Genomic DNA, 72,089 nt, shown 5'->3' with positions numbered 1-72,089 from the left:
ATAATTCCTCGACTTGATTTTGAATTTCTTTCTGCTCTATCTGGTTATGCCTATATGGTGCTTTACAAGGTGGTTGTGTACCAGGAATTAAATCTATTTTGTGGTCTTCAGGACGTGAAGGAGGTAGTCCAGGTGGTAAGTCCTTAACAAAACAATCTTTAAATTGTGCAAGGAATTCTTTATGCCTAGGGTGCATATGTTTTTCTTTAGCTTGAAGTTCATTCACCCAAATTAGATAAGATTTACTACTTTTGCGTAATGCACGTTTAGCTTGAGTATCAGTAAGCAGTGGAAAAGCATTAAATGCATGCATACCATACAATGTAATGTTTTTTCCTTGAAAATGAATGTAAATTGAATGTGTGGAATAATCTATGTCAGGATTATGCTGATGACGCCAAGGCATACCTAGGATAATATCACTGGATTGTAATGGTACAACTAGAAAATTCCTTTTTTCAATGTACTCACCAATTTGAATTTCTAAATCATGCACCTCTTGTGTTCCATTATACCTTGTGCCTAAGAATGCTGCTTTAATGCGATAATGCGTAGGAACAGTTTGTAATTTCAATTCTTTCACTAACTTTGCATAAATAAAATCATGTGTACTACCATCATCATGCAAAATAATCTTTTCTTTTCCATGCACTAAACATTTCATTGTCAACAAAGAATGTGGAGTTGGCATACCTGGTAAAGTATCCGAAGGAGTAGTAACGTCATCCTCATCTTCCGTAAAGTCAAGGCATTTCTTCATGTTCTTCATCTTCCATTGCTCCAAGATAGTTGATATGGACAGGTGGCTTCTTCGATTGGCAATTGGCTGCTAGATGTCCAGGTTGATGGCATTTGTAACACACTATAGGTTTGGCTTTAGATACATTGTTTGCAATGGCAGGAAGTCTAGGAATATTAGGATTTGGCTATGAAGATGGCTTAGGGTTTTGATTGGTATTTGATGGCAAAGCAGGTAGTTTTGTCCAAGTCTTATGGAAAGATGATAAAGGAAATCGACTTTGGTTGAATCTTCTAAAATTTGAATTGAATTGCTTGGAATCATAATTACCATTTGCTTGAAATTGTTGTGGACGCTTGTCTCTTCCTCGAAGCTTGTCTTCAGTGTCATGAGCTAAAGAAATTGCATCTTCAAGAGTTGCAGGCTTGAACATATTGACTTCAACGTAGTAATGTCCAAGTAATCCCGACATATACTTGCGCTTGTGAGTCGCTTCAGGTACGTCTTCAAGCATGCGTAGTTGGAGTAAGGCATTCCAAAAGCATTCGATGTACTGGAAAATAGGCTCACGATCTCTTTGCTGAAGAAGGTCCCATTGCTTTATGGCTTTTTCATAGAATTGTGGAGGAAGGAAATTCTGCATGAACTTCTTCTTGAATTCTCCTAGGTAGTGGGACAATCTATGCTCTTACGAACCACGGTCCACCAAAGAGATGCTCTATCCACTAAATGATTAGTGACACACTTGATTTTATCTTTTTCAACGTATGTCTCTTCATGAAAGTAATCATCAAACTGACTGATGAATGCAAGAACAGTCTTTCCATCTCGAATGCCATTGAAAGTACGGAATTTGAAATTTCTTTTACTTATCTTTGTTTCTTTGCGGATGGATTGAGCTTCAAGAGTCGCATCAATGGTTCATCGGATAAGATCTTCAGGTTGTGGTCCATCTTTGTCGGTAGTCGATCGTTGTAAATTGGCAATTGAACTTGCAAGGCTTGTCGGGCTCTTCGTCCTTCGTCCAACTGCATCATAATTAAATCCAATTTTTGTTTCATCGTAGGTTCAGGAAGATCGCCTTCAACCATTAAATCATCCATATTTTGTTCCGTCATCCTGTAAAAATTCAAAAGACCTCACACTCTCAAAATCCAATTAGCGGGATGAGCGTAGCTCAAAGTCGAGTGTACAAGGCTTATAGATTTTTGTTTGGCTTTCATGGTCTTTGACTTGTGTGATTACGGGATTTGAAATCTTCGTAAAATTTGTGTTTGACCTTCTACATGTGCTGAAACTAGTTCAGCAAGTCTGCGTATGCGAACAGAGTCTTCCAGGGAACAACTTTGCAGTTCAGTGCTTCTGCGCAGGAACAGTCCTTATGGGAGTTTTTGGCATAAGTCAGTTCTGACTTCTTGAAACTTGCTAGACTTGCAGAGTAAGTAAGTTTGTACTCGGGAAGTAAAAAAAGCCTTAGTAAACTTGAATTACTAAGAAGCTTTAAGCTTCTTATATTGTCGTGGATTTTTAGGACATATTCATGTCCTCGACGGATTCGTCGCCGCCCAGAACATACCGCTGCCGCTCGTCGCCAAATTTTAGAATTGAAGCTTTATAAGCTTCTTATAAAGCTTTCCAAGCTTCAATTAAAGCTTAAGAACTTTTAAATACGGGGAAGCCTACTATTTTTCTCTGTGAAAAAACGTCTTGAAGAAGAAGATGTTGACGTGGTTCTCCACTGTTTCAAGCTGGTCCTTCACAATCAGAGGCTGGAAACAGAGGTTCTTGACCGCCAGGAATCCACCTGTATCGACCGTTCGCGATGAGACTGATTGTAGAGCTCGATCCTTCCAGGAGCTCCGCCTTCGCACAAGATAGTAGCGATTGGAAGCTCTCGATCTCAGCTTCGCTCTGATACCACTAGTGCACAGATCGGATGCTGTATGCTCGCGTAGTGAGCACCGCAAGGTCCCCAAGAACAAAAGAACTCTACTTTTTGCACAAAACTCAAGGTAGAAAGCAAGCACCACATGAACAAGAGACCAATTGGGTGCAATCTCCCCCCATGCCTTGTGTGAGCACTCTACAAAGCATGTATTTTATGTATTAATCATCTTCAAGCTCAAATAATAGCCCAAATTACAAAATAGCACGCTTTTGGCTCTTTTGAGTTTGCTTTAGCACAAAATAGAAATAAAGCTAATGGGCGAGCGCCCAAAGGGTTAGGCATACCCAATACAATGTCCAAATACAAATATCATAATCGTGCGTCCATGCGCATACAAAATAATAAATAAATATCCAAGGCCTTAATAAATAGGCGCGACAAAATATAGGCGCCATGCCTAAGGTATGCGCCCATCAAAATGTAAGTGATAACTCGAATATACGCTATCCTCCAATGCTTTCCTCCACCACTGCTGCTATCTCTACACATCAACTGAAGCATTCACAATCGTTAGTAAAATAATATAATTAAACCGACAAAAGTGAATACCTAGCAGTCTTCAGCTACATAAATAAATCAACTGGTTAGAAATCAATCCTAACCTTAATTTATCACGAGTGCGCACTCTAAACTCATAAACGTTTATTAATTTAATATGTATTTTGTGGAATCACCCGCTATGGAATCACCCATGTACACACTAAATTAATGAAATGCCCGAAAAGGATAGGCGTCCCCATCAACTTCTCGCACAAAGAATCCACTTTGTGTATGAGCCCCGGTCAACAAAGTTTACGGAATCCACCGTAAAACCTCACGAAATCCACCGTAGCACGGAATCCACCGTGAAATATGCCTCCTGGCATCGGCAACCTTAGTTGCTGCAGGAGCAGAGTATTGTTTACTGGTTCTTTGAATACCAAAAATAATCATTCTTAGTTCTTGCACGAGATTATTTTGCAATTGCAAACCCACTGACCTAAAAGCACGTGCATATATGTTGTGTCGATGCATCATACATTGAAGCTCCCCTAGCAAGTTTGGTAATAAATCATGCATAACCCCCAGCCTATTAAGCAACTCATGCTCGGTATCATAAACATACAGTTGTGCAAATCTTGGCCTTTCTTAACGCTGCACATCAGGAAGTAAAGTACCTATACAGTGATAAACAGAGCCATGCACTCTAAAGGTGTAACCATTCCCGATAATAGGTAGCTCGTCAACATTAGCTCCGAGTGATACAAATGCAAGAGCGTTGTTGTATGCTCGTATGTTGTTTTTAAATATCCTACTCTGAGGGTGTATACCATACAACAAATCATGCAATGGCTGTGGTGGATGTTGCAATGATGGCAACATTACTTTTCCATTTCGACAACAGTGTCTTCCAAACAAAATCGACCCTTGAACCCGAGTCTCACATCTCCACAACTTAGCTGAACACCTTTCACACATCACATAAAGACTCCCCATGGAATGCACATCCGGCTCTTGAAATAGTAGTATTGACATTGCTGGGTGAACACCCGTTGTAGGCAAAGCATTTAAAATGGAGCACAATCCATCACTTTGGGGATCAAAAACAGCAATATTATGAACACGTGACTCATTAGCCACGGAATTTTCCACATTGTGGTGATTTCCAGAATCTAAACCAACAGGCTGTTCAACTGGCTCATTATCCCCGTTTACAAATTCAACGCGGTGAGACACACTCTCACAAACCACTCCACTAAGATTTTCCCCATGTTGGCACTTAGACATTGAAGCATTATTAACATGTGACTCGAAAGTCACATGATTAAGACCATTGCAACCACCCACTAATGGCAAAGCATTCGTCAAATCCACACCAAACTGTCGCAGGGCTTGAAATCCCCTAATGGTTCTATCCGGTGATGGCAAAACATTAGCCACATCTATACTGTGGTTGGCCTAGTTCACGATGACCATTTAGAATCTCCTCATGGAATGTCAGGTTTTCAATGTCTCTTTGAATGGATCTACCACGATCTAAAATCCCTTTCCGAGGCCTGAGTCTAGCAACCTGTCGTCGCTCATACCTCGTGGAAGTAAGCATGTCCCTACGAACACGCAACACATAGTCTCTGCCAGTTGCTCGATGTGAACACCCCATATTGATTTGTTGGCCACAAAATCTATTATCAACGTATACACACATTTAATATTTAAATATCTAAATATTAAGATTAAATATCGACACAAAACCACTACAACCCAGTCAATGTATCTGTCTAAAAAGACGCTGCACCCGCCCATTAGAGAGAGAGAGAGAGAGAGAGAGAGAGAGAGAGAGAGAGAGAGAGAGAGAGAGAGATCCTGGTTGCTAAGATAGAAGTAACCTTGGTAATAAACACATGCACAATTAATCCATTTCAATTAATTAACAAAAGAAAGTAAACATGCAACTGCAGAAATGACTATCAATACACTTTATCAAAGGCATGGTTTGATTTCTAAACTAAATGTATTGCGTACATTCGATGTACACAATATATCAAATCTAAATATACCAACCATCATTGGACTATCAAATCTGCTCCATGTAAATATCAAGAAAGAGACACCATATCATACACACTCAATACATTTTACTCAAATACGCTTTGTTATATCAAAAGTGTTACACATCTTAGCACTTTCCACGTAGGCTTTACAAAAAAAAAAGCAAATATTATCATAAAAAGTGATAGCCCATGCACTTTAAAATACGCAACACAATCTGAACCTATAAGTTCCAACCTAAGCAATTTTTGCATTATACAAAGAGATCCTTCTGCAACACATACACATAGTCTCCTTAGATGCGACCGTTCATCTGACGGCTCAATTGTTGCAACAAAGCATTAAGCCTACTAACATTCATTTGAAACTGCAAGAACTGCAACCGACAACCCCTCTAGCAGATCACAGGTTCATGGTCATCTCCAAGCCCCCAAACCGAAGCCCACATATCATTCACTAGTAGATTCATTAATCTGCTTGTGTCACAAATAATTGCTAAAAGTGCCCTTACTTCACCACCCAGATCAGTCAACACTTGCTGGAGAACACCTTGCGTGTGCTTTGTCTCGCACACAACACCATACAGACCTTTAGCCTGTTCTTGTAACTCCATTGAGTACATGGCAAGCGCACTATCAACACGCGTACATAAACTCGTCTGCATTTCCATCAACTCATTCATCTTGGCCTCAAGTTTTTTAAAGTCCGAAGCACCTAAAGTAGCCTTTGTGTTTCTTCGAATCTTTGCAGCTCTTATACATTTAGCAACATGCATCTTTTGTCCCCTTGCCACCTCTTTCATTTTTCGCACATTCATTCTATTAGAGCCCATACGTTGGCTGCAATGAAACATATAAATAATCATCTCCAAAAATATAAATAGTAGCACTTTGATGTAATCACAATTAACAAAACTATCTTCCATACCCATGCGAATGAACCCAAGCTGGCAAAAGCGTCGAAGAGATGATGTCGTTGCCATTTTGTTTAATTCAACTGAATCCACTACATTCAATGGAGTCGAAAGCACTACGTCGGGAATATCTCCTATGGCTTTGCTTTGTTCCATGGCTACACCAAACGTCAAGACATAAGTCATAAACACATTCACAACCACAAAACCTAAATGCACGAAACAATATATGTACACTATGCATGAGTGCTATCATGCACACACGGCACTCACCAAGTACTAGCCACGCATTGCCTAAAGGCCCTACGAATGGATCTTCATTCATGTACATCCGCATAATCTTCTTGAGAGTAAAGAACATGTCCTATACATGAAGGTATCCCCAGTCTCGAAATACTTATTGGTGCCAATCCCACAGGACACATAATAACTTACCAACTCACATTCGCAACCACAAACCCTAAATGCGCGAAAGAATATATGTGCGCTACACATGAGTACTATCATGCACACATGGCACTCACCAAGTTCCAACCACGCATTGCCTAAAGGCCCTGCCAATGGATCTTCATTCATGTACATTTGCACTATCTTGAGAGAAAAGAACATCTCCTATATAGAAAGGTGTCCCCAATCTTGAAATACTTATTGGTGTCAATCCCATAGGACACACAATAGCTTACCAACTCACATTCACAACCACAAACCCTAAATGCATGAAAGAACACATAAGCCATCTAAGTACTAACCACGCATTGCCTAAAGGCCATGCCATGTCAATCTTCATTCACGTACATCAGCACAATCTTGAGAGAAAAGAGCATCTCCTATATAGAAAGGTGTCGCCAATCTTGAAATACTTATTGGTGTCAATCCCATAAGACACACAATAGCTTACCAACTCACATTCGCAACCACAAACCCTAAATGCATGAAAAAACACATAAGCCACCTAAGTATGAGAGAGAGAGAGAGAGAGAGAGAGAGAGAGAGAGAGAGAGGAGGGAGGGAGGCAAACTATACAAAACGCCCCAACATATCAAAGTTGCAATCATTCTATGTATCTAATCCAATCTAAGTTACAAAAGTACATTAGCAAAATTGCTTAGTAATCGAGAGAGAAACATAGAGAAACAGAGAGAAAGAGTGACTATTAAAATGGTTTAAAAGTAGTTTTATAATTTACAAGACACATATGATGTGTTTCAAAATGAAGATTTTTATCAAACAATTCATTTAAGAAGTCTTGCAGGAATTACATACACCAAGCAAACCACGACAAAGAAGCACTGGTTAACATTGCCAAAAACCTATTGTGGACCACTATTCAAAGATGCAATGTTCTCTAGTGCATATCAAGGGCAATGATCTCCAATGCCAGAAGATGAGCCTGCAAGGCGATTCATCTGCGTTAACATTGCTGAAAATCTATTCAGATAAACTTTCAAAGAAGTAAGTTGCACATCAAGAGCAATGTTCTCCGGTGCAACTAAGCTCTCGTTCTTGTGTGCAATCGGCTCACATACTCCATCCTCTATATGACCTGCACTATCAAGAATATCTTTCAACTTCTCTTCTTGATCGTTCGAAGATTCAGCATGCGGCCACTAATTTTTCTGGATATGTTCATAAATGTCACCTATATAACCCTTGATCTCTTCTAACTCGTCCTGTATCGTTACTGCATTTGCAAGGTGCCCTTCATATTTCTCGTCCAACATTCTCTCAATCCTCTGTAGACGGTCACCAATGTTCTCAGAAATTGAAATCGAAGCTTTTTGATGCCGAAATAGTGTCTTCACTTGCTTTTCAATCCCATCAAACCGACGAATAAACCTTAAGGAACCAACGAAATTATCATGCCCTGCAGCATGCTTAAGTGCAGGACGAACGGCCTTTTTCCTCGTGGCCTCCTTTATTTTGCATGCATTCATTTGCACGTTAGAAGTGCACTGGATAATATCTTCTACAGACATATTCTTGTTTGCTGTAGAAGCCTCCATACTAGACAAAAAGCACGCGTTAGCATTGAGGGATATATAAAATATATTCGAAATTTAAAAATAGCAAAAACTCCCATGTCTAATACTGCCAAAGTTCAACTAACCCTCTCTCTCTGCTTCACCCTCTCCCTCTCTATACACCTAACCAACCAACCAATGCACTAACTAACAAACCTCAAAACTAACAAAACCAAGTAAGGTAAGCAAATAATCTAGGTAAAACCTATTTAACTCACTTACTATATTTAACTAACTTACTATTTAAACCAATAAATACATCAAAACAAATTTACAACCAGAGAGAGAGAGAGAGAGAGAGAGAGAGAGAGAGAGAGAGAGAGAGAGAGAGAGAGAGAGAGAGAGAGAGAGAGAGAGAAATCACAGAAGTAAAACAAACTAACCCTAAACTATATCTAAAGTAACTAACACAAATAATCAATCAATCTAACTAAACTATTCGATAGATAATAAACAAAAATAATTTAAACTAACTAATCTAATAAGCTAACGGATCTAACCAAACTAACGCTAAACTATATCTAAAGTAACTAACACACAATCTAAAGTAACTACTAACTACTAACTATCCAAATTAACTAAATAAACTAAATAACTAGCTAAATAAACTAACTAAACTAAATAAACAACCGAAACCAACTAAACTAACTAACCACAAACTAACTAAACTAATCTCTCTTTTACTAACCCTACCTTACTATCCCTAAACTATATCTAAAGTAATTAACACACAATCTAAAGTAACTACTAACTTACTAATCAACTAACTAAATAAACTAACTAACAAAATAAAATAACCAACTAAACTAACTAAACAACCAAAACTAACCAAATAACTATATAAAATAACTAAACTAACTAACCACAAACAACCAAAACTAATCTCTCTCTCTCTCTCTCTCTCTCTCTCTCTCTCTCTCTCTCTCTCAACAAAACTAACAACCTATTTAACTAACTAACTTACTATTTAAACCAATAAATACATAAATACATCAAAATAAATATAAAACCTGAGAGAGAGAATGAGAGAGACACAATCTAAAGTAACAAAAAAACAAAAAACAAACTAACCATAAACTAACACACAATCTTCTAAAGCAACTAAGCAACTAATCTAAGGTAAAACCTACTAACTAACTAACCCATAACACATATATAAACTAAAACAAAAAAAACAAACCAACCCTAAACTATATCTAATGTAGCTAACACTCAATGTAAAGTAACTACTAACTAAATAACTAAATCCATATATAACACACAAAAATAATTTAAACTAACTTATCTAATCAACTAAATAACTAAATAAAATAAACTAAATAAACTAAATAACTAAACTAAATAAACAACAAAACTAAATAACTAACTAACCACAAATCTGACCAAACTAACTTACTATTATTTAACTAATTAACTTACTATTTAAACCAATGAATACATCAAAACAAATTTACAACCAGAGAGAGAGAGAGAGAGAGAGAGAGAGAGAGAGAGAGAGAGAGAGAGAGAGAGATCACCGACCTGAAATAGCAATCATCACAAACAAACTGCACAAAATAAACCAAAATACCAATAAATTAAACCTCTCTCTCTCTCTCTCTCTCTCTCTCTCTCTCTCTCTCTCTCTCTCTCTCTCTCTCTCTCTCTCTCTCTCTCTCTCTCTCTCTCTCTCTCAAGTAACTAACACATATATAAACTAAAACAAAAAAGTAAACTAACCCTAAACTATATCTAAAGTAACTAACGCACAATCTAAAGTAACTAACTAAATAAAATAACTAATTAAATAAACTAACTAAACAACCCAAACTAACTATATAACATAACTAAATAAAATACCACAAGAGAACCATTCTTGGATACTCCAAGGCTCACCTTGACATATCTGAAGTCCAAGACAATGTGGACTTTTGAATGGCTAAAGATAAGTATGACTACCAAACTAAACTAACTAAAGTAAACCAACAAAACTAACAATCTACAAATAACTAAATAACTAACACAATAAACTAACAAAACTAAATAAACGTCCAAAACTAACTAAATTAACTAACCACAAACTAACTAAACTAATCTCTCTCTCTCTCTCTCTCTCTCTCTCTCTCTCTCTCTCTCTCTCTCTCTCTCTCTCTCTCTCTCTCTCTACCTTACTAACCCTAAACTATATCTAAAGTAATTAACACACAATCTAAAGTAAAAGTAACTACTAACTTACTAATCAACTAACTAAATAAACTAACTAACAAAATAAAATAACCAACAAAACTAACTAAACAGCTATATAAAATAACTAACTAACCACAAACAACCAAAACTCTAAACTATATCTAAAGTAACAACTACCTTGCTAACCCTAAACTATAACTACCAAACTAAACTAACTAAAGTAAACCAACAAAACTAACAACCTATTTAACTAACTAACTTACTATTTAAGCCAATAAATACATAAATACATAAAAACAAATATAAAACCAAAGAGAGAGAATGAGAGAGACACAATCTAAAGTAACAAAAAAAACAAAAAACAAACTAACCCTAAACTAACACACAATCTTCTAAAGTAACTAAGCAACTAATCTAAGGTAAAACCTACTAACTAACTAACCCATAACACATATATAAATTAAAACAAAAAAACAAACCAAACCTAAACTATATCTAAAGTAACTAACACACAATGTAATGTAACTACTAACTAAATAACTAAATCCATATATAATACACAAAAATAATTTAAACTAACTTATCTAATCAACTAACTAAATGAACTAACTAAACTAAATAACTAAATAAACTAACCAAGTAAAATAAACTAAATAAACAACCAAAACTAAATAACTAATGAACCACAAATCTAACCAAACTAACTAACTAACTTACTACATTTAACTAACTACCTTGCTATTTACAACCATAGAGAGAGAGAGAGAGAGAGAGAGAGAGAGAGAGAGAGAGAGAGAGAGAGAGAGAGAGAGAGATCACCGACTTGAAATACCAATTGTCACAAACAAACTGCACAAAATAAACCAAAATACCAATAAATTAAACCTCTCTCTCTCTCTCTCTCTCTCTCTCTCTCTCTCTCTCTCTCTCTCTCTCTCTCTCTCTCTCTCTCTCTCTCTCTCTCTCTCTCTCTCTCAAGTAACTAACACATATATAAACTAAAACAAAAAAGCAAACTAACCCTAAACTTTATCTAAAGTAACTAATACACAATCTAAAGTAACTACTAACTTACTATTTAATTTATCTAATCAATTAACTAAATGAACTAACTAAATAACTAATTAAATAAACTAACTAAATAACTAATTAAATAAACTAACTAAACAACCAAATAACTATATAAAATAACTAAATAAAATACCACAAGAGAACCATTCTTGGATACTCCAAGAGACATATCTAAAGTCCAAGACAATGTGGACTTTTGAATGGCTAAAGATAAGTATGACTATACAATTACACTAATTTTGATTACTTGGGTTTGGTGATAGAACCAAAAGAACCTAAACTACAACTATGTTATATTGGGATTTAGAACCCCAACTCTTAGTTCACCAATGATAGATCATTCTCTATGCAAAATTGAATAATCTTCTAAAACAAGTTGCAAAGAGTATAAAAGGCCCAAGAAGGCATGTATAATGGAATTACACTCTCTCTTTAAGAGAAAGGCACAAAACAGTAGAAGAAGGGAAATAAGAGAGAGACTCTCTCTCTCTCTCTCTCTCACACGACTGGTCACCCCCACCCCAAAAAAAAGGGTCTTTGGTATTAACTTCTGTAGGCATTTGGTGTTGACTTCTGTAGGCATTTGGTGTTGACTTGCAGCACTTCAGTGTGTGTTTAGAAAAACACCAGAAGGGACAGGTATGGAAGCATCTCTCTCTCTTTGACGACTAGCCGTGAGAGAGAGAGAGAGAGTATTAACAGAGAGAGAGGGAGTATTAATACTCTCTTAATACTCTCTCTCTCTCTCTCTCTCTCTCTCTCTCTCTCTCTCTCTCTCTCTAACGGCCACTCGTTAGAGAGAGAGAGAACGCGCGTTCTCTCTCGCACGGCTGGCCGTGAGAGAGAGAGAGAGAGTATTAAGAGGGTACATTGGGTACATACATAGTCTAGCGCCTAGCAGCAGCAGCAAACTGGTCGCGGGAAATTAATGCCTTTGCACAAGCTAGCTCGCAGCTGCAATACATCTCCTCCTAGCTCCGTGCAATACCTATATATACAGGCGTTCATTGTCTCATTATCATCAGCACCTTAAATCTCAAGTTTGCCGCGTCGTCGCCTTCGGCGTGCAAATATTCGTTTTATTCCAGCTCTATGCAAAGGTCGATCCGGGAACGCGTGCTAGCTAATAATAAGACGAGATAGATCGACGGAAGCTCCATCAGCCCTAGCTACGCTAGTCGATCAGGGTCAGAGACAGCACAGCCGTAAATACTTAATACTCTCTCTCTCTCTCGGACGGCAGCTCGTCAGAGAGAGAGAGAGAGAGAGAGAGAGAGAGAGAGAGAGAGAGAATGCTCTCTCTCTCTAACGGCCAGTCGTCAGAGAGAGAACGCGCGTTCTCTCTCTCTCTCTCTCTGACGACTGGCCATCAGAGAGAGAGAGAGAGTATTAAGAACAGAGAGAGAGAGAGAGAACGATTAATACTCTCTCTCTCACGGCCAGAGAGAGAACGCCGCACGGCTAAACCTCCGACGTGGACTGCAACACCAACGCCAACGCGCTTCGCGCTGAACCTCCCACGTGGACTGCAACGCCAACGCCAACGCGCGCCGCACGCCAACGCCAACGCCCTGTGGCGCGAAGACCACAACGTCACGGTCCTGTGGGTGCTGCGGCCGGGATGTGAGGATGGGACGTGAGGTCCTACCCGCGGGGCTCGAGAGGGTGGGCCAGAAGCAGCAGGGCCCAACGCCATGCCAGAGAGAGAGAGTACTCCAAACGTGCAATGTACTCCGCTCGTTCTCTCTCTCTCTCTCTGACGACTGGCCACAAAGAGAGAGAGAGAGAGAGAGAGAGAGAGAGAGAGAGAGAGAGAGAGAGAGAGAGAGAGAGAGAGAGAGTATAAGAAGCTACCCCACGGGATATACTCTCTCTCTCTCTCTGACAGCCAGGAAGAAGCGTGGAGCTCACTGACCACTGAGGACTGACTAGCAGTGGAGAGGATATGACCAGCAATGGAGAGAGAGAGAGAGAGAGAGAGAGAGAACACTAAAATGCCCACAGAGAGAGAGAGAGAAAGAGAGGACCGACCTGCTGCCTACTGGCCTACCTCCTTCTGTCCCATGAGAGTGAGAGTAAGAGTGAGAATGAGAAGAGAAAAGAAGGTGGTGGAAGGAGACCACGTTTCCTTCTGCCCCCAATCATGTAACATAAATGGTCACTTGCCTTTCCTTTTGCCCCCAATCATGTGACATAAATGGTCACTTTGGTTTGGTTTGGGAGCCAGGTTCGGGAGCACTATGGTGGTTCGACACTTTCCCGAACCTGTAGCTCAAATAATAATACCTATATATACAGGCGTTCATTGTCTCATTATCATCAGCACCTTAAATCTCAAGTTTGCCACGTCATTGCCATCGGCATGCAAATGTTCGTTTTATTCCAAATCTATGCAAAGGTCGATCCGGGAACGCGTGCTAGCTAATAATAAGACGAGATCAGCCCCAGCTACGCTAGTCGATCAGGGTCAGAGACAGCACGACCGTAAATACTTAATACTCTCTCTCTCTCTCTCTGACGGCCAGTCGTCAGAGAGAGAGAGAGAGAACGCACTCTCTCTCTCTCTCTCTCTCTGACGACTGGCCGTCAAAGAGAGAGAGAGAGTATTAAGAACAGAGAGAGAGAGAATGATTAATACTCTCTCTCTCACGGCCAGAGAGAGAACACCGCACGACTGAACCTCCAACGTGGACTGCAACGCCAACGCGCTTCGTGTTGAATCTCCCACGTGGACTGCAATGCCAATGCCAACGCGCGCCGCACGCCAACGCCCTGTGGTGCGAAGACCACAGCGTCACAGTCCTGTGGGTGCTACGGGCTGCCTTCCTGTGGGTGCTGCAGCCGGGACGTGAGGTCCTACCTGTGGGGCTCGAGGAGAGGGTGGGCCAGAAGCAGCGGGGCCCAATGCCATGCCAGAGAGAGAGAGTACTCCAAATGCGCAATGTACTCCGCGCGTTCTCTCTCTCTCTCTCACGACTGGCCAGAGAGAGAGAGAGAGAGAGAGAGAGAGAGAGAGAGAGAGAGAGAGAGAGAGAGAGAGAGAGAGAGAGAGAGAGTATGAGAAGCTACCCCATGGGATATACTCTCTCTCTCTCTTTGACAGCCAGGAAGAAGCGTGGAGCTCATTGACCACTGAGGACTGACTAGCAGTGGAGAGGACATGACCAGTAGTGGAGAGAGAGAGAGAGAGAGAGAGAGAGAGAGAGAGAGAGAGAGAGAGAGAGAGAGAGAGAGGACTCACCTGCTGCCTGCTCCTGTTGCCTGCTGCCTGCTGGCCTGCCTCCTTCTGTCCCGTGAGAGTGAGAGTGAGAATGAGAAGAGAAAAGAAGGTGGTGGAAGGAGACCACGTTTCCTTCTGCCCCCAATAATGTAACATAAATGGTCACTTGCCTTTCCTTCTGCCCCCAATCATGTGACATAAATGGTCACTTTGGTTTGGTTTGGGAGCCAGGTTCGGGAGCACTGTGGTGGTTCGACACTTTCCCGAACCTGTAACTCAAATAATAATGTAGTATAGATATGATAATTGACTATACTATAGCATAATTGAATGAATTATAATATAATACCTATGTAATAAACGACTATAGTGTAAATTGATAGATTGAATCAATCATAGGTTACTTGTAGTATGATTAAATTGAATTACTTGTATGTACCCGTCGGAATTGTCAAATGAGACGTAGGCACGTTGTTAGCACCATACGTATAGTGTTCATGAATTTTTTTTTTCTAGACAGATACAAAAAGTAACAATGTGACGATTCCGAAGACTTAAAAAAAAAAGAAAAAGAAAGCTCTTAAATGATTTTAACGAAAGGAAAAGCTCTTTGGCGAGCTGAAAACCGAAAGCTGGAAACGGAAAAACGAAAAGCTTTGATTTGATTAAGCACTTTCTGAAAGAAAATAGGAAAAAAGAAGGGGATGCACCCGGAAAAATTAAAACGAGAAATTTTTTTAAGGCCTACTGAAAAGTCAAGGACGGAGTCCCGCACAAAACCTCTCAAAACCCTCTGCTTCTGTTCCGCCGCGGGAGGCCAGGACGATGCAAGGATTACTCAAGCGGGAGCTCAGCCAGCGCTTCCGTCAGCTGCTGCACCCCACCAGAGGGCAGACATGGAGGTGCTACTCTGCAGAGGGGAGTGTCGACCAAGTCCAACTCATCAGACTCTTGCGAGAGAAGAGCAGCGCTCCCATGAAACATGTGAAGGCTGCGCTCGTGCAGAGCAATTGGGATGTCGGTAGGCTTCCATAACCTCTTAACTTTCTGATGCTGTGATTACTCCAGCATTTTGATTTCTCATGCATTCCGGCATTGTTTTGAAGGAACAACCTGTGACAATTGTCCCTAACGATCACCCACTGGCCCACACACACACACGCACACACACACACAGAGCGAGAGATTGGGGTATTGTAGTCTTGCCAACTCGTGAGGTGTGAAGGTAGTAGTCACTTATCAATCATGAGGTGTGAAGGTGGAATCAAAGGAGCATTGCTTATGCCACTGCACCTTATCCTGTGAGACCAAGGGGCAATACCATCTCGGGGTTTGAGGACGAGGGATGTCTGTGGCTGTTCTTGCTTGGACTCAAGATACCATAGGAGATCCACTTGAGAGATGGGAGAATAATATCTGTAGACCCATTTGGACGACAAAGGATGCCTAGAGAATATCTCACCACACCCAGCTCTTGAGCCCCACCTCGCCTCTTTCAATAGCTTTTCCTCCAAATCTAGGTAGATCATCTTCATTAGGAATCACCATCGAGCAAGGTGAGCATGGACAAACGCTGTGCCACCTGCGTGGTGATTGAGGATGATTAGAACATATAATTTCAATCACTTATTTGACATTGAAGACACTATGACTTTGGATTTATTTCCTCTTTTTATTATCTATCAATGGATATTCCATGCTATAACATCAGTGACAAGCTTAAAGGTCTCGACTATCTTATTCGAGGTGTGGTGATGAAAGCTTGGTTTGTGTTTGTGTAGAAGTGACTTTGGTACATTGTTTCAATCTCTATCTCTCGTCATCACTGATGACCATCTCCTTTTCTAGTTGGTTGGGATGAAGACAACTTTGAGGAAAAAGTCCTAAATTGTGACACAGATGTTACCAAAGTGTATTCATTAATTTGGGAGGTCATTTCTCATTGTACTTGGAAGGTGATCCTACTAGTACTTACCTCCCATGAGACTTCTACAAGGCTTCATCGACCACGTGGATTGTTACCTTCTATGGCTAGTTGCAGAATATTGGATTCCGGTCTACTGGTACGATACAATTTTTCATCCTCTTAGTGACACAGAATGAGAATATAGCTTCATAATATGGAGTCAGCCCAACTCGAGGCTCACTTGGTGGGGATTGTTCTCTACAAATTGCCTCTAGAGTTGATGGTGTGGCGGATGCCTTACGAGTTGAGACATCTATCACTCCGGTTAGTTTTCAACACATGGCTTCTATGTTATTGGAGCATGAATTTGCATTGAGTGGAGGTTGCTATTGTGAGAGAGCCCTAATTGCTTCAAAGAGGTGTGACATGAAGAAGAAGACAAAGAAGAAGAAGAAGAAGGGATAGTACTGCTTTGCAAAAAGAAGGGGCATCTCTACAAGGATTGCAAGAAGCTAGAAGAGTTACGGAAGTAGTAGGAGAAGAAGAGAACACACTCTACCAACTCTTCATCATCCTTCAATTTTAAGCATTATAACTCCCTACAAGTACAAACTACCATTTTCTAGCAACTTTCAATTTTTTAAAAGACCTATTGGAAATATCTTCCTTGACCACTACCATAATGGTATCACCAATTGTTGCATATTTATGATGAGTAGCTCCTTACATTTTGATACACATTAGTTTTCAATTGAAATTTCAGTCATTTTGCCCAAGTTGCAATGACCATAGAATCGATCTTCTAGCCCTAGTGATGCTATCATTCTTCACGACTCTCTTGTTACAAAGGAGTACGAGCGGGTGGTCTCCCAAAGGCATAGAGTGCATTTCCAAAGTTCCCATGCATTTGTGGTTTTTATTCCAAGGCAAACATTTGAAGCTACATGTTAGATTCATTGGGTGTTTTTTTGAGCTTGTATCACATTCACTTCTAGTATTACATGCTGTCCCAAAGCATCTTTACCCTTGCTGGTTTTATTCAGTGTGATTGCATGAATTCAGCAAAACGTGGGTCTTTGGTGAGTTGAGGCAAAGTACCCATTGCATTCATTTGGCATTAAATTGAGCATGCAAAATTTGATTCCTTATTTTATTGTTGATTCTTAGCATCATGAGCTATTAAAGCTCCAACTTCACGACCAATACAAGTATTCTCAACATGTTGCCATGTTGAATTCCTATTCCATGATTAGGCGATGCATTTTTTCTTCGTCTTTGGATTCCTTAGTGAGTGAGGCATCTGAAGACAACCTTTAGGACAATTGTGACACAAATGTTACCAAAGTATATTTGATTCTCCTTCATTGAATTTGTAAGGTAATTTCTTATTATATTTGGAAGGTGATCATGTTGAGAAATCACATCAATCAATACAATTTTCCTTCTTCATTTCCATTTTAAGTTTCCGTTTCCAGCCCCAAAAAGTCTTTCTAGCTGTCTCTCTCTCGAGTTGGAGTGCTACTCGAGAGACTTCAGTGGGTGAGATTCCAAATTGTTTGTGCCTATAGATTCGGCACCACCTATTCATTCATACACACTTCTTTTGTTCATTCATGAGGCCTTTGTCTCTCCTCTCTCCTTCCACCAACTCCATCCTTACTTATCAAGCGCTAGTCACGTTCTTCTAGAGTTCTGTGTTTATGGTGGCAAAGGCTCCTTCTCCAGCTGGTGACCATTCCTTCATCATGGCGACAACATCCTAAGGGTGGCACTCTTTGCATTTGTCATCTTCTGCGCTTCTCCTTCAATTGGCGTCTTCCTCCATCATCTTGGTGTCAGATTTGCAACCCGTGTATCTTGCGTTTGGTAGTCGAGAGGCTCCACCCATTTGTGTTTGTTGCTTTTGAGATCTCTATTTTAGCTAGCAACCTCCTTCTCCACCAAGCGTCAGCTTTAGAGGCTAACACTTGTGTTTTCAACTTTTGGCTCATTCTCACCACCTGGCGTCACTCCGAGCACACCTGGCATCAACCATCATCCCTGTGTTTGTAGATTTAGAGGACTCTTCGGGAACCTCCCTACTCTAGGTGACACCTCATCATTCTTTCGTTTATAGACTTACAGGTGTTTTCGATAGTCTCCTTGCTTGAGGGCATCTTTTGTGCTATGGCACCCTTGTATTAGATTCATTTCATTATTTCTGTCCTTCATAATCTTATTCATTTGAGTTTCTTCTCTTCTCAATGTTTGCCGTACACACTGTGTTTTTCTCGCAAACCCTACTGTCTCTTTGGTTGCTTAATCATTTCTTGATAGATCCTACCAATAATTATCTCCCATGAGATGTCTTTTGAAGTATGGTTGAAGCTCTAGCTCATGTACAAGGCTTCATCGACCATGTAGGCTGTTATCCTCTATAGCTAGACTATCAGATTCGAGTCTATTGATATGATACAATTATTCATTCTCTTAGTGACACAGTGTTAGCAGAGTATTTTTCAGCTCATGTGTGAGTCTGAGCTTGATCTGGGCTGGGCATTTTTATTAGGTATTTTAGGTATTTTTATGGTGTGGCATTTTATGCCAGTGGAGCATTTTTATGCACCAGTCGGCCAGCATTAATGCTGTCCGACCAGGATTATTGCTCCCCACTTTTTCAGCCTATTTATACTCAGTGCTCCTCCTCAGTCATCATCATCTTTACCATCTGCAGACTCTGTGGAGAGAGGAGCCAGTGCCAGTGCCAGTGCCCATGCAGCTAGTGACTCACTGTTGTATGCGACTGTCTCGTGTTCAGATATATGGATTCCATTTCCCGTGCATACATCCGAGTTCTCATCTGTATCGTGTTCTTTTCTTTTCTGTTTTTGTCTTGTGTTTCAGCAGTTTATTTCAGCACATGTTTATGCTTCCACCGCTGCTCCACTTCTGACATGGTATCAGTTTTCAGGATTTGTGTTTCTGTTGTGTTTTCTTGCTGATTTCAGGACTGTTTTGTACCCCTGCTGATCAGGCGACTGCTGTAGTAGCCAGGCGACCTGTTTTGGGGCTGTTTTCAGCCTGCGTTTTAGCAGTTTTGCCATCGTCTGCTGCCTACGCACCCTCTGCTGCCTGCGTTTTTCATCTGCAGTTGTTGGCGACAGTTTTCTACCTGTTTTTCTCTAGTTTACAGCCTGCGTTTTACTGATTCAGCGTCTCTCGTGGCTGGGTGACTGTTACTTCAGGCCGTTTTTACTTTTTTTGGCAGTTTTTGACTGATTTTTTGACTTTCTGCAGCAGATTTTGTCTTCTATTGATCCGCTTTTGGGTTATATTGCATGTGAACTCTCATTTTCTGCCGTCTGTGCTTGTGTTTTGGCTGTGTTTCCTTTCTTAATTCTATCTCTTCTCTACTTCTCTTCTTCTCCTCTCCATATGGCTCCTCCGTGCACTTCCACTGATGATAAGTTACATGGACCTGATTATCTCACATGGAGTGCTGTCATGAAAGCTTGGTTTGTGCAGAAGCGGTTATGGTACATCGTCTGTGGAGCTATTGCTCGACCTCTCCATCCTTTTCCTCTTCCTGAAGACTTTGATGAGGACAACCATGAGGAAGCGGTGCTCACATGGGACTCGGACGATGCCCGTGCTTACTCGGCATTGCTTCGGTGTATTTCTAAAGCGGTCTTATTGGCGGTTACCTCCTGTAGGACATCTCCTGAAGTATGGCAGAAGTTGCAGCAGATGTACGAGGCACCTTCCAACATGCGGGCAGTCACACTTTATGGCCAGCTCCAGCAGATGGAGTTTGAGCCGAAAGATACTATTCAGTCTTTTCTTCTTCGTGCTACGCAGGTACAGGACTAGCTTCGGCACATGCAATCTGTCAGAAGTGGAGCAGCGGTGAAAGCATAAACATGTGCTGAAATAAACTGCTGAAACACAAGACAAAAATATGTATGCACGGGAAATGGAATCCATATATCTGAACACGAGACAGTCGCATACAACAGTGAGTCACTGGCTGCGTGGGCACTGGCACTGGCTCCTCTCTCCACAGAGTCTGCAGATGGTGAAGATGAAGTGACTGACTGAGGAGGAGCCACTGAGTATAAATAGGCTGAAAAAGTGGGGAGCAATAATGCTGGTCGGACAGCATTTAATGCTGGCCGACTGGTGCATAAAAATGCTCCACTGGCATAAAATGCCACACTAGAAAAATACCTAAAATACCTAATAAAAATGCCCAGCCCAGATCAAGCTCAGACTCACACATGAGCTGACCAATACTCTGCTAACACCCTCTCTCAGATCATGAGTGATCTGATACAATACAATAGTACAATGAAAAGGGAGCAGAAACTATACAACATAGAACCACCAAGTAGAACCATGGATACCCAAGCAGTGGGTGATCAAGCCACCACCAAGGTGCCTCGGAGAGAACCTGATGTCGATGTCGATCGTACCAAACACCTGAAAATAGAGAAGATCATAGAATGTCTCTGTGTCCATCACCAATGTCTCGCAGGAGCATACAAGACCATCCTGTCAAAAATGCCCCTGAACATATGTGACCATGGAGTCCCCGCCTTTGGCCAGACCGCCAAAGTGTCCCCTCATGTGAGCGCCAAACGAAAGCCTCCTGCTCTCTGTCAGATAACCAGCTCAGCATGAACCTGGATGTCAATCCCAGCTCCAGGATTTGATTCCGCCAGACTGAAGTCGATGCGTCAGGGATGTCCCTCTCTGGAACCTGTGCACCTGTATAAAAGTATAGATGAGGCGCGGCTGCCCCATCTAAACACCCGCTCACACTCCCTCTCTGGCACAAGAGAGTCGTGAGGGATGACCTCATCACCACCACTAGAAAGCAGCCGAGGAAGGGGCCACCAAGCCCTTCCCGCGATCCGAAGAAGAGGATCCCTTCCGCACCTTGGACTTTACCTTGGTCGGAGGATCGGAGTCGGAGTCGGATGAAGGAGAGGACCCATCGGTAGAGTCAACATCCCGCTTCGTCTTCTGCTCCTTCTTCCTGGAAGACGCTAACTTCTTGCAGTCCTTCCGCAAATGTCCCTTCTTGCCACAGTGGTAACACTGGGCCTTCGACTTCTTCTTCCCGTCACCCCTCTCTGAAGCTACATAAGCCTCACCTCCATAATGTGGCGGAAGCCGCCCCTGTAATCTCAAGGATGCCTCATGCTCAAGAAGCATCGAGGTCATATGTGTAAAACTGACAGGAGTCGATGATGTCTGCGCCCGCAAAGCATTGGCCACTCCATCAAACTCCGGGGGGAGCTTGTAGAGGACTGTTCCGACGAGATGCACCTCGGGAAGAGCAGATTGCATGTGCCGAAGCTAGTCCTGTACCTGCGTAACACGAAGAAGAAAAGACTGAATAGTATCTTTCGGCTCAAACTTCATCTGCTGGAGCTGGCCATAAAGTGTGACGGCCCGCATGGTGGAAGGTGCCTCGTACATCTGCTGCAACTTCTGCAATACGTCAGGAGAGGTCCTACAGGAGGTAACCGCCGGTAAGACCGCTTTAGAAATACACCGAAGCAACGCCGAGTAAGCACGGGCATCGTCCGAGTCCCATGTGAGCACCGCTTCCTCATGGTTGTCCTCATCAAAGTCTTCAGGAAGAGGAAAAGGACGGAGAGGTCGAGCAATAGCTCCACAGACGATGTACCATAGCCGCTTCTGCACAAACCAAGCTTTCATGACAGCACTCCATGTGAGATAATGAGGTCCATGTAACTTATCATCAGTGGAAGTGCACGGAGGAGCCATACAGAGAGGATAAGAAGAGAAGTAGAGAAGAGATGGAATGTAGAGAGGAAACACAGCCAAAACACAAGCACAGACTACAGAAAAAGAGAGTTCACATGCAATAGAACCCAAAATCTGATCAATAGAAGACAAAAGCTGCTGCAGAAAGTCAAAAAATCAGTCAAAAACCGCCAAAAACAGAGAAAACGGCCTGAAGGAACAGCCACCCAGCCACGAGAGATGCTGAATCAGCAAAACGCAGGCTGTAAACTGGAGAAAACAGGTAGAAAACTGTCGCCAACAGCTGCAGATGAAAAACGCAGGCAGCAGAGGGTGCGTAGGCAGCAGAGGGTGCGGAGGCAGCAGGCGATGGCAAAACTGCAAAAAACGCAGGCTGAAAACAGCCCCAAAACAGGTCGCCTGGCTGCAACAGCAATCGTCAGATCAGCCGGGGTACTAAACAGTCCTGAAATCAGCAAGAAAACACAGCAGAAACACAAATCCTGAAAACTGATACCATGTCAGAAGTGGAGCAGCGGTGAAAGCATAAACATGTGCTGAAATAAACTGCTGAAACACAAGACAAAAAGAGAAAAGAAAGAACACGATACTGTCAGAAGTGGTGCAGCAATGGAAGCGTAAAGAATATGCTGAAATAAATGCTGAAACACAAGACAGAAGAAAGAAAGAAAGAATGAACACAGTAGACAGATGAGAACTCAGATGTATGCTCGGGAAATGGAATCCATATCGAACACGAGACAGCAGCATACAACGGTGAGTCACTGGCTGCGTGGGCTCCTCAGCACCGGCTCCTCTCTCCCAGAAGGATCTCCACTGATGGCTGAAGCACCAAAGACTGTGGAGGAGGAGCCCTATAAATAGCCACAAAAGTGGGGAGCATAAAATGCAGGTCGGCCAGCATTTAATGCTGGTCGGCCAGCAATAAATGCTAAAAATACATCATAAATGGCCACAAAAATGTGCCATAAAATACTGCATAAAATGCTACATAAAATGCCCAGCCTCTGCACACAGACTCACACCATGAGCTGACTAATATCTGCTAACACCCTCTCTCAGATCATGTGTGATCGGATACAATGAAGTAGTACAATGATGGAGAATCATAAACTACACAACAAAGAAACACCAGAAGGACCATGGATGTCCAAGCGGTGAGTGGCCAGCCCACCACCAAGATGCCTCGGAGAGTATCTGATGTCGATGTCGATCGTACCAACAACACCTGAAAATAGAGAAGACTCATAGCAGCTCTCTGTGTAATGTCACCTATGTCACTCAGGACATACAAAGCCAATCTGCCAAACATGTCTCTGAACATGTGACCATGGAGTTCCCGCCTTTGGCCAAACCACCAAAGTGTCCCCTCATGTGAGCTCCAGACGAAAGCCTCTCGCTCTCTGTCAAGAAGAACAGCTCATCATGAACCCATAAATCAACACCAGTCTCTAGGATTTCACTGCCAGATACCGTCGATGCGTCAGGGACGTCCCTCTCTGGAACCTGTGCACCTGTATCAAAATATAGATGAGGCACTGCAGCCCCACCAACACCCGCTCACACTCCCTCTCTGGCACCGAGGAGTCGTGAGGGATGACCGCATCACCACCACTAGAAAGCAGCCGAGGAAGGGGCCACCAAGCCCTTCCCGCGATCCGAAGAAGAGGATCCCTTCCGCGCCTTGGACTTCTCCTTGGTCGGAGGATCGGAGTCGGAGTCTGATGAAGGAGAGGACTCATCGGTAGAGTCACCATCCCGCTTCGTCTTCTGCTCCTTCTTCCTGGAAGCCACTAACTTCTTGCAGTCCTTCCGCAAATGTCCCTTCTTGCCACAGTGGTAACACTGGGCCTTCGACTTCTTCTTCCCGTCACCCCTCTCTGAAGCTACATAAGCCTCACCTCCATAATGTGCCGGAAGCCGCCCCTGTAATCGCAAGGATGCCTCATGCTCAAGAAGCATCGAGGTCATATGTGTAAAACTGACAGGAGTCGATGATGTCTGCACCCGCAAAGCATTGGCCACTCCATCAAACTCCGGGGGGAGCTTGTAGAGGACCGTCCCGACAAGATGCACCTCGGGAAGAGCAGATTGCATGTGCCGAAGCTGGTCCTGTACCTGCGTAACACGAAGAAGAAAAGACTGAATAGTATCTTTCGGCTCAAACTTCATCTGCTGGAGCTGGCCATAAAGTGTGACGGCCCGCATGGTGGAAGGTGCCTCGTACATCTGCTGCAACTTTTGCCATACATCAGGAGATGTCCTACAGGAGGTAACCGCCGGTAAGACCGCTTTAGAAATACACCGAAGCAACGCCGAGTAAGCACGGGCATCGTCCGAGTCCCATGTGAGCACCGCTTCCTCATGGTTGTCCTCATCAAAGTCTTCAGGAAGCGGAAAAGGACGGAGAGGTCGAGCAAGAGCTCCACAGACGATGTACCATAGCCGCTTCTGCACAAACCAAGCTTTCATGACAGCACTCCATGTGAGATAATAAGGTCCATGTAACTTATCTTCACTTGAGGTGCACGGAGGGGCCATCTGGAGGAGGTAGAAAAGAGAAGTAGAAGAAAAGAAGGTCGTTTGGAGAGTGAGCACAGCCAAAACGCAACCAAAAACACCAAAAATAGTGAGTTCACATGCAATAGAACCCAAAGGCTGACCAAAATAAGCCAAAAGCTGCTGCACAAAGTGAAAAAATCAGTCAAAAACTGCCAAAAACAGCAAAAACGGCTTGAATAATCAGAAAAACAGGCAAAAATAATGCTGTAAACAGCAAAACACAGGCTGCAAACTGAAGAAACAGGGGCTAAAGACTGTTGCCAGCAGGTTGATGAAGGAAACACGGGCAGCAAAGAGTGGAACAGCAGTAAACGCAAATCTGTCCAGAAAAACGCAAACGCAAATGCTGAAACACTGTCGCCAGCAGCAAATCAGCAGTCGCCAGCAAGAAGGACAGCTGGCTGATCAGCAAAAAGGGTGTAAATCCTGAAATCAGCAAGAAAACACAGCACAAATAGGTTGCAGCCTGAAATCTGATACCATGTCAGAAGTGGTGCAGCAATGGAAGCGTAAAGAATATGCTGAAATAAATGCTGAAACACAAGACAGAAGAAAGAAAGAAAGAATGAACACAGTAGACAGATGAGAACTCAGATGTATGCTCGGGAAATGGAATCCATATCGAACACGAGACAGCAGCATACAACGGTGAGTCACTGGCTGCGTGGGCTCCTCAGCACCGGCTCCTCTCTCCCAGAAGGATTTCCATTGATGGCTGAAGCACCAAAGACTGTGGAGGAGGAGCCCTATAAATAGCCACAAAAGTGGGGAGCATAAAATGCAGGTCGGCCAGCATTTAATGCTGGTCGGCCAGCAATAAATGCTAAAAATACATCATAAATGGCCACAGAAATGTGCCATAAAATACTGCATAAAATGCTACATAAAATGCCCAGCCTCTGCACACAGACTCACACCATGAGCTGACTAATATCTGCTAACAGATACAGATGAGAACTCAGATGTATGCACGGGAAATGGAATCCATATATCTGAACACGAGACAGTCGCATACAACAGTGAGTCACTGGCTGCGTGGGCACTGGCACTGGCTCCTCTCTCCACAGAGTCTGCAGATGGTGAAGATGAAGTGACTGACTGAGGAGGAGCCACTGAGTATAAATAGGCTAAAGAAGTGGGGAGCAATAATGCTGGTCGGACAGCATTTAATGCTGGCCGACTGGTGCATAAAAATGCTCCATTGGCATAAAATGCCACACTAGAAAAATACCTAAAATACCTAATAAAAATGCCCAGCCCAGATCAAGCTCAGACTCACACATGAGCTGACCAATACTCTGCTAACACAATCTGCTCTTCCCGAGGCGCATCTCGTCGAGACGGTCCTCTACAAGCTCCCGCGGGAGTTTGATGGAGTGGCCAATGCTTTGCGGGCGCAGACATCATCGACTCGTGTCAGTTTTACACATATGACCTCGATGCTTCTTGAGCATGAGACATCCTTGAGATTACAGGGGCGGCTTTCGGCACATTATGGAGACGAAGCTTATGTAGCTTCAGAGAGGGGTGACGGGAAGAAGAAGTCGAAGGCCCAGTGTTACCACTGTGGCAAGAAGGGACATTTGCGGAAGGACTGCAAGACGTTAGCGGCTTCCAGGAAGAAGGAGCAGAAGACGAAGCGGGATGTTGACTCTATCGATGAGTCCTCTCCTTCATCAGACTCCGACTCCGATCCTCCGACCAAGGTGAAGTCCAAGGCGCGGAAGGGATTCTCTTCTTCGGATTGCGGGAAGGGCTTGGTGGCCCCTTCCTCGGCTGCTTTCTAGTGGTGGTGATGAGGTCATCCCTCACGACTCTCTTGTGCCAGAGAGGGAGTGTGAGCGGGTGTTCAGATGGGGCAGCCATGCCTCATCTATACTTTTCTACAAGTGCATAGGTTCCAGAGAGGGACGTCCCTGACGGATCGACTTCAGTCTGGCGGAATCAAATCCTGGAGTTGGGATTGACATCCAGGTTCATGATGAGCTGGTTATCTGACAGAGAGCGGGAGGCTTTCGTCTGGAGCTCACATGAGGGGACACTTTGGCGGTCTGGCCAAAGGCGGGGAATCCATGGTCACCTATGTTCAGGGGCATTTTTGACAGGATGGTCTTGTATGCTACTGCGAGACATTGATGATGGACACAGAGATATGTTATGATCTTCTCTATTTTCAGGTGTTTGGTACGATCGACATCGACATAAGTTCTCTCCGAGGCACCTTGGTGGTGGCTTGATCACCCACTGCTTGGGTATCCATGGTTCTCCTTGGTGGTTCTATGTTGTATAGTTTCTGATCCTTTTTCATTGTACTCTTGTATTGTATCAGATCACCCATGATCTGAGAGAGGGTGTTAGCAAAGTATTTTTCAGCTCATGTGTGAGTCTGAGCTTGATCTGGGCTGGGCATTTTTATTAGGTATTTTAGGTATTTTTCTGGTGTGGCATTTTATGCTAGTGGAGCATTTTTATGCACCAGTCGGCCAGCATTAATGCTGTCCGACCAGCATTATTGCTTCCCACTTTTTCAGCCTATTTATACTCAGTGCTCCTCCTCAGTCATCATCATCTTCACCATCTGCAGACTCTGTGGAGAGAGGAGCCAGTGCCAGTGCCAGTGCCCACGCAGCCAGTGACTCACTGTTGTATGCGACTGTCTCATGTTCAGATATATGGATTCCATTTCCCATGCATACATCCGAGTTCTCATCTGTATCGTGTTCTTTTCTTTTCTGTTTTTGTCTTGTGTTTCAGCAGTTTATTTCAGCACATATTTATGCTTCCATCGCTGCTCCACTTCTGACACACAGATCTAGAATATGGCTCCACAACATTGAGTTAGTCGCACTTGTGGGGAATGTTCTCCTACAAATTGTGTTTGGAGTTGATGGTGAAACTAGCCTTTCTTCTTGGAAAGAGAAGTAATTCCTAGATTAAGCACTTAACTATAGCGATCAATAAATGAATATAACTTGAAATGCACAAATTACCTTAATAATCTTCGACATTGGACATTCTATTGGCCCCAAAATTGCCGCCCCTTTCGGTATTTTTTTAACTTGATTGCTAATGGAATGAGTACAAGTTGAGATTCACAATCTTCTTTGCTGTTCCAAAAAGCCTCTTTGCTGTAGCAACAATCAACAATCAATTCGGGCCAATTGCCCTTTGATTTTTCACCCAGGACTTGCACAAACGGAACCATCAACTAGCCAAATGCTGCTTCAAATTACAACGAATGGGTTGGCATCTGAATTTCTTGATAATGACACAAATTTCAGGCGCTAAATTCAGTGTACGATCCTTCACCAATTGACACAGGTCTCGAGATGGCTATCAAACCCTAATTTCTACAAAAATTTAGGATTTATAGCAAAGATCTCTTTGTCGTCCACCAAATTTGGCTGAGATCTACTCAAAATGGTTGAGAAATGTTGAGATCTCTTAAGAATGGATTGGAGAAGGTGAGAGAAAGCCAAGATGAGAGAGAAATCTGGATTTCTTTGCGAGAAAATCCTAAATTCTGCTTGTTGCCTCCTTCAGCCTGCATTTAATGCAGCCACTTACTGTTAGGCATCTCCAAAATGCTGTCGTCTGATTAGCAATGCTGTTGTCAGCCCCTGGAAGGTGACTCCTTGTTGTCCCCTGATGGCTGTCTTCTGCAACAAATTGCTATTCTTTGACTAGAAAATGGATCAGTAGCGCTCTCTCTCTCTCTCTCTCTCTCTCTCTCTCTCTCTCTCTCTCTTCCCCCCAAGCTGTAAACTAACTGAACGATTGAGACCCAGCCCCCCCAAAAACGTTTTCTTAGTTTGCATGGGCGTTTTTGCCAAGTGGCAGCCTTCTAAACCGATTTTTTAGCATTATCTAATCATTTAATTATTTTTTAGAATCAAATAATTTTGAAAATTAAATTAAGTCCTTTTGACCTTGCCTAAAATTAAGTGTGCCCATCCATAATTCAATTGGCTAGGCCATTTGTAGCTTGAAGTGGTCCCCAATCTTTGTTGACCCTTAGACTAGCATTGATTAATTAATTAATGCTAGTCCCTAGTGTCATCACTCACACTTATCCGTCAAACCATTGTCCTAGGGTCACATCTGATACCAACTAACCACCAAAGCCCAATTGGCATAACTTATCACAACTTTTGCCTTTGATACCTACTGCATCCTCAGGGTCCTTGACCTATTGGCATGAAATAATTGCCATATGCATCACATGTGCTTAAACAACCTTGCATATTCGATTAATAACTTAAATCAAATGTTATCAGCAAGATTAAAGCATTTCAAAATTTCACGTCCTCGTGACAAATGGTGTGGCAAGTGTCTTATGAGCTTAAACATCTGTCGCTTTGGTTAGTTTTCAACACATGAGCTCTATGCTATTGGAGCATGAATATGCATTGAGGGGAGGTTGCTATCTCATTTTGGCGGCCATCATGAGAGAGCCTTGATTGCTTTAGAGAGGCGTGACATGAAGAGGGAGAAATAACTTTTGATTTTTTAAAGGCCTATTCAGAATAATTTCCTTGATCACTACCACATTGATATTGCCAATTGTTATGTATTTACATCAATATTCTAGCCCTAGAGTGTTATTAGTCCCTAGTGTCATCACTCACACTTATCGGTCAAACCATTGTCCTAGGGTCACATCTAATACCAACTGACCACCAAAGCCCAATTGGCATAACTTATCACAACTTTTGCCTTTGATACCTACTGCATCCTTGGGGTCCTTGACCTATTAGCATGAAATAATTGCCATATGCATCACATGTGCTTAAACAACCTTGCACATTCGATTAATAACTTAAATCAAATGTTATCAGCAAGATTAAAGCATTTCAAAATTTCACGTCCTCGTGACAAATGGTGTGGCAAATGTCTTATGAGCTTAAACATCTATCGCTTTGGTTAGTTTTCAACACATGAGCTCTATGCTATTGAAGCATGAATATGCATTGAGGGGAGGCTGCTATCTCATTTTGGCGGCCATCATGAGAGAGCCTTGATTGCTTTAGAGAGGCGTGACATGAAGAGGGAGAAATAACTTTTGATTTTTTAAAGGCCTATTCAGAATAATTTCCTTGATCACTACCACATTGATATTGCCAATTGTTATGTATTTACATCAATATTCTAGCCGTAGGGTGTTATCATCCCTTTCATGACTCTCTTGTGACAAAGGAGTATGAGTGTCATAATGACTAAGTGACCAGAGAGACAGTAGGAAAACAGAGTGTGTACGACAAACTCTAAGAGAGAAAAGAAACGCAGAAGATGATGAAAGGTGAATCATGCTGATGAAGTGAATGTGGTACCAAAGGTGCCATAGTACAAAGGAAGCCTTGGAGTGTAGGAAGACTGACGAAGAAGCCTCTGAGTCTGCAAATGTAGATGAGGAGGTGTCGCTTGGAGTAGGGAGACTGCCGTTAAAGGGTGAGGAGCCTCTGAATTTGTGAACACAGGGATGAAGAGTGTTACTTATGAGCATGGAGACAACCGATAAAGCCTCCGTCTGTAAACGGACGCCTGATTAGGTGACGCCAATTGTTGGAATGACGTCAGAAGGGTGGGAAGCAGCCAGGAACGAAACGCAAGGTGTAATGGCCTCTGATGAAGGTGACACTTGCTGGAGAGAGATTCCAGATGGTGAGGAATCTCCCTGGCAACCAAATGCAAGAAGGTGGAGTTGCCAGAAGGGTGGAGGATGACGCTGGATAGGGTGGATGCTAACGCCAAGAGAGTGTGGACTCCAAACGCAAGGTGTAGGAGCACAGAAGATGCTCTTGCCAACAATGGAGGATGGATGCCAGCTGAAGAGGAGCACACTGCCACCATAAACACAGCCAATTGGAGATGAAGGGTGGCGATGAGGGGTGGCGCTAGGAGAGTGTGGAGATGATGGTAGGAGAGGAGAGAGTGTCAGAAGACTGATGAAGAGAGAGGGGGAGTGACGGAGTGAAGGATCAGTTGTAAGGAATGAATGAGTGGCCTATAAATAGGCACAGTCAGTCTAGGAGGGTGGCACCCCCTTTTTAGGGCTGCAAACCCTAAACAGAAACACAAACTACAGGTGAAGGGTTTCTCAACAACCCCTCTCAGGCTCAAAAAGGGGAATAAGAGAAGAGTGAGGTAGAGATGCAATGCTACATGCTGAAGAATGCTCATGCAGCAGACGCTACTTGGACAGTGTCCCTCGTGGGGAAATTGTTCACCTGCCCAAGCGCCCTAGTACAAAGTGCTCGTCGGTTATATACCTTGTAAGGATCTGTGTAAGTTCAAGCTCACCAACCCTGGAGTTGTGCAAGTGCTGTGGAAGCTTTGCTGAAATCAAGCTGCAAGAGAAGATCCCTATACATATTGTGTAGGAGAGGAGGAGAGACTCAAGAAGGCTCAAAAGGTGCCAACTTCCAAGTGATGCAAGTGTTAGTCGGTTATATACCGTGCAAAGAATCGTGATCTTGTTTCTAAGGTCTACAAGTTAAGAACTGGTTTATGTGTAACGGAGGAGCTTGCTCTTTGTCAATAATATAACTCCATAAGGGGAGGGACTGGCCCATCTTCGAGTCCCTAGTGTGTTGTCAATCTCTCTATCTCTCTCTCTCTTTCTCTCTACATGTTTATTTTCTCTCATCTGTTCTCTCTCTGCGCCAGTATAATATTGACCATATATCTTTTAAGGATATAAGAAGGTTGAGCGTGTATCTAGGATCTTATAACAGTGGTATCAGAGTAGGTCTCTTTGCTCTTCTAAAAGTAAAGGCGATCCTTGGAAGAAGAAGGTAAAGATGGCAATTGATGAAGTGCTTACAAGTGAGCAATTACAGGCTCAATTGATAGAGTATCGTAGCTTGTTGGAGATTCCCGAAGTACGTCAATTGATTGACAGCTTAAGGGCAAGGGAAGAAGCTACTTATGAAGGATGGGATCCTCCAAAAGATGGTGATATTGGAGGAAACACCATTGCACCAATTGATGATGAAGGTGCAAAGAATCCAATTGTTTGTTGAGAAGGTTCCTAGAAGGAAGGACTTTCGGGTCAAGAAGAGTTAAAAAACCTCACCTTGAGTGAGGCGGATAAGGAGGAAGTCATCTCCCTCAGCAACCAGCTACTCCCTTGATTACTCAAGTTCCTCCTGCTCATCATCTTGTAGTTCCTACTCTCTTGGTTCTAAGTCTCGTGCAATCCGCAAACGGACAAAGAGGGACCATAAGAGGAGTAAGCTTAAGAAGACTAAGACTTTCAAGTCTAGGGATAAGGACATAAAGTTTGACTCTTACTCCGGTAAGAGAGATCCTGCTAAGGCGTTAGCCTTTGTCAGGCAATTTGAAGTTGCTTTTTCTGATGGTAATTTCTCAGAAAAGTCCAAGCTTAGGCATGTAGGCATGCACTTGAAAGACACCGCTAGCAATTGGTGGTTGACTCTCGTTTTGGAGGGGAGGAAACCTACGACTTGGGAAAAGTTCAAAAAGAAGTTTTATGCTCAGTTCTTGCCTCCTAATTTTGAGAACAATGTCAAGAACCGTGATCTTGCTCCCAAGATCTACAAGTTAAGAACTGGTTTATGTGTAACAGAGGAGCTTGCTCCTTGTCAATAATATAGCTCCACAAGGGGGGGGGGACTGGCCCATCTTCCAGTCCCTAGTGTGTTGTCAATCTCTCTCTCTCTCTCTACATCTTTCTTTTCTCTCATCTGTTCTCTCTCTGCGCCAGCATAATATTCACTATATATCTTTTAGTATATAAGAAGGTCGAGCATGTATCTCGGATCTTATAATACCGGTCGTGTCGAAGAAGGTATCTGGGGCTCAAAAGAAGAAGCCAAAAAGCGCCCAGAAGTGGCCTCTCGAACCTGAGTGGAAGAGGGTAGAGAAGGAGGAGACTCAGGATGAGCCAAGGGTGGGGAATAGTTGTGCGCTCTCAAGAGAGTGTACCGTGGAGGAGATGTGGGCCGTGGAAGCCACTGTACCCGAAAGTAGGTGGAGGAAACCTCTGCGTAGTGGGGTGGTCTCCAGGAGGGCTTATTGCCTCGTAAGGTCTTAGAGCCTTTGTGTGCTCAAAAGGACTTAGTGCGCGTCGGTTGTGGCTTATTGTGTTGAGCATAATACTCCGATAGCGGATGTAGAATAATTTCTGTGGCTCAGAAAGGAGAGGTGGCACAAGGAGGGCTAGGTGAGAGGCGCATGGAGGGGGTGGGGAGCAAAGGTTGAAGTCGATAGTCTTCGGTGGGATGACAGTTTGTGCCGTAGTAGTAGCACCTAGTAGAAGGGCAATCTGTCGGTGGAGACGCCATGGTACCTGTGTGGCAAACTGGAGAAGGGAGGGTGGGAGTGAGAAAAAGGACGTCTCCCAATGCGTAGCGGAAATGATAGAGAAATCAAATGTTGATGTCGAACCCGCCACCAGTCTTTGTGTTCTCTGATGAGGAGGATCTTTGTGGCTCTCTGAGCACCTTTGGCTCTGAGACCATGTCATTATGACTAAGTGACCAGAGAGACAGTAGGGTTTGCGAGGGAAAACACAGTGTGTATGGTAAACACTGATAGAGAAAAGAAACACAGAAGATGATGAAAGATGAATCATGCTGATGAAGTGAATTTGATACAAGGGTGTCGTAGCACAAAGGAAGCCGTGGAGTGCAGGAAGACTGCCGAAGAAGTCTCTAAGTTTGAAAATGCAGGATGAAGAGGTGTCGCCTGGAGCAGGGAGACTTCCGTCAAAGGGTGAGGATCCTTTGATTTTGCGAACATAGGGATGAAGAGTGGTACCTACGAGTAGGGAGACAACCGATGAAGCCTCTGCCTGCAAACGCAAGCCTGACGAGGTGACGCCATTTGTTGGAGTGACGTCAAAAGGGTGGGAAGTAGCCACGAACCAAACGCAAGGTGCCTCGGCCTCTGATGAAGGTGAGACGGCCTGCTGGAGAGAGACGCTAGATGGTGAGGAACCTCCCTAGCAGCCAAACATAAGAAGGTGGAGCCGCCAGAAGGGTGGAGGATGATGCCAGATAGGGTGGATGCTGATGCCAAGAGAGTGTGGACTTTAAACGCAAGGTGTAGGAGTATAGAAGATGCTCTCGCCAACAATGGAGGATGGATGCCAGCTGAAGAGGAGCACACTGCCACCATAAACGCAGCCAATTGGAGATGAAGGCTGGCGCTAGGAGAGTGTGGAGATGGTGGTAGGAGAGGAGAGAGTGTGTCAGAAGAATGACGAAGAGAGAGTGGGAGTGATGGAGTGAAGGATCAGCCGTAAGGAATGAATGAGAGTGGCCTATAAATAGGCATAGTCAGTCTAGGGTGGCGCCCCTTTTTGGGGTTGTAAACCCTAAACGCAAAACGTAGAAATGCAAACTGCGGGTGAAGGGTTTCTCAACAAGGAGGTGATCTCCCAAAGGCATAGAATGTGGATTTCCAAAATTCCCATTCATTTGGGGGTTCTTCCTAGGCAAACATTTGCATCTATATGATAGATGCATGGGGTGTGTTTTTGAGGTTGTGCCACATTCACTTTTGCAGTTATATGCTGTCCCAAAGCATCAAGGTTGTTAGCAGGATTGTTAGTTAGCTCATGTGTGAGTCTGTGCATGCCATTTAGGGCTGGGCACATTATCCTTATTTTAAGCATTTTTATGGTGATTTATTTGTAGCATTTTAGGTATTTTATGCATGTCGGTTAGCAATGGTGGCCCACTAGTTGCTGTTTTAGGCATATTTATTATCTTTTATTGAGGCTTCTCCTCCTCAGTCATTATCATCATTCACTAGGTGGACTTCCTGTTGGAGAGAGGAGTCGGTGTTGGTGCACGCGCAGCTAGTGAGTCATTCTTGTATGCGATTGTCTCGTGTTTGGTATATGGATTCCATTTCTTGAGCATTCCTTTGAGTTCTCTTCTTTGTAGTGTTCTCTCATTCTTTGCCTTTTGTCTTGTGTTCAGTAGTTTATTTTCAGCACTTCTCTATGCTTCCATTGGTGCACCACTTCTGACATGGTATCGGATTTTAGGATTTATGCTCCTACTGTTGTGTTTTTCTGTTGATTATAGGCCTATTTTACCCCCTTTGATTAGACAACCTGCTGTTGGGTAATTTTTCAGCCTATCTGTGGTTCTCTATAGCCTATGTTTTCAGCCTGTGACAGTGCTTTAGTCTGTAATCTTCAGTTTGTTGCATTAATTGCTCACTCTAGTTGCATTTTTAGTTTTCTGTCTCTAACCATGGTTGGGTGATTGTTCCTACAGGCCGTTTTTAACTGAGTTTTCATCAATTTACCATAGTCGCCCTTTGTTACTGATCAGATTTTTGGTTACACTGCATGTAAACTCTTGTTTTGTGACATCTTTGTTGTTGGTTTGGCTGTATTCTCTCTCTATATACCTTCTATCCTCTTATCTTCTCTTTCTATCCTCTCTAGATAGCTGCTCTATGCAATTCTAGAGATGATAAGTTCCATGGACTCGACTATCTAACATGGAGTGTTGCCATGAGAGCCTAGTTTGTGTAGAAGCAGTTATGGTACATTGTTTGTGGAGCTATTCCATGTCCTCAGCGTCCTTTTCCACTTCTTGATAATTTTGATGAGGACAACCATGAGGAAGGGGTGCTTACATGGGGTATGGATGATTCATGTATCTATTCTGTTCTTCTTCGATGCATTTCTAAAGAAGTTCTATCGATGGTTACCTCCTGCAAGACTCCCCCGAAGTATGGTCAAAGCTTTAGATGTTGTACGAGGCATTTTCCACTATGCATGTAGTGATACTTTATGGACAGCTTCAACAGATGAAGTTTGAGTCTAAGGACACCATTCAGTCATTTTTGCTTCGTGTAACATAGGTACAGAATAGCTTTGACACATGCAGTTTGCCCTTCTAGAGGCACGTCTCGTGGGAACGGTACTCTGCAAGCTGTCCCTCCCTCCCTCCCCTCGAGGAGTTTGATGGAGTGGCGAATGCTTTAAGGGTGCAGATATCATCTACACCTATGAGCTTCAACATATGTCCTCGATGTTGCTTGAGCATGAGGCATCTTTGCCTCTATAGGGCAAGCTTCATTTTCATCATGGAGGATGTGGTGAGGCTTTTGCAGCTTTGGAGGGGAGCGACAAGAATAAGTTGAAGGCCCAACTTTATCATTGTGGTAAGAAGGGACACTTGCAGAAGGACTTCAAGGAGTTAGCGGCCTCATGGAAGAAGGAGGAGAAGAAGAAGAAGTGGGATGCAGACCCCTCTGACGAGTCATCTTCTTTCTCTAACTTCAACTCTGATCCTCTGGCCCAAGGAGAAGTCCAAGGCACAAAAGGGATCCGCTTCTTTAGATTGTGGGAAGGACTTGTTTCCTTTGTTGCTTTTTAGTCCAGGTGATGCGGTCATTCCTCAGGACTCTCAAGTGCTAGAGAGGGAGTAAGAGGGTGATGCGATGGGGTTGGTGAACCTCATCTATATAGGTATATAGGTGCATAGGCTGCAGAAAGGGACTTCCCTGATGCATTGACCGAAGTTTGACAAATTCAAACCCTAGAGCTTGTTGAGAAACCACTTCTTCAGTTCACACACTTCATTTAGGGTTTCTCAATGACAGCCCGGAAAGGGTTGGTGTCCACATTTTGGCCACATTTTCAGTGGGCACCCACAAATGGTGCGCCACCCTAGAGAGCTTATGCCTATAAATAGGTAGTCTCTTCATTCATTCTTTACCACTCCTACCACTCTCTTTAGTCATTCTTCGCCCCTCTTCCTCTATCATTAGACATCCTTTCCTTCTCTCATCAGCCCCTTCCATTGCCCTCACACCCCTCCAAGAGGACATTGCGGTTTGTGGCTCATGACTGCCTTTACCCTTTCTCTTTGGCTTCAGGTGCCGTGGTTCAACATCAAGCCTTGCGTTTGGAGCATCTTCTACTTGGTGTCACCATTATCTGCTTGGTGTTAGCATCCTTTTTCTTCAGGCTTTATCTTCACTTGTGTTTTTCAATTTGGAGGTCCTCTCCTTGGCTGGCATCATCATCTCTAGCTTGGTGTCAGGATCCTAGTCTTTGGTGATAGTCTACATCACTGAGTGTTAGTGATTTCATCACTCGTCTATCACAAGGGCTGCTGGGACTTGCGTTTTTGCAGCCTGGCTCCTCCTCCACCACCTGGTGTCACATGTCTATCACATGGGTTGCTGGGATGTGTGTTTTTACAGCATGGCTCCTCCTCCACCACTTGGTGTCACTCGTCTATCATAGGGGCTGTTGGGACCTTTATTTTTGCAGCATGGCTCCTTCTCCATCACTTGGTGTCACTTGTTTGTCAAAAAGGCTGCTGGTGTTGGAAATAAAGGGCCATCATGTCTTTTATATGTGCACAGGTGTGGACACATCCTTAGCACATCGTACTTTCATACACATATCTATCTAAAACCTAAAGTGGTATACTCGTCATTGTACCGAAAAACGTGTTTACTCTCTACTCTGCTTACTCGCACTCTCTCTGTCTCTCTCACTGAGCGTAAGGTCTGTCTACCTCTATCTCCATGTGTAATCGATTCCTAAAAACTGGTATCATAGCGTAAGGTGCTGAGCATGCTGAGCACAATTGTCAGTTAGGCTGAGGCAGTCGTGAGCTGTAGAAAACAGATAGGCCGTGGAGAGTGTGCACTTGGCCCCCAGCATGGAGCAGCGGAAACTATAGCCGTGTGACCCTAGCGTGGAGTGACGGGCGACAACCGGTCGAGCAGGTGTGCAATATCTTATCGTGACGTGACGGGTAGTGGGCAGCAATCAACGCGTGACTGAACTAGCAGTAGGCAAGGACGGGCCTGACGGGGCATGCGACGCTAGCAAGCAAGGACGGGCCTTTCGGGGCGCGCGACGCCAGCGGGCAAGGACAGGTCTAACGAGCGCGCGACGGGGAGGCCTGACGGATCAACGGACCCGTCATTCGAAACTTTTTTTTTTCAAAAAAAATCTTTTTCTCAAACTCCTTCCCCTAACCGGGGTTTGTGCGTGCAAGCACAAAACATCAAATTTGTGCAATTTTGGCCCAAAAAGTTGGGGCTTTGCCAGACTGAGCATTGTTCGTGAAAAATTGAGGCATTTGCGTCGGAATTGCAGACATTGTGCGCATTTGAATTGGGGATTTTGCCAAAATTGTTGAAATTTTGCTCATCTGAGTGAAATTTCTCAACATTTAGCCCAGAAATTTGGGGCTTTTTCCAAATTTGGGAAATTTGATGTAGGACAAGCAAATTTGTCTCAGAAATTGCAAGAATTTGTGACATTTTGTCCCCGACATTTGGGGCTTTTCATGTACATGCACAAATTGGGCTGAAATTAACCCAATTTCTCGACATTGAGGCACATTGGACCCCGTGCAATTTGGGGCTTTTGCAATTTGGGCAAAATTTGTGCAGCATTTGGTCATTTTATGTACATGCAGGTTGAATTCCGTGCAATTTGGACATCAACTCTTGGTGAAATTTGGGGGTTTTGCTGAAATTGCTTCATTTTGGCAAAATTGGACAGCCCTATGCATGACAGAGGAAATGCAGATGTGTGTTTGATGCTTTTGAGCACAAAATTTTGGGGCTTTTGACCGTTCGTGTCAAATTTTATGCCCGTGGGTACATGTACAACAGAAATTGCAGCTGAAATTTTGGGATTTCTCATGTAATGTGATGCACATGCCCTTTGGAATAGCTGTAATCAGTTGGATAATGCTGTAGCACTTGTTTTGGTACTCCTGAAAACTGAATTACAGATCTGAAATCTGTACTTCTGCGTGGTCATTTATTGCTGATTGGTACTTGTTTGTACCTTGGTCACTTGGGTGACAATTTGGGCCTGCATTTACTGGTTTTTTGGTCACTTTTGAGCTGAAAACCATGGCTGGCAGCAATGACAGCAGTAATTTGATGGATATAAAGAAGCTTGAAGGCGCACATAATTTTGCAGTGTGGCAAAAACAGTGCTACAATATCTTGTTACAAAAGAAGCAAGCAAAGCCGATCAAAACTAAAGGGGCAAAGCCTGCGGACATGGATCAGGACGATTGGGATGAGTTGAATGAGCTTGCACGCTCAACCATAGTGCTATCGATTTCTGATGCCTTGCTCTTCAACATTGAAGGTTTGGATTCTGCATATGCTATATGGACTAGACTGCAAGAACTGTATGCGCAGAAGAGCGCTGCAAGTAAAGTGTATTGGTTGAAAAAGCTTATGGATTTGCATATAAAAGAAGGTACAGTAATGTCTACTCACTTGAGTGAGTTTAACTCCATTTTGAGCCAGCTGGTTCCCTTGAAGTTCATGATTGATGAGGAATTTAAGGCTACTTTCTTGCTTTGCACTCTACCAGAGAGTTGAGATACATTTAGGACTGCTATGAGTAATTCTAATGTGATCCTTTGAGAGTGCTCTACTTATGGAAGAGATGAATCGGCAGAACAATGCATCCAGTAAGTCTTCCAGTGCTTTGCATACTAGGGGCAGATCACAGCGAAAGGGCAAATATGATGGCAAGGGACGCAGTAAATCACGTGGCAAAGATGTTGAATGCCATCATTGTGGCAAGAAGGGTCACTTTAAACGTGACTGCTACAAAAATGGAAGAAAGAGAAAGGAAAAGGCAAGAAGATAGATGATTGCAAGGAAGAGAAGAAGGACAGTCAGCCTAAGAAAAGTAGCATAAAAATTGAAGAGGTGAATGTAGTCACTCATGACAGTGACAGTGGGAGTGATGTACTCTTTGTCTCTTCACATTTTGGTACACATGCTTTACTTGCAGATACAGATGATGACATGCATACTTGGATTCTTGATTCAGGTGCTTCCTTTCATATCACCCCTCATCCTGAGTGGTTTTCTGCATATACAGGGGGTTGACATGGTGTTGTCCATCTTGGGGACAACTATGCATGTGACATTGCAGGTATTGGCAGTGTGCAGTTACAGTTTCAGCATGGCTCTGTCTTTACACTTCAGCATGTTCGGCATGTATCTCAGCTCAAGAAGAGCTTGATCAGCACAGGGCAGCTAGATGATGATGGTTTTCATACCACATTTGGTGATGGAAAATGGAAGATCTGTAAGGGATCTAGGGTTATTGCCAGAAGTTGCAAGAGTGATACGTTGTATCCACTTCATGTATCTAGTGTGCGTGACCATGTTGTTGTCGTGACCGAGCAACCAAGTGTTTCTTTGTGGCATGGCCGGTTGGGACACATGAGTCAAACAGGAATGAAAGTACTGGCTTGTTTGGGTTACTTGCCTTGTCTTCGTTATGCTGATTTTGAGCACTGTGATCATTGTATTTATGGTAAACATGCACACATTTCTCACAAAAAGTCTCTTTCTTTGAAACCTTCTTCTCTAGAGTTAGTACATTCAGATGTATGTCAAATGCCAGGATTATCTTTAGGGGAAAAGAAATATTTTGTCACCTTTGTCGATGATGCTACACGGAAAGTATGGGTTTACCCTATTCGTAGTAAGGATGAAGTGCTTAACAAGTTTAAAAAATTCTTGGTATTGGCTGAAAATCAGACAGATAAGACACTTAAGTGTCTTTGCTTTGACAATGGTGGGGAATATGTGTCCAAAGCCTTTTAGCCATTTTGTGACAGCAAAGGGATAAAGAGGGAGCTCACTGCCCCTCATAATCCACCCCAAAATGGAGTTGCAGAGTGTATGAATCGGACCATACAGGATAAGGTCCGTACGATGCTGTCTCATGCTGCATTACCCCATGGTTTTTGGGCAGAGGCTGTTATGACAACCGTTCACTTGATTAATCGGTTACCAAACAGGTCTTTGGGAGGGGGAGTTCCCCAAGAAGCGTGGTCGGGCAAGCCACCTTGATATGCTCATCTGAAAGTGTTTGGCTGCGAGGCTTTTGTGCACATTCGTAAAGAAAAACGCGAGAAACTTGAGCCAAAGTCCTGTAAATGCATTTTCCTAGGATATGGTGACGAGGGTGAAATGGAGTATAAATTGTGGGATCCTGAGAAAAGGAAAATAGTACGTAGCAATGACGTTATCTTCCGGGAAGATCGCATGCACAAACAACCCGAAAAGACTGAGGAGGTCCGTAGGATTGTATTCCGGGAAGAAATACATTTTGGACAGCAAAATGTGCCCGTTGTACAGCAGCAAATACCTGCTGTAAATGAACCTGTAAATGCAGGAAATGATCAGCCAGCTATTGCCCATGAAAATGATCCATTACATGTGCAAGAATAGCAAGGACAGCAAGCTGTTAATGCTGATTTGCAGGCTGAAATGCCAGGATAGCATGATGAAGATGGAAATTTGCAGGAATAGCCAGCAAACAATGACCATTGGGTTAGGAGATCGTCTAGGGCTACTAGACAACCTGACAGATTTGTTCCTGGTGCAATTAATGTGGCCGAGTATGTCATGTTGACAGACTGTGGTGAACCATCTTGCTTCAAGGAAGCAATGGACAGACAGGATAGCAAGAAATGGTTTAAAGCCATGCTGTCAGAAATGGAATCTCTTGACAAAAAAGACACTTGGGACTTGGTGCAGTTGCCTAAAGGGCAGAAAACCCTTCCATGCAAATGGGTTTACAAAATGAAGGTCACTTCTGGTTCCTCACCAAAGTACAAAGCAAGATTGGTTGCAAAGGGGTACAAGCAGGAGCATGGAATTGACTTTGATGAGATTTTCTCTCATGTAGTCAAGATGACTACATTGAGAACCATTTTGGGCTTGGTTGCAGTTGAGGATATGGAGCTTATACAGATGGATGTAAAGACTGCGTTTTTACATGGTGATCTGTATGAAGACATATATATGCAGCAGCCTGAAGGGTTTGTTGAACAAGGGAAAGAACAAATGGTATGTAAACTCAAAAGGAGTTTGTATGGGCTGAAACAAGCACCAAGAGAATGGTAATATAAGTTTGATACATTCATGCAGTCCCAAGGCTTTCATAGAAGTCAAGTGGATCATTGCTTGTACACCAAGAAGGCAGCAGATGGCAGCCTGATTATCTTGGTTTTTAATGTTGATGACATGCTGATTGCTGGCAGGGATACTCATGCCTTGGATTCATTGAAGCAAAGTCTTTTTGGCAGCTTTGACATGAAGGATCTGGGTGATGCAAATCACATTCTTGGCATGCGAATACTCAGAGATAGATCTAAAGGTTTACTCTATCTATCTCAGCAGGAGTATATCTCCAAAGTTTTGCAGCGTTTCAATATGGAGGGGGGGAAAACAATTGGGGTTTCATTGCCTCCATATGTAAAACTCAATGCAGAGGACAGCCCTACATCTGATGATGAGAAGGCTGAAATGGCCAAGATACCATATGCTTCAGCTGTTGGCAGTCTGATGTATGCTATGGTTGCTACACGTCCTGACATTGCTTTTGCAGTGGGAGTGGTTAGCAGATACATGGCAACCCCTGGCAAGAAGCACTGGGATGCAGTGAAAGGTATTATGAGATACCTCAAAGGCACAAAGGAGTTGTGCATTTGCTTTGTGTTTACTTTCAAAGGAGGAGCGGTCTCTTGGATCTCCGGGCTACAAAAGTGTGTTGCATTGTCTACTACAGAGGCAGAGTATGTAGCTGCCACTGAGGCATGTAAGGAGGCTTTATGGCTTTCACGTCTGGTGGGAGAGCTTGGCATCATAGAGTTATCTGTTCTCCATTGTGATAGTCAGAGTGCTATCATGCTAGCATGGAATCCTGTCTTTCATGCAAAGACAAAGCACATACAGGTGAAATATCACATTATTAGAGATGTACTTGATAGCAAGAGCATTGAGCTTGTCAAAGTGCATACAGGTGATAATCCTGCAGACCTTCTCACGAAGGGTCTTCCAGCAGAGCGGTTTGCTCATTGCCGACAGATGATGGGAGTTGGATAGATATATTTATTTCAGCTTTGTACATACTTAGACTTAGTTGATTCTTTTCTCCTCTTAAGGCACATTGCCTTTAGGTGGGAGGTTGTTGGGAATAAAGGGCCATCGTGCCTTTTATATGTGCACGGGTGTGAACACACCCTTAGCACATTGTACTTTCATACATATATCTATCTAAAACCTAAAGTGGTACACTCGTCATTGTACCGAAAAACGTGTTCACTCTCTGCTCTGCTTACTCGCACTCTCTCTGTCTCTCATTGAGCGTAAGGTCTGTCTACCTCTATTTCTGTGCCTAATCGATTCCTAAAAGCTAGGACCTGTGTTTTTGCTGTGAGAGTGCGCAACGGAAGAAGAACACGAACACAGAGGAGAGGAGAGAGAAAGCAGGGAATGAAGGAAGAATGTCTGCACTGACTGAGATGAATGCTGAATACACTGAAATGGACAGAGCAGTCCCTGCACGCAGCCCGGAGCGTCAGTGAGGGCACCAGAACAGACTGGAAGCAATGGCAGCACCAATGCCGGAGCGGGAGATGACGGAGACAGTGCTGTACCTGCAGAATACAATGCTGGAATGACTGGGGGGGCTGCTATATATAGCCCCCAGGCCAGTAAACTGGCCGACCTGCCAAATCTGGCCGACCTGGCCAGATTTGGCCGACGAGCCAGATAATCCCATCTCCATACATGATCCCGAAGGATCGAGTCCCCTGTAAATAGCGAAGAACCCGCAAGGCTGCCTGCCAGTGATCCTGGGTAGGAGTCTTCATAAAAGAAGACAATAAAGCCACCACAAAAGAGATATCCGGTCTAGTGTGAAGCAGCCAGATGAGAGAGCCGACAAGGCACCTGTAACGAGTGGCATCTGTAAGGGGAACGCCATTTGTCAAAAGCTTGGACTCTGGGTCCATGGGGCATGAGATAGGCCGACACGCAGCCATATCAAACTCCGAAAGAAGCTCGGAGATGTACTTGTGCTGCGAGATAAAAATGCCCTGTGCCATCTGATAGATCTCCAGGCCTAGAAAGAAGTGAAGGATCCCTAGATCCGTCATGTCAAACTCCTGCTGAAGAATGGACCGAGTATGCTCCACCTGCTGAGTGTTGCTCCCTGTAATGATAAGATCATCCACATACAAGATAAGGAACGCAGAAAGAGAATCCACAACCCGTAAGTAGAGATTGGGATCATAAGCGGAGCGCGTAAAGCCACTCTGTAGAAAGAAGTGGTCAATCCGCTGGTACCAAGCACGAGGAGCCTGCTTCAGGCCATAAAGAGCCTTCTGCAGCCTGTAGACATGATCCTCCTTCCCCTGCACAAGAAAACCAGGAGGCTGTGAAACATAAATCTCCTCCTCAAGAACGCCATTCAGAAAAGCAGACTTGACGTCCATCTGATAAATAGGCCAACGGTAGTGAGCAGCAAGAGGCAAAAGAACTCGAATGGTGGACATCCTGGCTGTAGGAGCAAAAGTCTCGAAGTAATCCAAGCCTGCGCGCTGTGCAAAACCCTTGGCAACAAGCCTAGCCTTATGCTTGTCCAAGGAGCCATCTGCAAGATACTTGGTCTTAAAGACCCATTTCACACCTATCACCTTCTGTTTCTCGGGACGCGGAACAAGCTCCCAAGTATGGTTTCGCTCGATGGAATCGAGCTCGGCCTGCATAGCCTGTCTCCAAATATCCTGTGCAAGAGCCTCCTCCACAGTGGAAGGCTCGGAATCCTGAAGAATCTATGACATAAGAGCATAGTTCACACATAGTGAACTATCCCACTGGGCCTGTAAACGTGCGGAGTGACGTGACCTGTAGAAGAAGCAGGAAAGTGAGTAACACCTGAATCCTGCATGAGCCGGCGATACCATAAAGGAATCCTGAGAGACTCCTGCTGCTGTGAGGGAGACCAGGGGGTCTCCGGAACCTGCAAAGCACCCAAATCAGAGAGGGACTTCCCCTCACCGAATGAAGGTAGATCCTCCGCATCAGAAGAAGGCTGTGTATCCCGTGAAGATCCCGAAGTGGCGGTGGAAGAGCTCGTAGAAGACGGAGTCACATCCACCAAAGGGGAAAGGGAAGCCGAAGGAGGAGGAATAGGGGGGGTGCTAAGGGGTATCCTGGAAGGAAGAGAAGGTGGGGGGGGTCCATCGATGACGAAGAAACATCTGTAATGGAACCATCAATCGGATCCTCAGAGGCCGAAGCCTCATCAAAGATCACATCCCTGCTCACCTCAACCTTCCGCGTCGTCGGGTCGTAGAGCCGATATCCCTTCGTGGTCGTGCTATAACCCACGAAGATAAGCTTTCTCGACTTAGAGTCGAACTTCGTCTTCCTCTTCTTCTTGTCCACATGGAGAAAAGCATCGCACCCAAAGATGCGAAAATGGGACACGGAAGGCTTCTTCCCAAAGAAAGCCTCATAAGGAGTCATGTCCTGTAAAGCCGAAGTCGGAGAGCGGTTGCGAATATGCACCGCTGTAGCCACCGCCTCACCCCAAAGGAAATGAGGAAGACTCCTATGCTCCAGCATAGATCGGGCCATCTCCACCATGGTCCGATTCGCACGCTCCACCACACCATTCTCTGATGGCGTGTTCGGATGGGAATACTCCACCCGAATACCATGATCCCTGCAAAACTGAGAGAAAAGGTGAGAAGTGAACTCGCCACCGTGATCAGCTCGAACGCCACGAACCTTGGAAGTTGTTTGGGTCTCCACAAACACCTGCCACTCACAGAAACGGGAGGACGCCTCGCTCTTGTACTCCAAGAAATAAGTCCACACATAACGACTAAAGTCGTCCACAATCAGCATCAAATACCTGGCCTTCCCAAGGGAGGCCGTGCCCATAGGTCCGCAAAGGTCGGTGTGAACCAACTCAAGCGGAGAAGTAGCCCTCCTAGAAGCAACCTGAGGGTGAGGCTGCCTGTGCTGCTTGCCCCTCAAGCAGCTAGGGCACAAAGTGTGAAGAGGAGGGAAATCAGGAAGTCCCTCCACCATCTTCCTCCTAGAAGCCCGCCGAAGTGAATCGAGGTTCAAATGACCATACCGAGCATGCCAAAGCAGCCCAAGCTCATGGGAAGTTCTCGCAGCCAAGGCTGTGAGCGTGTAAAGCCCACTCTCCTGTGTACCTGTCCGAAGAGCATCACCTGTAGAAGCATCCTCCACTGTGATTGCATCCTGTGTAAAAATGACTCGGGTACCTAGCTGAGTAAGGCCATGCACAGATAATAGGTTAAAACCCAAATTAGGGACATAGAGAACTTTGGCGGAGGAAGACCGCCTGTCAGAAAACATAGGTAAAGTCCCCATGCCTCGAACAGGGACTGTAGAGTTGTCACCAATGGTGACTGTACCCCCTCTGGAACGAAGATCCTGAAGCCAATCCTGACGGAAGGTCATATGTGAAGATGCTCCACTGTCTACGAGCCAAGGCTTCTCCTGTGTGGTAGAAGCTAAGGCTGTATCCTCCTCAACAAAGATATGCACAAACGCAGATTCTGTTGTGGCTGGGGCCGCCTTCGAGTCCTTCTCCTTAGGCTTCAAATGGGGATACTTCTGCCAACACTTCTCCTCGGGATGAGCGCCCTTCCCACAATGGGGACATTTGGGCTTCTCCTTCGCATCCTTCTTGTCCTCCTCCTTCTTGTCCTTGGCCTTCTCCTTCTTTTGTTTCTTCTTCTTGCCGCCACCTGTGCCGGCCGTAAATGCCTTGGTGGAGCCACTGGCTCCCACCTCTTTGAGTCGCTCATCATGCTCCAAGACAAGCGGGGAAAGCTCCTCCCATAGGAGTGTCTCACGGGTCCTCGAGGTGATGAGGCTGGTATAGAAGACATCATAACGGGGTGATGGCAGCTGAGTCAACAGAATCATCGCCATATCCTCAGACGATATCATACGACCAAGAGAGGCTAACTCGCCTCGCATATCCTCCATCTTCGTGATGTGCTCCTTCATGGAAGGAGAATCATCAAGACTGAGCATCCGCAACTTCTTCTCCAAGGAAATCTTGTGGGCAAACGTCTTGTGCTGATACAAAGACGCAAGCTTCCTCCACACTTCCGCTGCGGTCTGTAACCTGTGAACATGTACAAGAACGGAATCATGTAGACTCATAAAAAGAAAGGAACGGGCTCGAGAGTTGAGCCTATCCCATAAGGCTGCACGGTCCATAGAGGTGCCATCGGATGAATCCGCGGGGGGACGGTCGATGGGTGAAGAAACAAGCTCCCAAAGGTCAAATGTATCTAGGATGCGGGCCACCTTGCATGACCAGAGGGAGTAGTTGGAACCATCCAACTTATCTTCCTTCGGAAAGGAAGGGAGAATCGGCACCTGAATAGAGGGAATCAAGGAAGGCATCCGCACATCTGAAGCAGTCTTTACGGAAGATACCTTCGCGGTAGATGGAACCCTCTGAGATGCATGGACTGAAGAAGGACGAGGCTGCAATCATTTGGGCATTTCTTCTACGGTAGCAGCAAATTGTGCACTTCCTCACGATAAAAATCAGTAATTTCTCTCTCCTCGGCTTTTTCTCTCATCCATTGTCATTCCCTTAGCCTTTCTTAGCCATGAATAGGAGATCTTAGACATGGAAGTTGGAAGTAGAGCATTTGTTGTTGTAAACCCTAATTTACAATAGAAATTAGGCTTTAGCAGCCACCTCGAGTCCCATGCTAGAAAATAGAAGGCTTAGTACTTGAAATTAGTAGTTGGAATTTGAGGAATTGCTAGAGATTTCAAGTAGCCAGCCATCCCAATGAATTGGGATTTGGGGTTAGGCTTGACCAGCCAAGTCAATTGAAGGCCAATCTTTAGGTGAATCAAGGGGCAAGCTGACAAGAAGGCTTGCTAGTCATTTTTGACAGTAGGAGGTATTGGAAATTGAAGGGGTTGGAGTCAAATCCTAGTGTACTTCATCCAATATTAATAGAAGCTAAAGAAATACCGCAAGGGGCCAGTTTTGGGGCCAATTGGGAGTCTATTGTCCAAGATTGATTGGTAGCATTTGTAATTTTATGCTTGTTGTAATTAGTTCTTAATTAGGTTCTACCACCCTATCTGAGAAGGAAGGCTGGTTTCACTACTCACACTATAGCGACGAAGCAGAATGTGATAAGTGTAACAATGGGGGAGTTGGGCCAAAGGACGAGAGAGTATAAATAGGAGGGGAGATGGGCCTCATTGATGATGGGTATTGTCTTTGCATATATTTCTGAATGTCTTCATTTGTTGTTAAGGGCCAAGGTTTTTGTGATGATTTCACCAATGATGAAGAAGAGCATGACTCGTTCTCCATGATGGGGGAAAAACTGAGACATTAAATTTAGTTGATATGCTGTTTAATATACAGATGTTCTTGGTGTCAAGAGCATGTTTGCTTTGATACACTAGGACCTGTGATTTTAGAACAGAGGAAAATCAGTTGATCAGCTGCATGGCATGATAGATCAGCCAAACACAGCTGTGTCTGGTTGCAGTGGTGACATGGCAGGCTGCATTGATGGTTCAGCAGGGCGACCTCCAGGACAGATAAAACACAACAGAACTTCATTCATGGCAGCTCTCGAGCAGCCAAACTGGTGCCAACAGTAGCAGCTGCAAAATGCGGCAGTTTGACAAGCGTGGGGCAGTGGCATAGCTTTCCTTGCAGTGGGGCAGGTGCACGTGTGCAGCAGATGATGTAATTGGAGCAGCAAGACAGCAGCAGCACCTCTCCAAGTGCAATTGTGAGGATGGAAAAAAGCATGAAAACACAGTAGCTGGGAGGAGCTGAGGCCTGCCCAACAGTCCCCTTTTGCAAATTTCTTAGAAGATCTTTGTCCTACCAAAGAGGTTTGGTTCTAATATTGTATTTGATGAATTTCTCTTTGGGGCTGTATGAGAGCCAAATAAATTGGTGAATAGTTTCAGAATTAATGTTTGCCTAAGAAACATGTACAACTGTGGTGTAAAGATCAGTTTGTTTGATTGGGACTCGAAATGCTAGTGTGCCCCCATAAGCAATCTTTGAACTTAGTCAGAAGGGAGAGGATTGACAGATTTTCTATATTGCTCTTCAGCAATGCTGTAACACATTTTGGCCAAATCAAGATCTTTCTGCTGGATGTTCCGCATATAGACATCAGATGTATTTACTTGAAATATTTTAAATTGCTCTTCTACAATAATGCTCTTTTTCTTTTCCTCCAAAAGTATCATTCTAAGAAAAAAATTTATTCTACAGAGGCAGCTTTCACAGAACTTAGAAAGCAAGGACTAGCAGCTGTTAGCAAGAAGGCTTCGAGAATTGCAACTGAAGGTCTCCTTGCACTTTCTGAGAGGAATGGAGCTGCAGCAATCATTGAACTAAACAGTGAAACAGATTTTGTAGCCCGAAATGAGATCTTTCAATACTTGGTACGTGCAATTTTCTGTAAGCTCAGGCTTCCATAGTCCATGGGTGCCAAAGGAATATGACTTAAAGGCTCACAGATAATGAATGCCAATTGTAAAGTTCTTTGGCTTCTAACAGGCATACATGTCTCTAATGAGCATTGCAGGCGTCGCAAGTAGCAAATGCAGCCCTTTCTATCACAGGGGCTGGTTCAGGTGGGCAATCACAAGCTACTGCTATTGATCTGCAAGCTTTGGAGGTGAGTAGTTTCTGTAAGTAAAGTGGTGTTAGGCTTAAGATGTAAGAATTAAGTGCTGTTTTTACTTTTGGTTATTTATTTATTGTTTTATAAGCTCAAAGTTACTGCAGATACAACTTAATTCTTTAGCTGATAAGTTTGCAGTTCTCTTGTGGAATATAGCACTAAAAGCATATGGCATTACACAATCCTTGTATCATTTGCATGCCTTTTTTTACAAGGACAGTGATGCTGGCTGCAAACATTGAGATTGCTGGATGAGTTGCTGTTGTTAATGGTAAAGGCAATAAGGGAGCTCCTAATGTGTCCACACATAGTAGACCACTCAGACAGAATTTAAAAGCATAATGAGCAATCTGTCCAAGTCCAACAGCATAATCTCTTGAATACCTCTATAAAATAGTTCACAGTTTCTGCTCTTCAATCCCTAGCCTCATATTATGACAGGGCAGTGATGTAGGCTGGTGTCCATGCATTAAGGACAACTTAGACATTCTATCAAAGAGCACATAGAGTCCAGCATCATAGCCACTTGAATTCCCCAGCAAATTAGTCCATAGATATAAAAGGTCCATCATAGTTGTCAGGTACAAAATGTATGATAGGGTCAATACGATAAACATGATACTGAATGGTACCTTAAGATCTTATAAGGTATAGTACAATATAAGTACGAAAAAAAAAACCTTGAGTTTTTAAAAAACTATAGATGATAGGACACATGTTTAAAGTTAAAATAGTAATGCCATTCCAAAATAAGATGAACACATGAGGTTACAAGCCCAAATTGGCATATGTTGGGTCCTAGCGGTCGCATGTGCTATATGTGAACATACATGGATAGATCATAGGTAGGAGTGGATACAACGATCAATCATACAAAAAAGAGAGAGACCTAGAGTGAGGCTTGACTATCATCATATCTTGGGGTTCTTGGCCTGACATTGTGAAACAACTAACTTACAAATCACATGTGCACTTCATATTTGCATGTTTGATGAATCACTTAGTCAAACGTGTTAGAGATTGACATTCCTTGGACAGGTAGGTGCAGTAGGTACAGCAGGCAGTCCACGTGGCAGCTGACGTCAGCAACAGTAGCAGGCGACAGGCTGAAGACACGTGTTAGGTCAGGCACTAAGGCTGTAGTTGGACAGTTTTCTGTCCAATCGGCTGCATTAAACCTACACTATTTGGTGCATCATTAGTGGCCTATTTATTGGCCCCAGTCTCTATACTTTTTCACAATTGTGCTCTCAGTTTTCAGGCTGCAGACCGTGGAGATTGCCCTCGGGGTTCTTGGAGAGTGTGATGTTTGGGGTGGAGACATACGCAGACATTCTCTCTGCACCCATGTATATATCTACATCTTTATATAGCATTCTTCATTGCAGATTTTTTGCGTTTCATTGTCTCTCTCTCTCTCTCCTCTGTGTTCACTCTTTGTTTTGGTCATACGCTTCCACACTACTTCACTCTAACAAAATGCTAAGTAAAGCATCAAAATTTCTTGTCCTCGTGACAAAGTGACTTAATGTGAATGCACTAGGGATACTTCAAGGTTAGGGAAGCCGAGCCCTATTTATAGGACTTGATGTTCTATTGTGCACATTCATTGTGTTATCACCACAAGGTAACCGTGAAACGTTTCACCTTTGAAATGTTTCATATCCGAGACGTTGCATTTCAACATGAAACGCTTTACCCTTGGGTAGGTGCTAAGTGAAACGCTACATGAAATGGAAAAATAACACATTCAGAGTACATATATTTAGCATGTTTTTGACAGAAATTGCTTTTTTCCCTTGTGGAACGAAACATATATTTGAAATGTTGCATACTGAAATGTTTCATCAGTGAACATGTTTCACGTTTCATGCCTACTGAAACACGATCAAATGCGAAACATTTCATGGTTACCATGGACCACCATTGTTGGACTTTGGCTCCTTCGTTTAGTATGGGATGCTAGCTTTGTTAAAGATTAGTCATCTCTTGGACTGGCATTCTCAGGCTATAGTTGGTATAGTCAATTCTCTCGGGCACAATTAAGCATTTTTCTTGTCAAATTTGGGCATTTTCAGCAGTTGCCAGATGTAGTCACACCATTTACTAGGTAGGTCAGATGTGATTTAGGCAAGCGGTAGTGCCACGTGGCAGGGAGGAGGCTGGTTGCTGATTATTTAATCATTTTGTGCAGCAGTTGGCAGCTTTTATGTTGGTCAGCCAGTTTGCTGGCTGTCTCCATTATTTTATTGGCCTATTTTCTCCTATTTATAGCCACTCGGTTGCATTTCCTCATCACTTGTCATTTTAGGTGGTGGAGAGAGAGATCAGCTCGAGGAGATACTTGACAGCCCGTTTGTGTATGTGCCTTCTTCATTTCAACATTCATTGACTTTGTAGATTTCTGCATTTTGTCTCTTTCCTCTCTCCCTCTTTTGTGGTGTTCATTGTCTTTCAGTCTTGTCCATATGCTTCTGCATTCATTGCACTTTGACATGGTATCAAAACAGTGTAGAAGGGCCGATTGATTGTGGGAAGACTTGATTGGGAGGATTCTTGACAAAAGTTTGTGTTGTCAGCCTTCAGAGGTTGAGGTGGATAGGTGAAGTGCAGAGGAGTGAAGTTGTTGTTTTTTGCTGTTGATAAAAAAGAAAAGATTGTGTTTTCAGCCTTTCGGAGTAGATTTTTAGTTTTCATCACCTTCGGTAGGTGAAACTCTTTAAGGATGAGCGGAGGAAGCCCTAGCAAGCGTCTGCATTGTGTGCAAAGTCAAAGAGGGCTGCCCTAGTTTTTGTGCAGGTCATTCAATTGACAATGTTGAGTGAACTTGACACGGAGTTTCAAGCTATTATAGACTATAAGATCCCTATGTTGCTGGCTCTTTCTTCAGATTAGGAGCTCAATGGGGAGAATTACCGCATTTGGTGCTTAATGATGCTTTCCATACAAGAGTTCATTGATTTGGTGGAGCTTGTGACTGAGGCTATAGACCATCCTACAACCCCTAATACCTCCAAGGTTTCTGCAGATAAGAAAAAGCTGAGTTGATGAAGGTACACGTACATTGAGACAAATTGAATGCTCACATCTGTTCCTTCCTTTTTCTCTCTTGTACTCCAGCCATTATTGCTCAACAGAGCACTTGACTATGGCTTGTGAGATATGGTTGGAGTTGGATCAAATGTACAATTGGATGATTGTGATGAAGCAGGTGCCCTTGGAGGTTCAGATGAAGGACTTTTGAGTTCTGACAAGTCTTTTTCTATGTGGAAGCATGCCAACATGTTGGGTGTAAAGTCCCTTCGTCTTGTTGTATAAAGTTATACAAGTGTGAACACACCCTTATTGTACCCTAACATATAAATCCATTCTTTATTCTTTGTGAACCATCACAATTTGGTACACCTAGCGTTGTGTTCACTCTCTCTTACTCTCAACATTGCTGCTCGCACTTTTGACTCACACTTCCATTGTGCACTTTCCTCTTCAAATCGGTATCGGAGCTATGGCTAAGGTGTGCACGCTTCCCGAAGTCTAAGCGGGTCAGTCTCAGCTTGTGTGTGTGAAGATAACAGCAGGTTGCCACTTCTGCAGGTCAGCGTATGCTATGCTTGTGTAGGCGCAGCTGTCTAGGTAGTCTGCAGGTCAGGCATGACCTTCTTAGGCAGGTGACAGTCATGTTTTGCAATCGGGTGATAGTTTGACAGTAGGTGATAGTCATTTCTGGTCAGCGCAGGATTGCTGAAAGTCATCCTTTCTACTGCTGTACATGTATTTGGACTAAATCTTACTGGAAGTCATCCTTTCTACTGCCATACATGTATTTGGACTAAATCTTACTCTTATTTCCTGAAATTTTGGGCTAAAATTAGCTGAATATTCAGCTTGTTGTTTGTTGTCATAAATTATAGCATTGGTTTTTTGGTGCATTGCTGAAAAATGGCCACTAATGCTTCTAGCAGCAGTGACCTAAATCCCTGTTTGAAATCAAGAGGTTTGATGGCATTGGCCTTGATTTATGGAAGGATAGGATGCAAAGCATTTTGTTTCTCAAGGATTGTGATGATGCTTTCTTGGAGACTAAGCCTGCAGCTATACTAGATGTTGATTGGGCTAAACTTAACAAGAAGGCCATTGCATACATTAAGATGGCTGTGTTTGATGATGTATTTACAGACATTAAGCGTCTTGATATGGGTTATGCTATATAGAAAAAGTTAAAGGACACTTCGAGGCATCACTATCAATGAGCCAAGGTTGCTTAGAAGATGAGATAGTTGAAGAAGGCTCCTCCCTTCGCTCTCGGATGAAGGTGAGGGTATGTCCTCCAGCATTTCTCCTTAGGGTGTGAGGTCTTCACACAATTCAAAGTTGAAAGATAACTCCGACTTCTTCTTCCTCCCTTTCTTTTGCTTGGCATATTGTTTTCCTAGAGATAAGGTCATGAGGACATGTATATTTTTAAAACCTCACTTAACATGATTATTAATTTTTAATCACATGATTTAAGTAAATGTTGCACATGTGAGGTGCAATTGGGGTTAGAGTATATTTACAAGCCCGGGACTTGAGAAAATCACGAGATGTCAAAGGCAAAAGTTGCTACTGTTAAGAGTCAGTTCCTTGCCACGTCAGCAGTGCTACATGGTAGCAATCAAACTGTCCGTCTACTGCAGTTAGCTGCATTAAATGTAGTCGACCTACCTTTTTTGGGCATTTTTTGAGGCATTTTTTTCAGCCTTTTTAAGGCTGAGTTTCTAGCAGACTTCATCACTTGTATTTGACAGATTTCAGCTTGTTGGTGACATAGACAGCCTCGGGGCTGATGGAGATTGAGGTCCTCAAGGCGGAGACATACGCAGATATTCTCTCTGCACTCGTGTATAATTCTGCATTCTTATACAACATTCTTCATTGCAGATTTTCTGCATTTCACTCTCTTTCTCTCTCTCTCTCTTCTCTCTCCGTTCACTCTTTGTCACGGCCATTCGCTTCCTGATTGCTTCACTCTGACATGGCATTAGAGCATTGAAGGACTAGACCTATTTGAAGAGGAGTTTTCATTGCGACATAAGGTCGTGTTTTCAGTGTTCAAGTGCGAGCAAGTGGGTTGTGGATTAGAACAAGGTTGAGGCGAGCGTGGGTGTGCGAGAAAAGAGAAGATTTATTGAAGCTGTTACTGTTTTTCTGCTGTTAGAGAAGGAAGAAGGCTGTGTTTTTTGCCATCAAGTGCAGATTTTGCATTTTCATCGTCTCCGACTGCTGAAGAAGGTTCGGGACTTAGATACAAGAGCCCTAGCAGGCTGTGTTTTTACAGTCAGAGGGGTTTTTTTTTGCGTTTGTCCAGGCATCGCAGGTGAAGATGTCCACAGAGACTGAAGTGGAGTTCCAGGCGATCATGGACCGGAAGGTGCCTGTCTTACCGGCTCTTCCATCAGATCAAAAGCTTAATGGTGACAATTATTGCATATAGCGTGTGATGATATTGGCCATATTGGAGTCTTATGATTTGGTGGAGCTTGTGATGGAGGAGATCAACTGGCCCTTGGTCAGATGAGTCCAAACTCTCTTCCAGTGCTCGTGGGAAGTTGACCAAAGCCCAATCTCATTGGGATAAACTGAGTGCCAGGATTTGTTCTTTCCTTCTTCTATTTTGTATAACAGCTATGATAGCCCATATAGAGCACTTGATGGGCACTTGATGGTGGCTTGGGAGATATGGCTGAAACTTGATCAGATGTACAACTGGATGACCCTTATGAAGAGGGTTTCTTTGGAGGTGTAGATGCGGACCCTGTCCGTAAATAAGTCTTCTTCGCTTTGGGAACACATCAACAAGCTTTGGCAGCTCCAAATGCAGGTTTAAAATGCAGGGAAGCCCGTTTCCTTCGAAGTCATGGCGATCACATTATTGTCCCAGTTGTTGCTGCCACGATTCAGTACTTTTTATTCCGCTCTTATTGCTCGACTCTTCGATGGGAAGAGTTGGTTCCTATGGTCTTGGACCAAGAGGAACGATTGAAGGGACAGAATGCTTCCAAATCGGAGGCATTGGTTGGTCAAGCCTCTTAGAAGAAGGGGAAGGACCAAAAGAAGAATAATAAGGATAACAAATCCAAGAAGGACAAAGAGAAAGAATGGATATGTCATATTTGTGGTAAGACCGGCCATTGGAAGAAGGATTGCCTCGACAAGGACAAGAAGGACACCAAAGAAGAAGGACATGAAGGATTCTGGAGTGATGGTTGCACCCTCATCAACTGCTTTTCTACAATTAGTGGTCATTGAGGACCCTACATCGAAGACTTCTGATGCTGTTGCGATGACAGCTTCCTAGGCTCGAGAGTGGATCATGGACAGTGGTGCCTCACAGCACATGACTCCTTCGATAGTCGGTGTTGCCCATTTGTGACCCTTGTGTGGGTAGATTCTTATCGGAGATAGCTCTTCTATGTCTATTGCTGCACGGGGTGAGATGCGGCCGAGTCCATACGTGGTGGTACCCACACTTTCGAGATGTTGCATGTGCCAGGTTTAGGGTATCATTTACTCTCGGTACATAAGATTTGTTCTCTTGATCTCTCGGTGAAGTTTGACAATGATGCTGTTCGCAGTTTTGATCGTGGATCGCGGAAGGTTCTCTCTTCAAGGTATGAGGAGAATGGCATTCTACAAATTGAAGTCTTCTTCCGCTCTTGCCTCTCTTCTCCTTACCTCTTAGACCTAGTCCGTGCTATGGCATGCTCGGTTTGGCCACTTGAACTATGAGTATCTTCGGAAGGTGTAACGAGGATTGCTTGTTCGAGGTTTGCCGGACATAGTGGTGAGCTAGCAGTCATGTGTCTCTTGCATTCGTGGGAAGCATCATAGGGATGCGATTCCCACCAAAGCTTCGAGGCGGTCTACTTCACCTATGGAGCTTGTATCTACGGATTTTTGTGGCCCGATGAGGAATGAGTCCTTGAAGGGGAGTTTATACTTCATGTTGATCGTAGATGAGTACAGCAGGATGACATGGGCCTACTTCTTGACGTTGAAGTCGGTGGCTTTCTCCCACTTCAAGGATTGGCTTCTCTTCGAGGAGAACTGGTCTAGCCAGAGATTGAAGACCGTGCTATTAGACAAGGGTGGTGAATTTGTTTCTAATAAGTTTTCTCGTTTTTGTGCAAATAGGGGCATTCACTAGGAGTTTAATAATACTAATACTCCTCAAGAGAATGGCATTTTGGAGCGGAAGAACCGAAGTGTGATCGAGACTGCACGCACCACGATGGAGCACCGACAGACACCTTAGTTTCTGTGGGTCGAGGCAGTGGCTATGACAATCCACATCCTAAATCGATCTCCCACTTTGGCCATTGACAAGATGACACCTTTTGAGGCTTACTTTGGGACTAAGCCTGATATCTCTTATTTCAAGATCTTTGGGTGTGACGTCTATGTGCACATTCCAAAGATGCAACGTGACAAGTTCGAGGTGGCTTCGTGACAACAAGTCTTTGTTGGCTAGAGCTCCTAGTCCCAAGGTTATTGCTTGTATGATCTTGTAAAGTGGGATGCCTACACGAGCCGAGATGTGCGGTTCGTGGAAGTTCCGGCCACAGAGGGAGGTGAGTGGGACCCCGTACTTGGAGATCTAGGAGAGAGTTGGGCTCCCACGGGAGTTCCTTTGGGGCCAATGCCTCTTGATGGAGATTCTTCTTCGAATTCCGAGTCTTCTCTTCCACCAGCCATCCCAGTGGAGATCCCGCTGGTGGATGTACCCGAGTCTTCAGTGGATGGAGAGTGCCGCGGCCGCCTCCTCGTTGGGCCCGTGACACTCTCTGAGATTCAAGGATCAAGGGGGTCCTTGAGGACTGGGAACTGTAGGATGTACCACAGAGGTCATGGAGGCACCAGGCATATACTACGGAGCTTGTTTGCTCTAACTACTGCTTGATGTCGTGTGTTATGCAGGATAGAGAGCCTACATCAGTGAAGGAGGCTTTGCAGTTTGATCATTGGTGGAAGGCGATGGAAGCTGAGTTGGAGGCTATTGAGCGAAATGGCACTTGGTTACTTGTGTCTCGTCCCTCTCATAATAAGGTGATTGGTGTTAAATGGGTCTTCAAGACCAAGTACCATAGTGATGGCTCCTTGGACAAGCACGAGGCTCGCCTTGATGCTAAAGTTTTTGCACAATGCCCAGGTGTAGACTTCCATGATACGTTTGCCCCTATAGCTCGCATGGTGACTATTCGTGCTGTTTTTGCCTTGGATGGCCATAGGAGATGGCTTGTTTTTCAGTTGGATGTGAAGTCGGCCTTCTTGAATGGTGATTTGAAGGAGGAGATCTATGTAGAGTAGCCTCCTGGATTTGGTTTTTGAGATGGGCAGGTTTATAGATTAAAGAAGGCCTTGTATGGCCTGAAGTAGGCTCCACGTGCTTGAAACCAGAAGATTGACTCGTTTCTCCAAGCCAAGTTGGGATATTGGCGTTCTAGGGCCGATCCACAGCTTTATGTGCACACTTCCTAGGGTGGTTGTGTATTGTTTGTTTTGTATGTTGATGACTTGATTATCATAGGTGCTCATACCGAGAAGGTCGAAAAGACGAAGACAGCTCTACACCAGAAGTTCGAGATGACAGATTTAGGACTTCTCCATTTCTTTTTGGGCCATGAGATTTATTAGTCTTAGAGGGGGATTTTCATCTCTCAACAGAGATGTACAGGAGCTCTTGGTGACTTTTGAGATGGAGGATTGTCGGTCCATTTCTACTCCTATGGATTTGAAAATGAAGGCCACTTCACACGCAACTTCTCCTTTGGCGGATGGTACTCGCTACCGTGAGCTGATATGATCATTGATTTGACTCCTCAACACACGGGTTGATCTATGCTTTGTTGTAGGTCTCTTGGCTGGGTTCATGAGTTCGCCTTAGCAACAGGTGCATTGGTAGGCTGCTCAGAGGATCCTATGGTATTTGAGGGGGACCTCCGACTTAGGATCCAACAGGTACAAGTGCTTCTGATCTGTTTCTTGTAGGTTGGAGTGTCTACTACAGGTTATTGTTTTACCTTGGGTGTTGGTGCTATCTCTTGGAGTGGCAAGAAGCAGTCGACGTTAGCCCTATCTTTGATTGAGGCAGAGTATCGGGCTGCGTCTTCTACCACATGTGAGGCTGTGTGGCTTCGGTGGTTGTTGGAGGAGCTTGGCTGCCTCTAGACTCGTCTTACTATCTTGCGGTGTGACAATGAGAGTTGCATTGCCTTGGCACGGAATCCCGTATTCCATGCCGGATGAAGCACATAGAGATCCAGTATCACTTCATCAGGGAGAAGCTTCTGGATGCGACCATTGATGTGTACTGTAAGGCTGAAGACAATCTTGCAGATTTGTTTACAAAGGCACTTCCCTAGGCTTTACTTCATCGACATTTCAAATCCCTACATCTGTTGCCTTGTCCAGGATGTGAGAGGGGTGTTAAGAGTCAGCTCCCTGCCACGTCAGCAGTGCCATGTGGCAGTAGTCGGACTGTCTGACTCCGATTGTAGTTGGCTGCATTAAATGCGTTGCCTTTTTCAGGCATGTTTTGAGGCATTCTTTTCAGCCTTTTTAAGGCCGAGTTTCCAGCATAGTTGCATTCGTACTACGTACGGACACACACTCTCTCTCTCTCTCTCTCTCTCTCTCTCTCTCTCTCTCTCTCTCTCTTTCCAAGATGAGTATGCAATTCCAAGAGCATCCCTCCCTCCCCTCCTCTCTCTCTCTCTCTCTCTCTCTCTCTCTCTCTCTTTCCAAGATGAGTATGCAATTCCAAGAGCATCCCTCCCCTCCTCTCTCTCTCTCTCTCTCTCTCTCTCTCTCGTCACACACACACACACACACACATACACACACACACACACACACACAAGAATGAAGAGCTTGTTTGTCCATCCACCCTAAACTTTGCTTTGTTCTTTGATGTATTACATATATACTCCCATCTATCTTCTAGTAGCACATTGCGCATGTTGTGCATGAGGTTTTTCCTTGTTATCCTCATGTATTCATCCTATTAACTCAAGTGACATTGCTATTTTAGCTCTAAACATGTGTTCTATTATCTATAATCCAAAACAACGAAGTGTTTGTTTTTTTTTTCCTCGTACTAATATCGTACCGTACCCTATAAAATCATAAGGTACCAATTAATACCGTATTTTATTGTACGTACCGTATCGTACATTTCGTACATGACAACCTTGGTTTCCAACAGATTTCATCACTTGTATTTGACAGATTTCAACGTACTGGTGATAGAGACAGCACTCAGGGATGACGGAGATCAAGGTCCTTAAGGCGGAGACATACGAAGATATTCTCTCTGCATCCATGTATAATTTTGCATCCTTATACAACATTCTTCACTCAGATTTTCTGCGTTTCACTGTCTCTCTCTCTCTCTCTCTCTCTCCTCTCTCCGTTCACTCTGTCACGGTCATTCGCTTCCGCATTGCTTCACTTTGAGAGGTATAAGTTATGTTGCACATGTACTTGGTGGTATCTGGTGTCAATCGTTGGCCTAGGTCATTCATTTGGCCATAAGTGTCATTTGATGATACTAGAGATGTGGCGTTTAATGGTACCTAACGCCGATCTAATGGTCAAAGATGGCATAGAGAGACTTGGGAGTGGAAGATGCCTAGCCAATTTAATTATTGGCCAGTTCGATTATTTTTCTGGGCACTGAAATAATTATTAGATTAATTTTCGGTAATTAAAGGCTGAAAATTAATATTTAATGATGGATAATGTTGGAAAAACCATTTGGGAGGACTGCCACTTGGCAAACTTGCTCATACAGGCTGGTAAAAGGTTGAAGAAGAGGAAAAACGAGATCATTCTTGTTGTGGCAAAGGTGGGAGAGCTGTGAGCAGCCATCGCTAGCCTATTTTCAGCCATTGCAGCCAGCCACAAGTGAGTTTTGAGGAGACGATTGTAGATTCGGATCCTCCACAGCTGGGCAATTACATCTAGGTACAGGGTGACAGCTGATTTGGATGTCTTAGCTATAGGCGATATCATTTAATGCTGTTGTGGCAAGGCAGTAGGTGTATTTGATTGATTTTCAGTCATTCTTCGCGACAAAATTGTGAATTCTCTCTCTACAGCTTTCTCTCTCATCTCCTTGCGATTTGACAGACTTGCTCTGAAGATCTCAGCATTTGGATCCTTGGAGGTTGAGAAATTGCAAATTTCTTTGTTGTAAACCCTAATTTACAGCAGAAATTAGGGTTCAGCAGCAGCCTCGGGAAGTGTGCTAGAAATTGGAAGCTCCAAGACTTAGACTTTTTAGGGCTGAAGGTGAATTTCAGCTAAATTCAGGTGGAGGACTAGCCAGCCATTGAATTTGGGGCATCTCCATCGTCTATGAAGTGGGTGAAGGCCAATTAAGTGCCCGAATTAAGGGGCAAAACAGATTGAAGACTTGCTAGTCACTTTGGATAGCAAGGGAAGTTTGGATTGTGAAGGGGATCTGGAGAATCCCATTGTAAATCAACTTCTTCTTCAATAAAGCTAAAGAAATACCGAAAGGGGTGCCAATTTTGGGGCCACTTGGGTGTGCATTGTCTAAGATCAGTAGGTAAATTTGTATTTTCAGATTTGCATTTATTGTTTGCTTCTGTAATTAAGTTGTAATCAGGGATTTACCACCCATCCACGGAAGGAAGGTTGGTTTCAGATAAGGCCCCATAAGCACGGCCATGTGTACAGGCTCTGCAAGAAGTTGTCTCACTATGACGCGTATCCTTCTCAAGCACCAATGGGATGGAAGATGTAGAACATATTATATGTTAGTGATGGAGGATGTGAGAGAAGTGTCACAGCTAGGTTCTTTCTTTTGCTTGGTGTGTTGTGTACTTGGAGATAAGGCCCCATAAGCATAGCCATGTGTACGGGCTCCGCAAGAAGTTGTCTCACTATGACACGCAACTTGCTCAGGCACCAATGGGATGGAAGATGTAGAACAAATTATATGTCAGTGACGAAAGATGTGAGAGAAGTGTCACAGTTAGGTTCTCCGAAGAAATGTCCGAACCAAGGGATGAAAGATTACCTTGAATCTCCTTCATCCTGTGGATGTGACCCCTCATCGTAGGGGAATTAGTGACAGAAAGCTGTTGTAGCTGCAACCTGAGAGAGAATTGATGCCCAAATGTTTGGATTTGGAAGAGAGATGCCAATCTCCTCCAAACTGCTGCAGCAGTGTGGATATATCTAATATGTACAAGCACAAAATCTATACAACTCAAAAGGAGAAAATAGCGGGCTTTGGCATTCAACTGATTCCATAAAGATGTCGAATCTATGGTCACACCATCATGAGGATCCACGGTAGGTTGGGTATAGGGCCACAACAAAAGCCTAAAGGTCACAGTTGTCGAGGAGACACTCCATGTGGCACGATCATAAAGGGTAGTTTGTCCCATCCAGCTTGTTGGATATGGGTAGAGAGGGTAGGATTGGCACTTGCTCATGAGATGCTCATGAGATGCCATCAATGCCAAGCAAGGATGAGAAGCCTCGAAAGAATATAGTGGGAAAGAGAGATGGGATGGTGGTTGGTCTGAATTGTCCCGAACCACATGATCCCCCAAAGCATACATGTTGGCCATAGATGTCCTTCAATAAAGTACTTGCAAGAAAACAAAGAAGATGCTGCCACTGGGATGAAAGGCAACCAAGATGTGTCCTCGGAGCAATTGGGGTCCATTAGGCCACTGTACAGAAGAAGATTGACATAGGAAAGATAGACAGGGAGTATTTGATACTGAAAGGAACACACAAAGTTGGGCAGACAGGGCTGGATGCTGTAAACGCAGTCAAACCAGCAAAGAGGAGAAGGAAAGTACACTTGTCTCACACTGCCCAGCAACATCTAAATGGTGCCCAAATCAAAACAAACCAGCAACATAGAACGTAGCAGAAACTGAGTTCTGTCCACCTGTAAATAGGTCGTTCAGCCTGTGTGGCAGCTAACCAGTAGAGAGGAAATAGTCCAGATGCAAAACACAAATAGTGATAGGTCTGATCCATAAGATCCTGCTGAAAACGCAGGTATATTGCAGAGAAAACAGCTGCCCAAGAGGGCAGAAACCTGTGGAACACTCCTCTGCATGAAACACAATAGATATGGAATTTAGGATTAAGGTAACTGTGAAATGTTTCACCCCTGAAATGTTGCGTTTCACACCGAAACATTTTACATTTGGGCAAGTCCCAAGCAAAGTGCCAAGTGAACGGTTGAATAATACATATGAGATGGTTTTCTTTATAAACAATATGTTACAATCTACACATTTATACCGTGTGAATGCTTTCAAAGTGTATCCTATATATAGAGTGTCCAAGAAGCTCAAAAAAGTAAGAAAAAATAAATTTTAAATCCATTTAAAATCATGTTTCAGTCAGCCATTTCACTTGGGGCGTTTCATATTTCAATGAAACGTTTCAAGCATTTCAGGTGTTTCGTGTTTCAGTGTGAGTGAAATGTTTGTGGTTACCATGATATGGAGGTCTGATAGAGCAGGGAATTATCCGCCCAGGTAATTCAGCTTGGGGAGTGCTTGTCCATTTCCAGAAAAAGAAGGATGGAACACTTAGACTCTGCATTGACTTCAAAGAACTAAACCAGGTTACGATCAAGAACAAGTATCCATACCCAGGATAGATGAACTTTTAGATCGCCTACACGGAGCCAAGGTTTTTTCCACGATAACCGGATACTATCAAATCCGAATCATGGAACAAGATATCCCAAAGATTGCCTTCAGCACTAGGTATGGTCATTATGAATTTTTGGTCATACCATTCGGATTGACTAATGTTCCAGCCACATTCAACCATCTAATGCAAGATATCTTTCGACCATATCTAGATGATTTTGTGCTAGTATTCTTTGACGATATACTAGTGTACTCCAAATCAATAGAGGAACATGAATGCCACTTAAAGATTGCCCTGGTAACACTCTGTGAAAATCAGCTCTATGCCAAGATGAGTAAATGCATATGTCTCATTGACAGGATTGAATATCTTGGATACATTGTTTCCGTTAATGGAATCTCAGTAGACCCTACTAAAGTAAAAGATATCCTAGAATGGCCAATATGTAAGACAATAAAAGAAATCCGAGGATTTTTGGGACTGACAGGATGGTACCGAATCTTCATCAAAGATTATTCCCTCATTGCTGCACCCTTGACAAATCTTTTGAAGAAAAATACAGTAATCATTTGGATCATTGAGCATCAAGAAAGCTTTGATAAGCTTAAAGAAGCTGTAACCATTGCACCTGTACTAAAACTCTCTGATTTCAGTCAACCATTTGAGGTGATCACTGATGCAAGTGGACTTGTGATCGGTGGGGTGCTAGTACAAGAACGAAGACTAGTGGCATATAGTTCCAGAAAATTGAAGCCCCACAAGTCTAACTATGCCTCTCATGACCTTGAGCTACTCATAGTAATTCATGCCTTGAAACTATGGAGACACTATCTATTGGGAAGGAAATTCACTTTAGTGACAGATCATAAAAGTCTTAAGTGGATCTTCACCCAAGCTGACCTAAACATGAGGCAAAGAAGATGGATAGAGATATGTGCGAGAGTTTGATTTTGAAATCAAATATCGTCTAGGGAAGGACAAGGCTGTTGCAGATGCCCTAAGCTGAAAAGCCTTTCTTAACAGCATTGTCGAAGTTTGAAGCTTAAGAACTGTATCCATACTTGATAACCCTATACTTGAGCTTGTACACCAAGCTATTTCTCAGGATAAGGAATATGAAGGACTCATGCCTAAGGTACTTCAAGGAGGAAGCTCTGAGAAAGAAAGGTCTAAGATTAAGGATTATTCTGCTAGCAATGGTTGTCTATATTACCATGATCGCCTTTGTGTCCCAAAAGGACCAGAAATCTTATGGGAAGCATATGACAACCCCATTGTAGGACATCCGGGGTATGCCAAGACACTCAACGCAGTTCATAAGGGATGTATTAAAGTATGTAACTTAGTGCTCGAATTATCAAAGAGTCAAGGCAAAAAGGATCAAGATGCCTGGAGAGTTACAACCCTTGGACATTTCACAAATGACATGGGAGTCAATAAGTATAGACTTTGTTGTTGGATTATCTACTGCTATTGGTGGATATGATTCCATCATGGTAGTGGTTGATAGATTGACAAAAGTTGCACATTTAATCCCAATCAAAACAACCTATAAGTCATCTGACATTGCTCGAGTCTTTATTAAAGAAGTATTTAGGTTACATGGATTGCCAAAGAGCATAAGGTTTACCTCTAAGATTTGGACCTTTCTATTCCAAGCAATTGGAACGTAGCTATGCTTTATTAGTGCTTATCATCCTCAAACTGATGGCTAAACTGAGAGGGTGAACCAGACCATTGAAGATATTCTAAGGTCTTATTGTGGCAAAGAACCGAGATGGTGGATTTAACATCTACCTTTGGTGGAGTTTGCTTATAACATTGCCTTTCAACAAACAATCAAGATGTCGCCATTTCAAGCCTTGTATGGGCAAGAATGTCATACACCTCTAAACTTCTCAGATCCCACTCTCAAGATAGAGGCTTCTATGGCTATGCTTGAAGAGATGGACCAACAAATCGAGTTGATCCGACATGACATTCAAGCTGCTCAAGATTAGCAAAAGTCCTATGCAGATCTCTGAAAGATCCAGAAGAACATTCAAGGAAGATGACATGGTGTTTCTAAGGGTAAGGCCCGAAAAGAGCTCATTATACTTGGGAAAATACAAAAAGCTTAGTCCAAGGTACTGTGGACCATATGAAGTAATCAAAGTAATGGGATGGCAAGCCTACAAGCTTAAATTGCCACCCCATCTCAAGATTCACAATGTATTTCATGTAAGCCTCCTGAAACCTTATGTACCAAACCCTGATCATGTGCTTAATGACGAACAAATAGTCATGCCTGCCCAAGGAGTTCTGGAAATGCAACCAGAGAAGATTCTAGATACAAGGGAGAAACCTCACTATGAGGCCTTGTGACAAATTAGTCTCATACTTTTGGTTGAGGGGAGCAGATATTGGGGCGTGCTTGCCAACACCTAGCATAAAGGACTGTTTTTCAAAAAAGACACAAAGCTACTGCCCCTCTTTAGCATGTCCGTACTAACTTGTGTTGTCCTATGTGCCTTTCATTGGGAAAGCTTCTCTACCTCATGCTGATTGTTGGTGACTTTTCCATGCTTGGGCTTTCTTCTTGAAGCTCAAATCAGAGGCCTCTTTGAAGCTTGAGGTTCCAAGAGTGGAGTTCTAGTGGTAAGACTATCTACTCTTAGGGTTTGGTTAATTAGAGTAGATCTGGGTGGTCAGTGCGAATTGTTGTTCAGAAAAATGTCGACTTGAATTCCAAGGCTCGGAAGAATATGAGCTCTAGAAGATTGAGTTGGTCATGGATAATGACTGAAAAGTCATGGAGTCTTGTGTATTACCTTTGATCAAGCAATCATTTTCTGAAACTTGCATTGCAATGCGAGCCTTGAAAGCAGGGAGATGTTGGGACTTGCCATATGAAACTTATCATTCTTTAGTTTCTAGACTTGATTTAGAAAAAATGGAGCGAAAAGAAGGCATACAGAGAAGCACTAATAATTCCTGTTGGAGTGTCTAACTGGGTGACTTTTGACTGATAAGTCTAAATTATGCTGATGGGCATCAAGAATAATCATTTATTATTGCCTGCAAAGGTTAAGGCTGTTTCTGGAAATAGAGTAATTTTGCTACATTCTCAGAGAAGACACACATGCAATTTGTTTGAAAACATGTTCAATATTGTTTGTATTTGTAGAGTAGGAGACTTGATATTTGAAATATACAATTTGACTTGGTAAGGTTTGTTGCAGGCTATGAAGATAAAACTGGAGCATCCAAAGTTGAATTGTGAAACTACAGTGCAAGAAGCCATAAAGGAAACAGCTGCTATAATGGGAGAAAATGTGATACTTAGAAGAGGATTTCAAATAAGCACATCATGTGGGGTAGTATCTTCATACTTACACATGGGCCAGAGAGCAGGTTTGTGACATGCTTCTAACATTGGAGCTTTAGTTTGTCTTAGTGCTTAGTCTATGGTATTCCACTACTTTGTATTTACATGCATTTGATCCAATTGTAAAAAAAAGTTAGCAAAAACATAGCACAGTGAGTGCATTTGTTCAATTGAATATACAGGGTGAAGGGATTTACAATCCACCACTTTCCCTGCATCTACTGTTTGTCAAGTTGCGGTCTGTTTTTGAGTAATGATGTTGAGATGGTGGCAAAGAGCACCAGGTTTCATTGCTGCTTATCAGGAAGATCTACCCCAGAAGAGTAAATAGTTATCTAAATGGATATCAAAGCCAGCTGGCTTATGCTAATATAGTGTGATGGATGAAAAAAAAAGAAGAAGAGATTCTGACTCTGTGACATGCTAAGAAGTATCGTTTTTCTCGGGTTCAAGCAGTTGAATAATCTCTGTGGAAGATTGATTGCAAGTCTCATAAGTGATCTTGTTTGTTTTTACAAGTCATATACTGAGGTTTTTTCTCCAGCAATAAAATTTAATTGTGACTTGGGTCTTTGGCTGGCAAATGCCAATTGGTACACATCAGTCTCTCCCCATGACCACCATCAAATCACCTGGTTCTGCTTTTACAAATTTCTATCCTTTTTGTTTGGATTAGGTATGGCAACAAGTTGGCCTAGACAAGGGAGTTAATGGTATCTGAAGTGGAATTCACGAGCATGGTGGTGAAACTGGTAGTTTTACCTGGGAATATAGATTGGTCCGTGCAGATTGTTAAATATCAAATTGAGAGTCCTTAGTCTATTGTATTAATTCAAACTGCCGCTCAAGGGTTGACTGAACTTTTTCTGCACATATAATGTTGCTATTGGACATGGCTTCTCTATTGTGATCATCACTTTAGATCTTTACAGTCTGTCTTAAAAGGCTTATATGGACCCTCTGTTGGAGTGCTATGTTCTGATTGGCGATTCAATAACTCAGGTTTTCAGAAGGTAGCAAATAAGGTGTATTTCATTGTAGACACAAACTGATTGTTGCATTTTTAGCTGATTTTGTTTTATCGATATATTTCTTGTTTCTGTTGTTTATATACCATAGGATCGAGAATAAGGCTTGTATTTGATTTCAGGGTTAGGTAAGTCAGCTGGTTTGTTAACACTGGATGTGAAAGAAGGAACTGTGCAATTGCCTTCTGAACCATTGACTCGTGTCGGAGATTCGCTGGCTATGCATATAGTGGCATCCAGACCACTTTATTTATCAAAAGATCTAGTCACATCTGACATCTGGGAGCACGAAAAGAGCATCATACTTTCTCAGGTATGCTAGCCTTTCTTTTAAGCTACTGAAATTAGGTGAAACCTTATTTTTGGTTTTTTTGGTAGCAAAGGGGGAGGAGGGGGTTTGTTTTGATGGCAGTTTGTTAATACTTTATAAAGGCTCAAGTGTTAGTAACAATTCTCAATAAGAGCTCAACACACGTTTCACATGTGTGATGACCTAGGATGCCTCTTTTGCTGTTGTAGTTTAATTAGTCAATTTGGTATTGTTAGTCCTTGTGTTAAGTAGAAACACATGTTGGGTGCAATTATAAATGGTAATGAGAATAAGTGGCATTCAGTGACTTGCTTCTAGGTAGAGGAAGTTTCAGATAGATTCAACTCATAAAGGTGCTTGTAGTCGTGAATCCAGTGAGTTGTTTGAGGCAGAAATAAGGTTAAAATTTTGCCAATTGATTAAAGCTGCGGTGACTATAATATGAAACTCTCTGAATTTTGATGTATGGAGGGATTTGACACTTTGGTCATCCCCTCACATTATCAAGGTAGGGTTGATGGTATCAGTTGTATTTTATCTACAAAAAGTCTGTAAGATAATTATATATAAGTATTGCGGTGCTGCTTCTTTTTTGTCATAGTTTAGATGATTGTTTGTTACAAGGTGTCAAGCTTTTCTCTTTTATAGAGCATGTTTTGGACAATTTCTTGACTTAGGAATGCTAAACATTCTGTTTGATGCTGCTTAACTGGAAGGTTGTTACTTTTTGTTCTTTTCAGATGCAAGATAGCAAAAAATCAGAGGATATATTGAATAAGATGGTAGAAGGGCGGCTGCGCAAGTTTGCAGAGGAAGTAGTTTTTCTGGAGCAAAAATTTGTCATGAATGAAAAAGTAACTGTACAAGTAAGTAGATTATGGCTTTTTTGAGTGTGTGAACTTAACTTCGGCAGATTATCTCTGAGATATATTTTGATTCTGAACATTCAAATTCCCAGATAATCTTTGGTGAATTTGATTTAAGGTTATTTGACAAAGTAGCAGCACTAATGAAAGGTAGCTCCAATGATTCCAGTATAGTTACTAGCTGCATGCTCTGTTGTTCTTGTGTTACTAGTAAGGGACCAATGGAGACTTAAAGAAAGACTCATCAGTTCACGGCTCTTTTTAAGTAAGATTAGTAGTTGTTTAAAGCACTTTCACAATGCTGCATGCGACTGCTTGCTCTTGTACCATAGTTGAGAGGCCTTGTCAGATCTAGACCAGAGAGCCAAGTTCCTATCAGAGTTATTTGTCCCTAATACCAATCATGGTGGAGAGACCTTGTCAGATGGGAACCAGAGAACTGTGTTCCTATTCAGAGCCATTTGTTTTCTGTAGGTAAATGTTTATGTCTCAGGGTAAGCTGCTTTGAAATAGCTGCTAATTGTCTTATTGTGTATGTTCAGTCTGTCCTTGAGAACCTTGCAAAGGAGGTTGGAGCACCTGTCAAAATTGGTTGCTATCTGCGGTTGGAAGCTGGTGAAGGTATTCAAAGGTAAGAATACAGAACCCATGTCATGATCCCTCGAGGTGCTACAAAGTACAAACTTATTCATTTGTTTGTTTGTTGAATTATTCTGTTTTGAAGCGAAGAGAGTGCTGCACCTGCTGAAGAAGTGGCACAAGCTGCCTAGTTGGACTCTTGGGCTCTTTATTGGAGCAAAGCATCGTATACAGTTAGGCTCACATTACTAAATTTTGCAGCTCAGCTTCCCTTCAGAAGTTCAAGTGCTGGTGAGGCAAGGTGTTTGCTCTACAACTCTAATGTTATTCAAACCCATTCTCTATTCTGAGAAAAAATAACAGTCGGGCTGCGTGAAAAGCCCCTTTTTCTTCCTTTCCTTTCTTCACGTGCTTATGCACACACGTAGGTATACACAAAAAACAAAACCTCTCCAAAAAAGCTTAGTTTGCTCTTTCTTAAGCTGATTTGACTCTGCAGCCTCAGCTTATACATTCTGACACATGCATTAGCTTTGCTTATCATGTAGTTCAACTGTAAAGGATGAGTGTCAGCTTCAGTATTGACACCGGCAGATTTTAAGTTCTGTGTGATTTCATCATACAAGTGAATATAGAGCTTTCAATGTCAAAGGAAATAATATTGGTGCATGTGAAGATTTTATCTGTACAGTGGCCTCTTCTATGCCACCTGCTAGTTGTCGCAGTCTTTTATCCTTTCCTCTCAAGTTGAGATGAGTTATACTTTTTCAGCACATGCTACTGTCTTGTTAGCACAATAACTGTGTTGACTGAATATAGAAGGCACCGTTTAGTGGATATGGAGGAAAAATGAGTGTAGATTGACTATTAGCATGTGTGGTTGGTTGAATTTTCAGCTTTTGTATTCATCATTTCCCTCACATAATTTGTTAATGTATACAATCCGCTTATCTCAAGAAAAACATCTTCCCTCACTCTTGAATTATCTTCCCTCACTCTTGAATTGGATGATTGGGGTATATCAAAGCTATCTAGTTTTGTTGGCGTATCTATCTTATTTTGTTCAAGTGGGTGCCCAATGAAAATACATTTCTCTGTTCCTGGAATCTAGCTTATTCCTGAGTTTGTCTAGATAGTGCACATATGCAAGGCATTGAAACACCTTCAAGCGAAAAATTTTACCTCTGTACTTCTAGTCACATGTCATACTTGAATCCCATGTTTTTTCAGGAGAGCATTGAGTTAATTTGAAAGTATCACTCCAGTACCCAGTTGACTTTGGATATTGTATTTGCATTCCTTGTATTTTGAGGACTTTCAAATGAGCAAACATCTCACTTTTCTTCTATCTGAAATGCACTCACAGTTTCCTTGTGTGAATGAGTGTTGCATATATGTTTGCTGTCATCATTAGATGAATGTACTTTTCTGGATCCCTATGTACCACCCTATGTCTTATGTGTGCATTGATTTGGCTGAACACACTTTAGGATACTACCCATCCTTAAAATGGTGGCAAACTTGTAACACACTTAATTTTATATAGATTTAATTGCTGTACATTCATATGACCACTGTGCTTATGCCGTTTGTCAATAAGCCAATGACTTGACAAACACTCAAGCATAATAGCTTCCATAGTAGCCATATGAATGTCCAATGTAAATGTCATTCACCTTTACTGCCCTTGATAATAATAAGGGAACCCTTATATTTTCAACCCCTCACATGTACATAATGAATGTCATACCATCACCCATTCATCCAACAAAAGCTATGTTCTTTGCTGACTCTTGGCACATGCACACGTGACAAGAATTTGCTTTGACCATCCTATATACAAATGGGATGTTCGTAGCTTGTGCAACTCAATAATAAGTTACCTATTTGACTCTTACATCATTGAACTATCGAGCATGGTTGGTCTTGTGCTCTAATACCTTTGAACTACATCCCATACATCCTCATCCACAATATTGCATTTAGCATGTGCTACATACCAATGAAATGCTTAAGTTCATCGTGTGGTGCTTTCAACATGGCATAAGTTTTTAGACATCATTCTCCTTGTAGACCTAACCATATGGCCTATTTACCGTGGTATATATATGTTTTCATGTCTAGTCTCTCCTTTTTTCTTCTCCTCTACATGCTTGAAGCAAGTGATTCGTAAGAGTGGTGTCTACTAAATCGGCCTTTTGTGCTAGTAGAGGGTTAGCACTTTCTTTCACTAACTATTTTATGATCATTGAGTCCCTTTGTAATCTCCATCTCGTATGCAACCATTTGTAAGACATGATCGTGAAGGTTGGGAAGCAACTATTATCATACAAAAGAGATGCAGAGAAAGGCTTGTGCTTTTTCTTGCTTGCTACTGTTAAATGTTGAAAATTGTAAAGTGTCTACTATATCAGAATAAATGTGGGGTTGGGCGTATGTGCTTTATTTGTCAAGCCATTCAAAGTTATTGAATGAGGTTAAAGTGCTTTTAAATTTTACGATCTTTAGTCCATGTTCATTGATGGTCATGTAGTTATTTTTATATTATTCTATCCTTGCATTGGTTCAATATCTCATAACGTCTTTTGCATTTTGTAGGTATCCTAAGTCAACCATGTCTCTTTTGGCAGATTTGTGTCTTGTATTTTCCAATCATACTATTGGACACTACAAGGACAATACAAATATAACCATCCTCGCCTTCTTATTCTAAGCTTCTTGTCTATAATTTGATCTTGTGCAATGTTCTTGTTGGGGTGCAATAGTATTATTTCCCATCAAATAATTGCTCGAACCTTCAAGCTTGATAATTGGTCAATGAGAATGGTTTCAAGTGAAGACAAAAAGTGAAAGTA

At 43.0% G+C, this 72,089-nt stretch overlaps 2 protein-coding genes across 2 annotated transcripts in view; one reads left to right on the top strand and one right to left on the bottom strand.

Moving 5' to 3' along the window:
• LOC148020192 (uncharacterized) overlaps positions 1 to 6,018 on the bottom strand; it is a 13,129-nt gene extending 7,111 nt beyond the window's left edge. Inside the window, exon 1 of the mRNA XM_087699660.1 lies at positions 5,653 to 6,018. Coding sequence (XP_087555786.1) covers positions 5,653 to 6,018 — 366 coding nt within the window. The remainder of the gene's footprint in view (positions 1 to 5,652) is intronic.
• Positions 6,019 to 15,349: 9,331 nt separating this feature from the next.
• LOC148020191 (translation elongation factor Ts (EF-Ts)) lies at positions 15,350 to 70,073 on the top strand. Its single transcript, XM_087700501.1, has 8 exons — positions 15,350 to 15,628; positions 48,975 to 49,147; positions 49,291 to 49,383; positions 66,306 to 66,477; positions 67,602 to 67,792; positions 68,530 to 68,655; positions 69,198 to 69,286; positions 69,380 to 70,073. Exons 1-8 carry the CDS (start codon positions 15,433 to 15,435, stop codon positions 69,423 to 69,425), a joined length of 1,086 nt encoding a protein of 361 aa, XP_087556627.1. The 5' UTR covers positions 15,350 to 15,432; the 3' UTR covers positions 69,426 to 70,073.
• Positions 70,074 to 72,089: the final 2,016 nt, after the last annotated feature.

The sequence above is a fragment of the Lygodium microphyllum genome, chromosome 19 (assembly GCF_053477565.2).
Source record: "Lygodium microphyllum isolate KBCC chromosome 19, Lygodium_microphyllum_v1.1.10, whole genome shotgun sequence".
Lineage (NCBI taxonomy): Eukaryota > Viridiplantae > Streptophyta > Polypodiopsida > Schizaeales > Lygodiaceae > Lygodium > Lygodium microphyllum.
The sequence above is the reverse complement of the archived record's forward strand: the minus strand, read 5'-3'. Positions and strand labels throughout refer to the sequence as shown.

Excerpts from the sequence above, each read along its gene's own strand:
- LOC148020191 (XM_087700501.1), top strand. The coding sequence starts at position 15,433 with ATGCAAGGATTACTCAAGCGGGAGCTCAGCCAGCGCTTCCGTCAGCTG. Across the intron at positions 66,478-67,601 it reads ACACATGGGCCAGAGAGCAG|GGTTAGGTAAGTCAGCTGGT; the intron begins GTTTGTGACATG and ends ATTTGATTTCAG. Across the intron at positions 69,287-69,379 it reads GCTGGTGAAGGTATTCAAAG|CGAAGAGAGTGCTGCACCTG; the intron begins GTAAGAATACAG and ends TCTGTTTTGAAG.